Genomic DNA, 68,682 nt, shown 5'->3' with positions numbered 1-68,682 from the left:
AAGTTGAGTTGTCCTGAAGAAGGAATCTGAGGTCACTTAGCTTGACCTCTTCAACCTCGTCACATCGCCTGCTGAGTGCTCTAATTTTCTTATTACACTTTTTGACAACTGTATAGAGGTCACTCAGGGCATTATCCATTTCATTTCTGAGCTGGGGAAGTGATATTACCTCATTTGATTGCTCCTCATCGTCAGATGCAATGGAGGGGTCATCATGCTTAGAGACGCACGGCTCAGCAAGTTCGTCAGCCATGAAGCATGTCTTTGCTGACTCGGTGGCCTCAGCTTCTGTTGATGAAGACTCATCACTGTCGCTCCATGTTGCCACCATTGCCTTTTTGCCGTTCTTCTTTTCTTTCCTCAGCGTGGGGCAGCTTGACTTGATATGGCCAGTTTGATGACATTCAAAGCATGTAATGGGCTTTGAGTTGTCCTTCTTGTATTTGCTGTCGCTGGACTCAGCTTTATACTTATCAAACTTTCTGTAAGGCTCCTTAGAATATTTGTCATTTTTTCTGAACAGCCTTTTCATCTTCCTTGTGAACATAGCCATCTCTTCATCATCTGTTGAGCTCCCATCAGTGGAGTCAGCTTTCATGACAAGAGATTTTTGCTTCTTGTCTTCAGACTTTTCCTTCACCTTGAAATTTTTCATTGATATCTCATGGGTCAGCAGCGAGCCGATGAGTTCGTCATATTTATAGGTGGTTAAGTCCTGAGCTTCCTCAACAGCGGTCTTCTTTGCTTGCCAGTCTTTAGGAAGACTCCTGAGTATCTTCTTGACTTGTTCTTCCTCAGTGAAGATCTTCCCAAGTCTCTTGAGCTCATTGATGATGTTTGTAAACCTTGCATTCATGTCAGATATTCCCTCATCATTGTTCATTTCGAACAGCTCGTACAGTCTCATCTGCTGGTTCACATTGGACTCCTTTACTTTATTGGTTCCTTCGTAGGTGACCTCCAGCTTCTTCCAGATCTCTTGCGCCGACTCACAACCTGAGATTTTATTATATTCTGTAGCATCAAGCGCACAGTGAAGCATGTTTATAGCCGAAGCATGATTTTGTAGCTTCTTGAGATCATCCTCTATCCATTTGGCCTCAACTTTAACAACTGTTTGGCTAGCCACAACTTCGACAGGTACAAATGGACCTTAGACTATGGATAGCCAGGCACTCATATTTGTAGACTGAATGAAATTTTTCATCCTATTCTTCCAGAAGGTATAGTTAGACCTGAAGAATAGGGGAGGCCGAGTAATGGACAGCCCCTCAGGTAAGATCTGAGTTGTTTGGTTTCCTGGGAGAAACCGAGTGCTGTTTTCGCCCACAGTAGGGATCAACTCAAGGTGGTTAAACCTTTTACAGTGAGCTTTTAAGCTCTGATACCACTTGTTGGTCCCTTATAACGTTACAAGTATAGTTCCAAGGGGGGGTTAGGAACTATTCAAAAATTTTTGTTAGGGCAGACTTCTTTTTCGTGAGAAAAAGGTTTTAACAGCGGCGCTGAGTGAATAGCAAGATACTGGCTTAGTCAACTAGTGACTAGGTCAGTTTCTTTACTTGAGTCAGGAGATAGCACTTAGAGTCTATTCCTGAGCTCAGATATTCAATGCGCACAACTCAGCTTGACCTCTTTACTTGGTCAGTTTTTGTTTAAGCAAGCAATATATAAATAAAGGAGTTTAAGGTTAGAAATATGTTACTCAGCAGATTTATCCAGGTTCGGCCTCCAAGCCTACGTCCTGTCCCCGGAACACGTTCCGAGATTTCGAATTCTCTACTGAGCTCTTTAACGCTAGAGCATCAAACCTTTTACAATCTTAGAAACTGAGTATAACAAGAGTACCTTCCTCTATACCTCTACTCAATCCTAATCTCTCGCTGAGTACTATAACCGAGTACTCAGCCTCTCCTTTCTAATCTCTAGAAATGATAAGTGTTTGTCCTAAACAACGATTGCTAAGACACCTTAGATGATTGAATAATCACTCTAGACTTTTACACAAAAGATATGAAATTTAGTGTAAGATTGCTTTGCTTTTTCTTGCAGAACTTTGCGTAGAATTTTGGTCAGCGTAATGGCTTGATCAAGTTCTGTATGGAATGAAGCAACTGAAGGGCTCTATTTATAGAGACGTCTGAGGCATCGGTCATTTCGAATTTCGAAATAACCGTTGGAGGGAAACGGCTTCCTGTCGTTGTCATCCTATCTTGCTCAGACCTCTCGGCCAATCAGATTTGAGTATCTTCTATCCTCGGTCAGCTTTTGGTCAGCTCGGCAGAATGTCTCTCCATTTATGGTAAGGTCAACTAGACAACATTCTGTGTCTTCTGAACTTTACCCAAAGTGGAAACACTTTGTCTGGAAGTTGTTCTTGCTCAGCTGCTGTCTTATAGTCTTTGTCGAATCAACTCAGCAGCTTCGTCCCGAAGTTGTTCCACGAAGGTCTTCTAGATCCTTCTTCCGCTGAGCTGCGTTTTGTACATAACGACAGCGTTTTGACATACGCGGGCCGAGTTGCCTTAAACTGTTTGACTTGGGCTTTTGACTTCCGTATTGGGCTTTGGGCCTTTTAATCTTTGTGTCTTATAAACAATTTAACTCAACATTGAACAAACACATTAGTAGAATAAATCAAAGCATTTAAACTTAGTGTGTTTAGAATATTTTTTAATTACACTTAAACAATTTTGTCAAATCAAAATTATGTGGAAAGGTGTTTCAACAACTTATATATTTTCTCCTATTACTTCTTAATTTGACTTTACATAAATAGATTGGCTCATTTCTTTTGTTTAAAAAAGCGTTGCAAATTAATTAGCTATGCTTTTGTGCTTGCTAACATTTGTTTGTGATTGGTAATGTATCGATCTAGGCTTATTAATCCTGGTAATGTATTTTTTTAGTCATTTTGTTTGCATTATTAAAGATTTTTTCATCTAACAGAAACATGCATTTTTTAAGGGTTTTTGGGTTTTGCCTAAGCTTTTTTTGGTCATTCTTGAGCATTTGGTTTTAGATAATAGTTTCATTAGCCTCTTATACATGTTAAATATATAAAGTTCACATGTGATTTTTTTATATAATCGATGTTAATTTGTTTTTGGACATTTTGAATTACCACTACGAAGAACTATAGGTCTGAAAGCCATGGATACTAACTGCTATATACCTTTGTTGGCCAGGAAAATGATATACCATTGATTTCCAGGCACAAATAGCTTAAAAGCTTAGTAATGAATGCGTGAGTGAGAACAATCAATTGAAGACTCATGCTTCACAATTGATAGCTAGAAAACCAGTTTTAGAAGGAAAATACTATTTTTGTGAAGGAGGTACAAGATTTGAAATTGGATGAGTCTACTATTGGAGATTTTACAAATAATCAGTCTCAAGTTTGATGACCTATTTTGTAAATTTTCTGTTTGTCCCTGCTCTATTTTGTTTGCATCTAAAATCTCCATTTATTCTTTTTGATGATTATATTGTAATGTTATATTTTAGTATCCCTACAAGGAACTTATGCATAATGTTGCACTGAAGTATTTGTTTTCTAATTATTATAAAAAAAAAAAACAAATTATACAGTTGGTATATGATAGTGAAGTTGTTAATGGTATTAATTTGCTTTATTATTTTATTTGTCTGTTCATGTGTGAAGTAAATTTAATGTATTCAAAATATTACAATTGTGTACATAAGGTTTTTATTATAATATAATTTCATTTAATTTATTACTTCGCTTTTTAAAACTGTCCTTATATTATTAAGAATTTTGATAAAAGGTGGTATAGAGCATGTGGTAGGTATAAAAATTGCAAAAATCTATAAGAAATGCTGCCTTTTGATTACCCGTTTCACACAAAGGTTGTGTTTATAATAAGCTTATTTTTTAAAAGAAAAAATAAATTAAAATTCATTTTATAAATTGCTAAGTAAGTGTTTCAGCTGATTAGCTCTATTGCTCATATTTAGTGTTTTAGCTAATTATATTAGCGGGTTACTATCCCATCACTTTATTAGTTTTTAAATTATTAGGTTGGTGAGAAGAAAAAAAAAACAATTTTATATTAGTTCATCCATTTATATATATTTTAAACTCCCACAAAATTTTGAATATGATTTTTCAACTTAAAAAAAAAAAAACACACTTACAAATCCTACTACCGTTCTTTTATCATATTTGATTTCACATTGTATTTTATCGTTTTAATGAACACTTGATGTTAAAACAATCACTATAATTTAGTGATAGTTTTACAAGCTCCAACTCAATTGAAAAGATAAGTTCTACCAAAAAAAAAAAATGAATCTACTTAGATAGCAGATTTTCACATTCAAATTAAACAATAATTGTCTAAATAAGCTTTTCGAATATAACTTTTTTTTTTGTGGTAAAAAGCATCTTTAGGTATCTGTCATATTTTAGTTCATTAAGTCATTGATATTTTATTTGTACACATTAGCCTCTGATCGTTTATTTTTGGTTTCATTAGACCCCTGATTGTCAAATTACTTAATTATGGAACATCTAATTTCATTAAAAAGTCGTTATTTATTTCATCTATGTTGAAATTATATTTTTTACAATTTAAATTAAGAGTTTTACAGTTTCTGTGTAACCACATTACATGTATCAAAAACCGTTTTCAAATTGTGAAAGATACAAATTTTGAATATATGTGAAACAAATAACATGATATTAACCAAATTTTATATTCAAAACTAATCTTTTTTTTTTTTTGTCAACAGGGGCTTAATGTGATAAAAGAAAATAATCAAAGACTTAATATATCTAAATAAAAGATCAAAGGTTCAATAAAAAAAAAAAAGGATCAGGGGTCTTATGATGTTCTTTTCCTTATCTTTTTCACAGTAATTTTTTAATAAAAATATAAAAAATTGTTTTAAATACTCATGTTTTTTCTAATTCATGACTATATAGCTCATTTTTCAAAGTTAAGGTAAAATATCTTGCTTTTCTCCTATTGATCATCATAAAATTCAAGCGGATATTTCTATAGGATAATTATTTTAAATTTGTATGCTTTTAAAAAAAAAGAATTGATGCAATTTAATTTGTTATATTTCCATGAATGAACTGATTTATATTATTTATTTTTGTTTTTATGTCATTATTCATTACTTTATATATAATATTATTTTAAAATTACGATTTTTATAAGTTAAATATGTTTAATTTTTATTTTTTTCCGAAACGAAGCGAGAGTATCTTCTAATAAAAAGTTAAAATTAAGTAATTAAAAAGTAAAAATAAAAACTATATTAGCAAACAGCAATAGCCGAAAACATGATAATATCAAAATTACAAATAGAAAAATAAGAAATAAAACTCACACATAACTAAACTAGAAAGTTTCAAAAAAATCAAACATAGAAAGTTGAAATGGAATTAGAAACGGCAAAAATACAAATACCAAAACCCACTGCATTAATTGTGCTAATTAATTATCCATTCAAATTTCAATATTCTAGTATAATTATTTATTTATTTATTTATTTTTTGTTTAAAGCATTATTTTATTTGGTCACATTTGGTCATTGATCTATCCCATTTGGTGAAATTTCACTCAATTTGTATAAATACTTAACGGAATCTTCATTTCATTGATAAGTAACGATATTTTGACACTTAAACTTGAAACATGATATTTCTTAAAGTTTTTTTCCCACATTATGTGGAAATAATTAATTAGATTAAAAAAACAAAAAACAAATCCTAAACTAAAATCTATTAAGTTCAAGTGTCAAAATATCGTTACTTATCAATGAGATAATGATTCAGTTAAGTTTGAATCTAAATGGGTGAAAGTTCACAAATTTGGGATAGATTAGGGGCCAAATACGACCAAATAATAAGTTAGGGACCAAATGATAAAATTTTGAATAGATCAAAGGCTAAATAGTGCTTTAAGCCTTTTTTACTCTTTAAGCCTTAAGTTTTAATTTTCCATATTACAGCTATAATTCGAACCATTGTGATCCGTGAAACCGTGACCGGGTTTTTGGTTTAATGGTTCAACCGGCCGGTTCAACGGTTTTTTAACGGATTTCAACATTATCAAATTTTAGGTACCTCAGGACCGTTTTGTCTAGCCGGTCCGGTTGAACCGGTTTTTGATAACCTTGGTATTAGTGCATTGATATTCTGCATTATCATATAAAGTAATGTGCTGACACCAAAACGTTCTGCGGATGTGCAAAATATAATACTTTTTAAGTATCAAAGTGTACATGGTAAAATTCGGATATAAAAAAATATATTATATTTTCAAAGCTGATTTGACCCTGAGTTAATTTGATATTTTTGACCAACTTTACGAACTGGATTGATACCCAAACAAAATTGATTTGGACTAAATTTACCTTCTATGTCAACTTTGAGGATCAATTTGAACATTTGTTTTAATTTTTTTTTAGTAACTTATACGTGACAACTTAATTGTTAGTCTTTTAACATTTTTTTAATCAATGTGGATCGATATTTAAAAGATTCAATGTGAACCTTTATGATGAAATAGTTAAAAGTCTTAATATATCATTTGCTCTCTGAACTTGTCCAAAAAAATTGATTAGCCCCATGAACTTTTAAAGTATCCCGATAACCCTCTCAACTTGCATAAAATGTTCAATTAGCCTCCTGAACTTACACAAAATATAATCAATTGATCAATTATTTGTAAAAATAAAGTAAATACGGAAAATGTATTGCACGCGCGTTTTAGAATGTTATTACACAATTCAAAGAATAGATTAAAAATGAAATAATTACTTGATGTACTATAAAGATTGTCTTCTCTAATATTAGAATCAAATTACCTCGATCTTAATTGTTTTACTTTTTTTTTTTACGTTTACAATACATTTTCCACGTTTAACTTAGGTTTTTTTTAAGAGATAAGGTATCAAAATAGGCCTAAGGTTTTTAGGGAAGTACCAATTTAGGCTCAATGTTCAAAATATCACCAATATAGGCTCAACGTTTACAACATAATATCAATTTAGGCTTAACGTTTACAATATAGCATCAATTTAGGCCTCACGTACAAAATAGCACCATTATAGGCTTAACGTTTACAAAATAATACGAATTTAAGCTTAACGTTTACAAAATATATACAATTTAAGCTAAACATCATAATTAAATTAATCATATTATATTCTTTCCCTATTAACTTTAGATGTTATCTTTTTATTTAGTTCTATTTTCTTATTTATTATAATACAATTAATTAGTATTCTTGCCAATTAAAACCTTATATTTGTTTTTCATCAACGATTCCATGACTACTAAATATTATGGATATTCAATTACTTTTAGTTTATATATATTACATGAGCCATGAAATTTAGGAATCATGGAATGATTGATGAAAAACAAATATAAGGTTTTAATGGACAAGAATACTAATTAACTGTATTATAATAAATAAGAAAATAGAACTAAATAAAAAAGATAACATATAAAGTTAATAGGAAAGCAGGTGCCTTCTATGGTTACTTTGTTTTTGACAAAGTAACCATTACTTGATGTTTTTCACCATTGGATGATGGAGTGTAAAATTAATTCAATGGTGAAAACACACAACGTAAAGCTTACTTTGTCAAAAACAATGTAAGCATAGCCTCTACTTGATGTTTTTCACCATTGGATGATTAAATGTAAAATTAATTTAATGGTGAAAGCACACAACGTAAAACTTACTTTGTCAAAAACAATGTAAGCATAGCCTCTACCTAGAAAAACAATATAATATGGTTAATTTAATTGTGACGTTTAGCTTAAATTTGATAAATTTTGTAAACCTTAAGCTTAAATTCATATTATTTCGTAAACGTTAAGCCTATATTAGTGCTATTTTGTACGTGAAGCCTAATTTGATGCTATATTGTAAACGTTAGGCCTAAATTGATATTATGTTGTAAACGTGAAGTCTATATTAGTGCTATTTTGAACGTTGAACCTAAATTGGTACTTCCCTAAAAACTTTAGACCTATTTTGATACCTTATTCATTTTTTTTACAATCAAATAATCAATTGATTATATTTTATGATAATTTATTGGAATTAAATAAACATTTTTATTTAAATTGAAGGAATAATTTGAAAATTTAAGGAGCAATCAAATAAAATTGAATATTTTGAATAGTTAAAAAGGTATATAATTTATGAGTTCTTCCTTTTTATCTAACACACTATTTAGTCTTTCTATTTAAAAAAAAAAACATATTATAAGATTCATATCTTTTATCAATATTAACTATTTGGTTCTTTTGTCTATTTTTTTCTAGATTTTTAACCATTATATTTAGCATAAACATGCAGACAGAAAATAACAGAGTAACATGACCATTTTGTTTTTACTATAACTGTCTTAAAATCTAAGATATTTTGGTTAAAAATCTAAAAAAAAAACTAGATAAAAGGACTAAATAGTTAATATTAATAAAATATAAGGACCTTATAATATGTTTTTAAAATAAAAATACTATATATTAAATAGTGTGTTAGGTAAAAAAGTGGGAACTAATAAACTATTGGCCTAATACACAAATAACCCCTTCAACTTATCCAAATGTTGCAAATGCCTCCCTCAACTTTCAATTGTAACAACTTACCCCTTAAACTTATCCAATTGTAAAACATAACCCCAAATTGGAAATTTTTTTACCCCGTACTTGAAGGAACTGTAAAACCATTTCACTGTATTCGTATCACGCCAAAGATCTAATTATCACACTCCACGAGTGTTGCAACTTTTGTATTTCACGTGTTTCTTCAATTATAGTCCATGTCAGCAATTTGGAGTCATGTTTTACAATTGGACAAATTCAGGGGGTTATGTTTTACAATTGGACAAATTTAAGGGTAAGTTGTTACAATTGAAAGTTGAGGGAGGTATTGCAATATTTGAACAAGTTCAGGGGGTTATTTGTGTATTAGGCCTAAACTATTTACCGTAGTTAAAATGATGAGGACCCGATCCATAAAACGAAACAGTGTTCCATAAAAACGAAACAGAAATGGTGTTTCTATAAAAACGCCCAATAGGCCATTTTTTTTTTCGGCTTAATACACAAATAACCCCTGAACTTGTCCAAATATTGCAACTGCCCCCTCCAACTTTCAATTGTAACAACCTACCCCTCGAACTTGTCTAATTGTAACAATTTATCCCTTAAACTTTTCCAATTGTAAAATATAACCCCAAATTGCTGACATGGACTGCAATTGAAGAAACGCGTGAAATGCAAAATCTGCAACGCTCGTAGAGTGTGATAATTAGATCTTTGGCGTGATACGTATCTGGGGAAACGCTTTTACTGTTGCTTCAAGTACGGGGTAAAAAAATTCCCAATTTTGGGTTATGTTTTACAATTGAACAAGTTTAAGGGGTAAGTTGTTATAATTGAAAGTTGAGAGGGGCAGTTGCAATATTTGGACAAGTTCATGGGTTATTTGTGTATTAGGCCTTTTTATTCCCTTTCAAGGATCGGATTTTCTGGGTTCGTTCCTCCATTTCCTCCTTTCCTCCTTTTCTCCTGATGCTCAATTCATCCCTCTTCTTTCCTCTTCTTTCCCATAACTAGTCAAAGCCCATCAGATCGAACCTGGTTCACCCATACCTGACCTTCATTGATCTGCATCCATTTTTGAACGCGTCTTGTAGCCTCCACAGCTGCTTTCAGCTCCCCCTTTTCACCGTTTGTCTCTTTATCTTTGTTAAAGGTATGTTTGTTGTTGGATTTGGTATTCAATTTCGGTCTTAAGGTTTAATTTGGGATTTAGGGTTTACTTTCTGCGATATTTAGGGTTTGGATTGATTTGTGTTGTGGCAGGAATAATTTGTTTAATTTCTGTTAAATTTAGTGATGACATTGTATGAACTCTTGTGTTGCATGTTCGATTCGAGACACTACTTTTAACTAAACCTATATTAAAAACCAGTTCAAAGATAAAAAAATGGTATGCATGCTAGTTTTTACGAAAATCCATGTGATTTGCACAATCCCGCCGTGAAATTCAGTCGATTTTATGAAAAATCCATGTGATTTGCACAATCCCACTGAAATTCTGTTGATTTTGGGTCTGGGTCTTAACCTGTTACCATGTGATTTGCACAATCCCACCGAAATTCAGTTCTCTTCTTTCCTTTTTTGATCCTAATCTTATTTTCTTGGTATACTCTTTTGTAGCATTAAAGTGAATGGTTCCAAAACGCCCAACTCCTATAGATGTCCCTCCGGCTTCTTCTTCAGAAGAGGAAACTACCTCAAGTGGTGAAGAAGAATCTTCATCTGAAGATGAACAGATGCAAAAAAAAGGGTCTCCTTCACCACCTCAACTAACCCAAACTGCGAAAGCTGTCAAAAAGCCAGATTCTTCCGCAAAGCCCGAGTCAGATTCCGATTCTGAAACGGAATCTGATTCTGAATCTGAGGATGTTCCGACCTCGAAAGTCAAACCTATAGCTTCTAAGCCAATGGAGGGGACTTCAGCCAAAAGCGCAAAGTCTAGATCCAAAACCTCAGCATCCACAGTTGATCCTGGGAAATGTACTACCAAGAGGGTTAGTGAAGTTGGGAAGGATGCAAAAGACTCCAAGCGGTCAAAGATGAAGGATTCAGAATCCAATGGAGCTTTTGAGAAGTCTGAGGATACAAAGAAACCGTTATTTCAAAAGTGGGTTAGTGAAGTTGGGAAGGATGCAAAAGACTCCAAGCGGTCAAAGATGAAGGATTCGGAATCCAATGGAGCTTTTGAGAAGTCTGAGGATACAAAGAAACTGTTATTTCAACGGTTATGGAGTGAGGATGATGAAATTGTACTTTTGAAGGGTATCATTGATTTTATTGAAAAGAAAGGATTTGATCCTGCCAAGGACATGAATGCATTTTATGATTTTATAAAAAAATCACTGCATTTTGATGTTGCTTTGACCCAGTTGAAGGATAAGGTTTGGAGGTTGAAGAAGAAATTTGAGAATCATGCAAAGAAAGGGAAAAATGGTGAAGATAAAACATTCTCTAAACCGCATGATCAAACAACTTTTGATTTGTCGAAGAAGATATGGGGCAGCGAAGGAATTTATGGAAGAAGCAAGAGCTCGACACCAATGAGCGTGGCACCATCGAAGATAGAATCAAGTGTAGTTATGGAGGAAGGTGAAAAGGCGGAGAGGATGGAAACCGAAATGGAAACCCATGTCGGCTCAAAAGAGACTGCTAAGTTTGATAGAGGTGTAGATGTAGCATCAATGGAGGATTATGTGATAAAGAGAGGGCTGGATATGGTGGAGGGAGCGAAAAAATCAGAGATGGAAGAGAAGTGGAGAAAAATGCACGTGGCTGAGCTAGAGCTGTTCATAAAGCGGAATGAGTTGATATTAGAGCAGGCAAAACTTATGTTGGCTGCATACAAATCTGAGTAGGATTAGTCTGTAATAAGGTATATTTTGTGTATCTGTAAAAAAAAAGCTAGGTTATCGTTTGTTTAGGATTTGGTAACTTTTTTTAATCTCCTTTTGGTATGTTTAGGATTTGGTAACTGTTTTTAATCTTTATGATTAACTCTTGTAGTTTATTGTCTTGTCTTGCGAATATGGTATTATGTGGTTTCTTCAAATATCTTGCATTGAAATTGAAGCACTTTGCTTATTTATGATGATAGGATTCAACTTATGTTGGATAAGAGCATGTATTGATTCTAAAATGTTTGCAGTATGGGTTGTGATTGGATGTGACCATGGATTAAGATAGAATTAGGGGTTTGAGATCCATTAAATTTTGGTTAGAGATTCTGTTGTGAGCAATAAATTTAGGTGAATATATTATTGCTCTTTTTAGATAGGTTCTTTTCTGATATCAATATGCTGATTTCAGGATCATATCATTACGAAATACCCTTTTGGCATGGATGTTTTTGGATTGCTTCTCGAGAGGGGGCTTGAGCACCGTTAACCCCCTAGCACTCCCTTATCAGTGAGTCCTACGTTTCTGATGAGTAACTTTAACTGTCCTTTGCTAGTGACATCGTAAGGGTGAAAGTGGGATTAAATGCACCATTGATTACTGAATTTATATGGTTGTCTCAAAATGTTCACTCAACTTTATTTTGTTTCAATAAAATCACTCGAACTTTGAATTTTGTCTCAATTAGGACACTTCGGTGATTTTAATGGTTAAAAGACATCAGAATGATGCCATGACTAGGACAACTCAGATCTCTGAATAAAACGACATGTGGCGGCCACGTGTTAGTTATTTTTATGAAACAAATTTAAATTTTGTGTTTTTTTCATAATAGCTGATACGTGACAATCAGGTGCTGCATACGAGGATGCCATGCTTCGTTTCGGTCAGAGATCTAAGTTTATTACTGAAATCGTCGGAGTGATCTAATTGAGATAAAACTCAAAGTTGGATGATTTTACTGAGACAAATTGAAGTTGGGCGATCATTTTGAGACAACAATACAAGTTCAGTGATCTATGGTGGTGCATTTAAAAGCGTCCACTATTGGTGAATTCTAGATCCGTCTTTGATGACCAACTTTTACCGTCCTTTGCTAGTGATATCGTAAGGGTGAAATTGCAACTAATTTACTTGGAGTTTCTTCATTAGATGTGCAATTTACTTTGAGATGCTATAAATAGAAAAAAATGGTATTAAAGTGCATCCTGGTTGTCAAATCTTTTGTAGATTGAGTAGCATATGACATGTTCAATAAATGGTAAAATAACATTTAATTTTAGAAAATGACATGTTTGGATAATATTGGTGGTTTCTATGTTTTGTTTAATTTGATGATTGTAGAGGAATTTCATTTATGGTAGAAATGAAATTTTGTTATATGCTGTGTTGTTCATAGCTTGATGAATGTATTTTTATTATTATTTTATGGTGTAATTAATATTGAAAATGTAAAATTATATAATTGATAGAAGAATGTAGTAGCTAGGGGAACCTATCTAGTTCGCAAACTGATCGAGTTCGGCTCGGTCAAAGTTTGGATCGATTGGGCTCGGCTTGAGTTCGAGATTGGCTCGAGCATTAATGAGTCCGAGTGTGAGTTTTCTTGGGTTCAGCTTGAAAACTCGTGAACAGGCTCAAGAGTTTTTTTAATAATAATATTATATATATATAAATATATATATTATTGATTTTTATTTTTTTAATTTAAATACATTTTAATTTTGTAATTTTTTTATTAGTTTTTTTAATTAGTAAGTTTGAACCACACATAAATGTTTGATCCAAAACTCAATTTGAAACTATATGGTTGTAAACTATGTTAAATTCGAATTTGTTAGATTTTATATTTGTTTAATCTTATTACTATGTTTAAATTTGTTATAGATTGTATGTCATATTTGTTTTTTGGAGTTAAATTTGGTATACCTTCATTAGAAGGCTGGTTTTAGATAATAAATTGTTAATCAGGTATAATTAAGTATATTCAAAACTTTTTCAAAAGAAAAAATTCAAAACGCGACGAGTTTGAGCAGAACCTATGTTGAACTCGAGCCGAACCTGATCTCTGAATTTCTCGAGCCGAGCTGAACCTGCCCTTGTTCGGCTCGTTTGCACCCGTAGTAGTAGCATTACAATGTAAATTGTTAATTGTTATTTTGACTAAATAAACAAAATAATGTAATTCAACTAAAATTAACTTGAGCATCTAAAATTGTAGTTATCAAGAAGAAGTATGCATTGACAAAGGTGTAAACAATGCATTGAATTAAGGTGTAGTATTTAATTAATTCTCTAAACTAAAACTTGAAAGTGAATTAGGATTTTAAAAAATTATATGCTAGGTGTCTAGTTAAGCAAAAGTCGTAAATTTGAGTCTTTGTCCTATTTTAAAATCAGAAATTGTGATTATCTAACATGGTATTGGCTCAAACGAGTTTAAGGAGAAGGATCTGAAACTGTTCAGCGTAATAATTGTTTTAGGATGTGGATTCAATTGATGTTTTTTTGTTTTTTTAGTTCAGAAACCTTATTGATGATTTGATAGTTTACTGTCTCAATTGACCTTGATACTTTAGTTTGGAGAGCCAAATGAATGTTATGCCTTGAATAAGGTACCAAAATAGGCCTAAGGTTTTTGGGGAAGTACCAATTTAGGCTTAATATTCAAAATAGCACCAATATAGGCTTAACGTTTATAAAATAAATTTAAACTTAACGTTTACAAAATATATCCAATTTAAACTAAACGTCACAATTAAATTAACCATATTATATTCTTTTCCTATTAACTTTATATGTTATCTTTTTATTTAGTTCTATTTTCTTATTTATTATAATACAATTAATTAGTATTCTTGCCAATTAAAACCTTATATTTGTTTTTCATCAACCATTCCATTACTCCTAAATTCCATGGCTCGTGTAATATATGCAAACTAAAAGTATTGATACATGTCAGTGTTCGAAATATTGTGGATATTCAATTACTTTTAGTTTGCATATATTACATGATCAATGAAATTTAATAGTCGTGGAATTATTGATGAAAAACAAATATAAGATCTTAATGGGTAAGAACACTAATTAATTGTATTATAATAAATAAAAGAATATAACTAAATAAAAAGATAACATATAAAGTTAATAGGAAAAGAATATAATATGATTAATTTAAGGGACAATTACAAAACTAGCACCTTTTAAGTGGTTAGTTTTCTTTTATAACTCCTTTTGAAAAACTCACCAAAACTAACACATTTCATTAACTAAATTCCAACCTTGCCCTTGTCTCTAACACTCCGCTCCCCGCTCTTTAACATTCGAACTTCCATCTCTCTAACCTAACACCCCGCTATTCCTCTCTCTAACTTTCCGGCGATTCATTGCCCGATTCTGTACATTTCATCCGGCGAATCTCTGTTACTTCGAGTGGACATGGCGAGAACACGAAGCTCAGACAACGAATCGAATTCAGAAGGAAGGACGAAAAAGAGGGTAAATAACTTGACTTTATTTGTATGTACATTTGTTGGGTTTGAGAAGGAATTTTTCGTTTCGTTTCGTTTACTTCTTCTGGTGTTAGGCTTTATCTGGGTTCGTCTGGTGTTAGGAAGTCATTCGGTTTGGTTGAAATGCGCCGATACGTATGTTCTATCGGCAACCTAATTGTAGATAATATATAGATATAGACAGCCTAATGGCTGATAGAACATCCATATCGACAATCTATTGCCGATAGAACATTCATATCGTCGAGCTAATTGTTGATAGAATATTCATATGGACAATCTATTGCCGATAGAACATTCATATCGACGATCTATTGTCGATAGAACATTTATATCGACGACCTAATTGTCGATAACTCTCTTATTTTAGCATACTAGCTCATTCTAGCTCAACGTTATAATTAGCTTAATTGTATATTCCCTGATGATATGTCTACAATAAATTTCAGCATGATCGTGCAGACAAGAGGAAGAGAGATGAGCATGGCTCTCCTTCGAAGAAGAAAACCAAGAAAAAATCTGAATATAAATACAAACAAGCATTTGGAACGGAAAGCGTCATCATAGTTAGGTGTAACCTAGAAGCATCAAAACATATAAAGGACGTGTTAACACCAAACCAAGTAAATCTATTTAGGAAGAGTTGCTTCAGACAGTATTTGGATATGACCAATACAGTATTTGCAGGAGTCCTCTGTCATACCCTTTTAACAAGGGAGATCATACGTGAAGACCTCAAACCCAAGGAGCTTTGCTTCAAAGTTAGAGGTGTTGAGTTAAGATTTGGGGATTGGGAGTTTGGACTCCTAAGTGGGTTATGGTTTGGAGACATGGAAGCATTTACCGAAAGGTTTAGTGCGATAAATAAGCCATATAGATTTAGGAATAAGTTTTTTCCAGGCATCCCTACACCAACCTTTAAAGACGTGAACACAATTATGCTGCAAACTGTTTGGAAGAATGAATCTGATCAGGATGCAGTTTCATTTGCCATGTTGTATTTTGTCATTGGCTGTGTGTTGGATAACACTGCCGCGAAACAAGCTCTTCCTTGGGTGTTGGAACTTGCTGAATTTCCAACATTGTTTAACGAGTTCCCATTGGGGGTTTTGGGCTGGGATGTGACCTACAGGTCTCTTGTTAATGGGATAATTGGTGGAAAAGACCGAATCGATCAATTGGTCGCTCATAGGGATCATTTTAGGACTAACCGTGTCTCATACAACCTATATGGTTTTGCACACGTATTTCAGGTATGATGTGTGTATATTCTGTATACTAGAAATGTTGGTAGTATGCATAAATAATGAATTGGAACTTTGTCACCTGCTTGGTTGCTCGAAGTATGGGATGTCACCCACGCATGGTATGAGAAGAAAGGCACTCACATTCCACGATGGCTACGATGAAAAAAGACCGGTATCGCTAAATTGCCCAAAGTTCTAGCCATATTTGAAGTAAGTTGACCAGTCATTGTGCCTATATGTGTCACTATTGTGCTATACATTTGACTGACTTGTTTATTTGTACATTTGTATTTTTTAGTCGGGTATAAAACCAAATGCCACGCAACTTACAGCTGAAGACATGGAGAAAGAAAGCTCATGGTATGAACATCTAGTAAACCATGTGGATGGTCTGCCGTGTAATTATGACCAAGTGTTTACCGATTTGGAAAAGGGGCAAGAGGAGGAAAAGGGGCAAGAGGTTGCAAAGGGGAAAGAGGTGGAAAAGGGGCAAGAGGAGCAAGAGGATGAAGGCATGGAAAATGAGGGACACGAGGGATTGAGTACATATGAAGGAGGATATGCTGATGTTTAGTTTATGTAATTTTTGTTTTTTTTTAATGTTTATGTACTTTTGTTATTATGTGTTTTGTGTTTGTGTCTCTTTTGTTTATGTGTTTTGTGTTTGTCTGTTATGTTTTATTGTGTTTTTGTTCATTTTTTGATGTTTTATGTACTTTTTTTCTTTGTTAGAATATAAAAATATAAAAATATTGTTCTTATCTGTGTTTTGTGTTTGAATCTTATGATTTAGCATAGAAAATCCGTTTAACGTAGGACGATATATGTCGATATTCATCAGCTATCGACGCAGATATGTATGTCGATATTCATAAGATATCGACGGATATCGACCCTTTCTGGAAAAAATCGCAGAATGATGTTCCAACCCAAATGCATCTTCCTACAACAATGTCACTGTTTTTAGGTTTCGCACGACCATGAATAACATGAAAAGGCAACAGAAACAATATATACTGGGTTTTAGAGAAACAAAATGCTACATCTTATCCATGAATTGACAAAACTTAAATAAAACCAAAAACAAATGAAAAACTTACATGATTGTATAAAATCTCGAAGCACAAACTGTGGGTTAGATTGATTGTTATTTGTAGTCTGTAAATTGATTTGTTCTTTAGAGAGATAGAGAGAGAGAGAGAGAATGGGGGGAAAGACAACGTTATAATAAGGTTAGAGATGAGGGCAATGTTAGAATTTTGTTAATAAAATGTGTTAGTTTTGGTGAGTTTTTCAAAATGAGTTAGAAAAGAAAACTAACACCTTAAAAGGTGCTAGTTTTGTAATTGTCCCTTAATTTAATTATGACGTTTAGCTTAAATTGTATATATTTTGTAAACTTTAAGCTTAAATTCATATTCTTTTGTAAACGTTAAGCTTATATTGGTGCTATTTTATACGTGAGGCCTAAATTGATGCTATATTGTAAACGTTAAGCCTAAATTGATATTATTTTGTAAACGTTAAGCCTATATTGGTGCTATTTTGAACGTTGAGCCTAAATTGGTACTTCCCAAAAAACCTTAGAACTATTTTGATACCTTATCCCATTAATCAAACTAATTTATAACCAATTAATCTAATTTAAATTTATCTTATTCATATTATTTGTCACATTTGATCAAATTACATATATTAAGAAAATAATTAATTTGTATTAAATTTATAAAAAAACAAACAAAAATGTCATCTATTTCTCTTTATTAATAATTCTTATTTTTCATAAGATTCATTAAATTATATCATTTTTTTTACCTCGAAAGCTTAAAATGAAAAAAAGTAATTAATACTAAACTCAGGATAAAATTGAAAAAAATTACATTAAGAACCTAAACAAAAAATAAATAAATATGCCAAGTAGGTATATTAACTCATTCTCATTAGATCTAATTCGTTACAAAAAGAAATAAATATACATACTTAGAAAGCCTTATACATTTCTATCTCCATGTAATGGTCTAGAATTGTCAATTGTCCGATATATATTTTTAAAATATTATATTTACTCCCTAAACTAACTTAAAATGATCAATTTATTCTATAAAATCAATATGACAAGACAAGGGGAGATTTTGGATAAATTAATACCCAACAAATTATAAATATACCAAGTAAGAAAGTTGCGAGATTTAATAAGTCAATTTAAGCAAGATTAGGAGGTAAATATGACGTTTTCAAAGTAAAAAATAACGGAAAAATAGGGATTTAGATACTTAGATAAATAAAACTACTTCACAAGGATACCTTTATACATTCAATTTTCTCCAAAACATATTGTCTTTAAATAATGTCTCCAGTTGACAATTGAATCCAATTTTTCACCATAATGCGAAAAGAAGGCCCGACTCCCAACTCCAAGTTCATCTTCAAGGATAATGGCGTTGAGTTTCTCGACCTTTTGCCTTCGGATTAGTTCTCTTTCTCGACGGGGGAGTCTGATAGTAAAATTAGAGGAAAAGTGATCTATATTGAGCTGCCTCTTGAGCCATCTCCTCCATGCTTCTATCCTTCCTTTCCTTATCTAAATCCAACTTCTCTTTCAATTCCTTCTCCTTCCCATCCCATCAATCTCAACCACACCAAATACCATCAATTCAGAGTTCCAACTGCATAAAAAGTTTAATTTCAATGAAATGTTTCAACTTACTGCGTCATAGATCTCGTCATTGTTCTGAAAATCACCGCCTTTCCTCGGAAGAATGTGGATATGAACATGAGCCACAGTCTGTCCTGCCTCGGGACCATCCTAATACATGAACAAACATATCTCATTTTGTTAGTTACATGATATATACTGTATCTAAAACTATAAAATATGCCTCAAGTCGTTAGCTGTTAGTGTATCGTCACGTAAAAATGAGGGCACGAAAGAACTGATTAAGGGTCATAGATTGAGTTGCATAGTTGCTGGAGTAATATGTCCTTTCTAGCCAAGCAATGAAGATTAAGAAAATGATGCATCTCTATTCGTAGTCAAAAGCGCAAAAAGAAACGGAGACGACAATGTAATCATGATGCTTTTAATTGCATAGTGTCACGGGGCTAGGTCAATGCGTTTGTCTACCCTATGGAGACATTCGCATCCTTTCACGAAGGCCGAATACCCAACTCTTCTATTCCCTAATGGACTAGGGTGGATCACTTAAACCAGTACCGACTATTGACCCAGTGGGGTAGAGATCCAACGCGAAAGTAGTCCATGTCCCCTATAGTGTTTCTTATACCAACTTGGCCTCCACTGTCAGCGTATGTTGATATGTACCATTCACCACTCCTTGTCGAAGCTTCCTCGTAGCTTTGCCAATGCTTGGGGTTGAGTTTGCTTATGGCCAAACTCAACCCCTTACACATAGCACCCTCGTCGCCTCTGTACCAGAAACAGATGCGCTGCGCTACCCACCCAGAGCGTAACTTTGTCTCCCTAACCCTCTTCTCGTTATACCATTACCAATCGCGGGTAACCCTCGGACCGGCATTTTCCACCACTTCCATGTAAGCCAACCGCACTAACAGCCTTAAACCGGGATTTCCGTTCCAATCTCTTTCTGGGGTCAAACTTTTATAGCGGGTAAAGTTCTTACTTTGTGCTATTTATTGCATATGGAGTGAACAAAATTACCCCAACATTGAACATCTGTCTTATTGAAACAACTACTCATGTATATATAGAAATACCAGAAACAACAATGGCAAAATGATCATCAGATTAAAGAAAATGGAGTATAAAAAACGGAATCTTACTTGGATTGTAAATGTGAGCGAGGTTGCTTGGTGGTAGCTCTCAAGCCGACCGCCAATTTTCTGTGCCACGGACCATAGATCACTAACCTCATCAGAACTGAGATCAACAAAACGCTTTACTTGGCGCCTTGGGCAGACTAGCACATGTAAATCAAGTCAAGCCAACCAAATTGAATTGCAGTTATTAAATAGAGTTTCGAAATCCCAAGCATCCTCTGATGTAATGCTGTTGTATTTTCTTTACCAGTACTTTATAAATAACGGGATTGATTACACATTACCACAGTTGTTAAAGGCGCGCCTCACTCAAAGCTCAAGGCAGTGAGCCTTGATTGCAGAAAGTGAGGCCCTGTTCAAAAGGCTCTCGCCTTGTGCGCCTCGACTGGGCCTCAGAACCTGAATCAAGGTGCGCCTCTGTGTTTTCAATAGTTTTTTTTTTTTTTACTGTTTTGTGTAAAACAAATGTTTGACTAAACTCAACCACTAAGCTAATTTAAATAAGATTAATCTTAACCCTTCATCTAATATCAAGACATATAACTAAATATAAAAAGACTACAGAGGGATTAAGAGAAATCACGTAAAGAAGAGTCTCCTCCACTCCACTCAAACAGAAACCGCGACTGACACACATAAGAATATCAAGTGACAATGAATGGTTATTAGTTTAATAACAATAGTTAGGTAAGCATATGTTAATGTCTCTATGAAGTATGAAGTTAACTTGGTGTTTTTGACATTTATGATTTAGTATTATGTTTTTACTTGGTTTTGTTTTGTTTGTGTTCCTCAGACGCCCGCCTTGCGTTGCACCTTGAGACTAGGCTCCAGGCCCCTTTGCGCCTTTAACAACTGGGCACATTGCTTTAGCATGCATCTTTACTAATACTGCATAGCTTACACCTTTGACAACGATAGCACTACGCATTAATCAATCGGAGGTATGACTGACATCTAAAACAAAATGGAAGCACTAACCAAGGTTAAAGCAATATAAGTTTACTTATGGACACATGATAGATGAATGTTTGCATAATCTCAAAGAAACTTTTAACTGGAAAAGGATATGACCTGCAAAGAAAAAGAAAAATGAACCATAGGGTCAGCACAAAAAGGAAGAAACAAGCACGGAAATTTACTATTAGGGGGTTTTAGGAAAGGGTAAGGGAAAGGGGAGACTTCATTTTGTTTTGCTAATTAAATGATTCCCTTTACCCCTTTTAGTTTTGGGTTTACCCCTAACTCCTCTAACCCATTCCTCATTTCCCCCTAAGGTTTTCTATTCCCTTTCCCCTCTCTCTCTAACCTACACTCCTTATAAAATTTTACTTTACTCCCTATTTTATTTTGGTCTCTATATTTTTTTTACATTTCTTTATCTTTGGATTAATTTCATTTTTGTTATATATTTTTAATTTTTTTACTCAAAAAATATTTTTTGACTAAATTTTACTTTTTTTATTTTTGTTTAATCCTTATATTTTTTTATCACTAGATTAATTTCACTTTTGATCCTTATAATTATTTATTTTTACCTTTTTACCCTGAAAAATAATTTTGACCAAATTTTTTTCTTTTATCATATTATTGAGTTTTAATATTTATTTTTAATTATTTTAAAATAATTATTTTCTTTGTAAATATAATATTTATGCATTTTCTTTGATTAATTTTAACTTTTATGAACTTCATATTATTATCAATAAGGGTAGCAAGTGAAGGACGTTTTGGATTGTTTGGGATTATATATGAAGTTATTTCACGTTTTATAGAAACTATAGTAAAAGAGTTGAATTTTTTTGATTATATATGAAATAAAAAAAAATAGTTTTGATTCCCTATTTGAACCAAACATCCACAAAGGGAATATGGTGGAATTGCATTCCCTTTCCTAAACATATCCAAACACACAGGGGTATGAATGCTTATTCCTTTCCTTTCCTTTAGTTTCCCTTTCTTGATTCTTTTTTCCTTACCCATTGTGAACCAAACGCCCCCTTAATTTTCAAGATGGTAGTTCTAAAGATTAAAATTTTCCAGGTAAACACAAAGTGAACTCTACAATGCTGCCAGTGGCGAATACAGGATTAGTCGGTGGGGGGGGGGGGGGCGATTTTACACTGCATTCGAGATTTTTTTTTTACTAATTCGAACTTGCTTAATTTTTTTTTATATATGCGTGTTATAATTTGAATGGTCAAGAACCAATTTTAAGGATACCTAAGAGGAAAAAAAAATTGGAAATTTGGATTTATGGAGGCCTAACAAGCCAAAAAAATAAAAAATTTGGATTTAAAAAGGCCTAACAAGTCAAACAAATATATTAGAAATTGGGATTTAGAGAGGCCTAACAAGCCAAAAAAAATTAGAAATTTGGATTTAGAAATGCCTAACAGGCCTAAAATAATTAGAAATTTGGATTTATGTAGTACCTAATAGGTCTAAAATATTGAAATTTTGAAATTTGGACAAGCCAAACACGTAATGGGATATATTTAATTTTTTTTATTAGTTCAATACTAGTTTTTAAAAAAATTTAACATTTTAACATTTTTAGTTTTAAAATTTTAAAATTTAATTTAGAAATTAAGTTGTTTGAGTCTCAAAAATAAGAAATTAATTTTTTTAATGGAAAAGACATAATAAAAATGAGTTCAAAAGTGTTATAAAAATAAATTAATTAATTAATAATGGTAACATAGTTTTATAATTATTGAAAAATAAAATTTAAATAAATAAACACTTTCTAAAATAAATTAAGGTTAGGGGGAATTGAACCTAGGACCTTTTAAAAAGAAACAAGTGTTTTAACTATCTCATCTACCTTTAAACAATGAAATATTACTACACAGAGTGTATATACACTAATATTTGAGGGGGGCGAAACTATTCATGACCATGGTGATTTCGGCGGCCGGAGGGGCCGGGCACCCCAGGCCCCCCTGTATACGCCCATGCTGCTCAAGGGAGAGTTTATACTTTTATTTATATGTGAAATACATCAAAATGCAGCGTAATAACATAAATTAAAGCACTGCAAAAGCGAAGAGAAGAACATGAAAGAGGAGAAAATAGAAGGGGAAGAGAAAAGGAACAATACCAGAAACAACAGGGCGGAGGTTGACCAACGCAAAGGAAAGCTGGGTGGAGTAAAATACTTCCTTGGCGTCTATTCCATAAGGGCGGAACTTGTAGGATTCCGTTGACATCTGTAAAACATGAATTGGGGGAAAGATCATAGTATGAGATTAACAAAGTGACCAATTGCAGAACCACAGAGAAATTAAATTGAAGAAGACGAAGAGGAAGGAGTGAGGTGATTTGAGAATACCTTGGTGGCGAAGAGTCGGAATCGTTTTGAAGAAGGAGGAGGAAGAAGAAAGGTTCTGGTTTTAGAAGAAAGGGGCGCAGTTGCAGCAATGCTTTCCCCATTCTTAAATCCTTTGCTAACCCCATCGTACTTTACTAGAAATTATGGAAATCTAACTTCTGAATCACAGTTAATGAGATAAAAACTAAATTTAACCTCAACATTTTAACCTTAATCTTTCCAAAAACGGTTAAACGTTTTGGATCAACAACAATTTTACCTAACGTCTAAAATGATTCAATTTTATCCCTAAAGTTGGAAGTCAATCAATTTTACCTTTAATGTTTGATAAATGGAGTGAATTTGAGAAATAATTTATGGCTAATTACAAATCTAGTCCAATTAAGAGGGGTCATTTACATATCTAACCTACTTTGTTTCCATTTTACCAAATTAGACCATTTCATCCACTTTGGACAAAATTACCCTTAATTCTATTGATCGATGGATTGATTTCTGATATCAATCGTTAGCGATTTTTGAAGTATTATGTTCAATTTCCCGTAGAAATGGTATGTTTTTAGCTTATACGCCTGCTTTTCTCGCTGGTCTTGCCTCTTTCTTCATCTATAATGGTATCGTTTCAATTTTCTCTATTTTACACCATTTTCATCCATTGTTGTCCCATTTGTGACAAACTTTGTCGCATTTCGTCAAAAATGCAGCAACAATTGTCGCATTTCGTCGCAAATGCGACAAGAGTTGTCGCATATGCGATAAGTGTTGTTGCATTTGCGACGAAATGCAACTACTATTGTCACATTTGTGACGAAATGCGACAAATTTCGTCACAAATACGACAACAATGAAGAAAAATGATGGAAAATATAGAAAATTGAAACGATACCATTACAGATGAAGAAAGAGGCAAGACCAGCGAGAAAGCAGGCGTATAAGCTAAAAACATACCATTTCTACGGAAAATTGAACATAATACTTCAAAAATCTCAAAAATCGCTAACGATTGATATCAGAAATCGAAGAAGAAGAAGCAGAACCAGAAGAAGAAGAAGAAGAAGAAGAAGCAGGAGCAGATCCATCGATCAATAGAACTAAGGGTAATTTTGCCCAAAGTTCATGAAATGGTCTAATTTGGTAAGATGGAAGCAAAGTAGATTAGATATGTAAATGAGCCATTTTAGTTGGACTAGATTTGTAATTAGCCCTTAGAAATAAGGTCCTTATTAGACTTCACTTCATTAGAATCTACCTAAAATTCCATAATTTCACTACACAAGAAAAACATGAAAAAAAGGGAAAATCAAGAAAAATGTGAAAACGGTAAAAAAAAACATAAAACACGGAAAAATCCAAAAAAAGTGTGAAAATGAAAAGGTATGAAAAAGAAAACAACGAAAAAAACATGAAAAACAGAGAAAAACGAACAAATAATGCATTTTTTTCTTTACTTTTCCTGGTTTTCATGTTTTTTTTTCGTTTTTACAGTTTTTCTTTTCATTTTTCACGTTTTCCATCTTTTCCCCTTTTTCTCATTTCTTCTTTTTCTGTTTCTCCGTTTTTTGCGGTTTCCCTTTTCTTCTTCAGTTTTCACATTTTGTCATATTTTTTTCATAAATCAATCCGACTAATCTGTTATCTAGCTCGTTTATTATATAAGTTACATGGATTGAACATAAAATAAAGAAGCGGAGGAGGAAAGTGAAGAAAATTTAGTTTCCTAATTCTCTTTTTTTATTCCATTGAACATAAAAATTTTATTAACTAATTTTCTTAACCAAACAAACACTGAAAAAGTAAAAAAAATTCTGACACATTAAATTTTTTTACAAATAAAAAGAACCCTAATTGTAAATTTACATGTATCTTATCGATATATGTACATTTATTTATGGCTTAATAAATCATTTATTTACTGAACTTGTCCAAAAAGCTTGATGGTCCACTGAACTTTTAAAGTATCTGGTAGCTCCCTAGACTTGTATAAAATATTCAATTAGCCTTCTGAACTTACGTAAAATATAATCAATTGATCAATCGATTGCAAAAAAATAAGTTAAATGCGGAAGATGTATTCCACGCATCTTAAAAAAAGTAAAACGAACAAGATCGGGGTATACGGTTCTAAAATCAAAGCAAAAAAGTTTTATAGTTGAGCAAGTAATAACTTCATTTTTAATCTATTTTTGAATTATGTAGTAACATTTTAAGATGCGTGGAATATATCTTCCGCAATTAACTTAATTTTTTGCAACTGAATGATCAATTGATTACATTTTACGAAAGTTTATGGAACTAACTGAACATTTTATGTAAGTTCAGAAGGCAATCGAGACACTTTAAAAGTTTAGAAAGTCAGTCAACTTTTTGGACAAATTGAGGGCTTAACGATATATTAAGCTTTTATTTATTTTTGTTCCATTTAACCTAGTTGCCAATTTTAAGAACTAATTTAATATGCATAATATGCTATGTCTTTAGCACAATTTTCAGATGCTATTTCATTAGGGGCAAAGAATATCCTTGGAATAAAATGTTAAGACTTTTTTTTTTCTTTTATAACCTCATAATTTTTTTTTTTCTCTTATACTTTCAAATGGAAAATAATGTTATGAATTAGTAATAATAATGAAAATAAGATTATTCTGAAACATTAATGTTTCTTATGATATAATAAGTAATCATTTAGGAACTTCTTTTTGTTGAAAGGAAATACGGTTAAAAAAACCTCACTGGCAGTTTTGCAGGAAACTAAGAAAAAATTTGCAAATTCTCTTCTTCTCCCTTTCTCTTCATTTTTCTATCAATCTTTCTATTTTGCTTTTTCTATTTTGTTGATCTTCTTTGAGAAGGACGAAGGGTCTTCCTTCTTCCTACTCACACGGGTTAGATTTCTATATTCTTTTATTGCTGTTTTAGTCTATATTCATATATTTCATCGGAACTCTTTCTCCGTCTGATTATATCTGCTGTCTGTTATTCTTTCGTTTATGCTTTTTTCGGATTTAGCAAGAGCGGAAATTATTTATCTTGTTTGTTTTGTGTTTTTTATGTCTTTTATGGTGTCTTCTTGCTCTTTGTAGTCATTTTCATCACTTTATGGATATTGTATTTGTTTCCTGTAATTATGTAAGGTTTTATTCCTTACATTTTGCTTGTTGTACTTCTTTTCTTATCTAATGAAATTACAAGCATTATCTAAAAAAAAAAATCATTTAGAATATTATAATTTTATCCATACCACTATAAAAGAAAAGTAATAATCTATTTAAAATTATCATAAAGTTAGGTTTAATTACAAATAACTACCTGTGGTTTGGTCGATTTACGATGTGGTACCTGTGGTATTTTTTTTCAAACGCAACCCTGTGGTTTGCAAACTTTTGCAGTTGAGTTCACTTTGTCAGAATTTGATCGATAACAACTTCAAAATGAAACTTTTCAAGAGTTAAATGATATTTTAAACAACTTTAATTCTTCAACGTTTTAGGTTTGAGGTCATTTAAATGTTGTTTTTTATGAGAGAGAAAAATAATGTTTAGAGAGAGAAAACTCCAAAAATGATGATTTTGAAAAATTAAGAATATGGTTCTATAGTAAATATGATACCAAACAAGTTTAATTCTTGAAAATTTTCATTTTGAGGTCGTTATCGGCCAAATTTGGCAAAGTAAAAAAACATGTAAAATTTTGCAACCATGTGTTTGTAAAAAAAGGGCCTAATACACAGATAACCTCCTGAACTTGTCCAAATATTACAACTGCCCCCCTCAACTTTCAATTGTAACAACTTACCCTTTAAACTTGTCAATTGTAAAACATAACCCCAAATTGAGAATTTTTTTACCCCTTACTTGAAGCAATCGTAAAAACGGTTCGCCATATTCATATCACGCCAAAGATCTGATTATCACACTTCATGATCGTTGCAGATTTTGCATTTCACGTGTTTCTTCAATTGCAGTCCATGTCAGCAATTTGAGGTTATATTTTACAATTGGACAAGTTTAAGGGGGTAAATTGTTACAATTAGACAAGTTCGAGGGGTAAGTTGTTACAATTGAAAGTTGGAGGGGGCAGTTGCAACATTTGAACGAGTTCAGGGGGTTATTTGTGTATTAAGCTTAAAAAAAATACCACATGTACCATATTGCAAATCAGTTAAACCACAGGGTAGTTATTTGTAATTATCCCATAAAGATATACTATGTATTTCACAATACATTCCTCACTAACAAATAAATAAGGTCTAATACTCCTCCAGCCCCTTTAACTTGTTCAAATTGATCATTTTACCCCCTCAACTTATCGAATGACCTATTTACCCCCTTACCTCTATAAAAGTGGTATTTCTCACACTCTCAACTTGTCCATTTATCCCCCCAACTCATAGAATATCCTATTTACCCCCCTTAACTTCATAAAAGTGGTATTTCTCACCCCCTCAACTTGTCCATTTACCCCCCCCCCCCCAACTCATAGAATATCGTATTTACCCTCTTAACTCTATAAAAGTGGTATTTCTCACCCCTTACAATCCGTCATCGAGGCCTAAATTGATACATTTTTTAAACGTTAAACCTATATTAGTGTTATTTTGTACGTGGAACCTAAATTGATACTTCTCCAAAATCATAGGCCTATTTTGATACATTTTCCCTACATATAATGTCTTTAACTTGTTTATATTAATGTTCTTGGTTTTTTTATCAAAAAAAAAAAATGTTCTTGTTATTTGTATCTTTTATTCATTCTTTCTCTTTTCAACTTTTTCTGCTAGCTAAATTTTTTATTATCTAATTATTGTAATACAATATTAACACATGAAGGATCGATATAATTATCAAATTAAAACAAAATAAAAAGTTGATATTAAAAATATATATTTTCAAACTCATTTGAATAAGTGATATTAATTTTGCACTATAAAGGGGTAAGAAATACCATTTTTATGGAGTTAATGAGGTGAGAAATACCACTTTTATGGAGTTAAGGTGGTAAATAGGACATTCGATGAGTTGATGAGGGGTAAAATGACTAATTTGGATAAGTTAAGGGGTGGGAAATATCATTTCTATGAAGTTAAGGGGGTAAATAGGACATTCGATGAGTTGGAGGAGTAAAGTGACCAATTTGAACAAGTTAATGAAGCTGGATGAGCATTGGACGAATAAATAATTAAAGACATAATGATTGAGATTATAATTTTACCTTTTTATTTGAAACTCAACTTGTAAGGATCCTAATTTATTCATTATAAATCTTAAAAAGGTTTAAATTATTAAGTAGAGTAAAGGTTATGCTTACTTTGTGTGTTTTTACCATTGGATTAACTTTATACTCCATTATCCAATGGTGAAAACACACCAAATAATGGTACTTTGTCAAACCAAAGTAACCATATAAGGCACCTATTAGGTAAATGACAAAACTCAATTAATAGACATGTTTACATATTTAAACTGATGTATGTTCTATACTTTGTTTTTGACAAAATAAGACTTACTTTATTTTTTCCACTATTTTTTTTTTTTTGGTAAACAAAGTTATTTTTTCCACTATTAGATTATCATGAAATTGGATAATGGTAGAAAAAACAAAGTAAGCTTACTTTATCAAAAACAAAATAAGTATAGTCTCTAACTTAAACTCATTACACAACCTCTTATCAAACTAGACAGTTTTAAATTAGACTTTTCCAAAATACCATTAGTATATATATTATGGTAAATAGTTTATTAGTCATCTCCTTTTTATCTAACACACTGTTTAGTCCTCCTATTTTGAAAAACACATTATAATATCCTTATTTTTTGTCAATATTAACCTCTTGGTCCAGCTGTCTAATTTTTTTTAGCTTTTTAACCATTATATTTGGCACAAACAGACAGTCAAAAAATAACAGAGTAACATGACCATTTTGTATCTAAGCTAAGATATTTTTGGTTAAAAATCTAGAAAAATAAGACAATAAGACCAAATTGTTAATATTGACAAAAAATAGAGATCTTATAATATGTTTTTCAAAATAGACTCCACTTCTTATCATTTGCAATCCAACTTCAATTTCATACATCAATCCAAGATCCATAAATTTCTTTATTTAACTTATTTGCACCTTTATCGAATGATATTTAGAGATTTTACACAACCCAATGGGTTCGCAGTTTACGTGACCTGATGCTTTCACTGCGAAGTAAAAGAGAAAATTGAAAATAGCAGCAAGCCTTTCTCCGAAGAAAATAGAAAAGCCAATAAATTCATCAACCATATACGTATGGCCAAGCTGCAATGATCACAACCCAAGTGGTTAGTTCCTTGTAAATTACATTCAATATTCCAAACTCAGTTTAACAGGGGCCTCGCCTCATACAACAAACATAATACACTCGCAACAACTGAAAATTTCGTCAAAGGTAAGAACAACAATTAATCACTTACAAACAAAGAGATCAAATTGTATCATGCTGTACAAATCAGGTCACTTAGACACCATCAGATGAAATCCAATCATTAAGGTCAAATTCAACTGTTTCGAAATATGTTTCTTTTCTGTTTCCAGGCGCATACTTACAAGTTCCCAATCATATTCTTCTTATTAACAATCTGGAAGCGAATGAGCTGATGCAAACGGAGAGAATGTTGCAGCAGATTCGCTACAATGAAGCGGCCGCGGTTGATGACTTGAAGAACTTATGAAACTCGGTGAGGCATTGCTTGGACTTGGAATATATGGTGACATATATCTTGCATTAAGAGGTGACATTGACGGGTAACCCAACGAGTGCGATGATACTAAATGTGAAGCAATAGACCTCTGGGAAGATACATGCCGAAGACCTGCTGAGCTGTGGCTAATGCTTAACGAAGGGGATTGGTTGTATGATCTAAGAGAGTGCTGGAGATAAGGAGTAGCAGAATAAGAAGGAAGAGAGGGAATATGAGAAACTGAAGGGGACCGAGATGTGCCTGGATCAATTCGTATGGCCAATGATGATGAAGATCTAAAGGATGACAACATAGACGAAGAAGCCAAGGAAGCTGCGCTGGACAAAAGCAATGGGGTCGATTCTGATGCTGGTGGATCGCCAGTGCTAGTTCTTGCGTCTCTCTTGCATACAGGGCAAAATGTTCTCCATGAAGTAAGCCAAGAGTCCACACACATGGCATGAAATTCTGGACAGATACCAAAATTAAGAATTATCAATATAACTTATTGAAGATAAACACTACCTCAGATTTTACAGAATACATTACAATGCAACACCCTATCATCGGTTATAATCAAATTCACAGTTTTTCTCTAAAATGAAGCTATAAAAAATAGTCATTGTAAATGAAAAATGTTAAGATGCTAAATTAGTAGATATGAACATTGAGATTAAACGAATCATATCAATAACTTCATAGGACTTATTTTGGGCCAAATTAGTCATTAACAATGCACCCAGTTTTACTGATTAACTGAAACCTGAACTAAATTGACCACATTTCAATGTAGCAGGCTAATTTGCGCATAAAGTTGGTTTTGGATTGAACTGGACCATGCAAACAAGCCCAAGAAGCATACTGGCAAAAGCAACTCAAATTTGACGCAGATAAGGTATACTGCCAAAAGCAACTCAAATTGTTGCGATTTTTTAGATTGATGTTTATTAAACAATGTGAACCCACAAGGAATAAAGCCTTGATAACCAGATATGACTCCCCAAGAAAGCTGACGAACCGAGGTTGAACAGACCAAAACCCTTGCAAAACTAAGTTGTAAAGACCCTAATCCAGCCTCTAACAATCAAGAACAAACCTGACTATTCAAATTGCGGTTCTCTAACACAGAGAAACTCTCACAAAGGAACTCTCAAGAAATCAATTGATTTTTTATCAACTTCGTTAATTGAAGCTCCGTTTCCATTTTCATGCACATATATTTGTTGCTGTTAACATTTTAATTTAATTTCATTTCTCATCCTTTAAACTCCGCCTGTGAGGGTCACTTGGTGGCTTTTACAGCCGGTCCCAAGCCCGGACAAAGGAGGAGGGTTGCGGTAGGTTTGTGGCGGCCAGCGTAAAACTTAGCCACATCTTATGACATGAACCATACTATAAATACCGTTGGGGTGTTCCCTACTCAGCGACGCGCTGCACTTCCTAGACCCGGGTGTAGTGATAAATGTGCAAGGGTTGTTAGGTCGTCGCCCCGAAGCGGCGCGCCACCCCAGGACCCGGGGGTGGTGTCAAATATGCAAGGGTTGCGGGTAAATAAGCTAGTCCACGGTAATGGTAGGGGTAGGGGTAGGGGTAAGGGTAGTAGGTTACGCTTTGGGATATGGAACATAGGTTCTTTGACAGGAAGATTAGTTGAAATTGTAGATGTTATGAAGAGGAGGAGAATAAATATAATGTGCCTACAAGAAACCAAGTGGGTTGGAGCCAAGGCTAGAGAGATAGCTCCTTGGGGTTATAAGCTTTGGTTTAGGAAAGGATAAGGGTAGAAATGGAGTAGGTATTCTTATTGATAGGGAGTATATTGATGATGTAGTAGCGGTGTCTAGGAAGAGCGATAGAATTATGAGTGTCAAGCAAGTGATAGGGGATGAGGTTGTGAATGTCATTAGTGCATATGCGCCACAAATAGGATTAGATGTCTCTATAAGACAAGCTTTTTGGGAGGACTTAGAGGAAGTGGTGCAACAGGGTCCTAGGGATGAAAAAATGGTACTGGGGGGTGATCTCAATGGACACGTGGGTTCTAGGCGAGATGGGTTTGAGAGTGTTCATGGAGGGTATGGTTTTGGAGATAAGAATGAAGCAGGAAATGATATTTTGGAATTCGCATCAGCCTATGACTTGAGTATCATGAACACATGGTTTATGAAGAGAACATCCCACTTAGTGACGTATCGGAGTGGCGGTAATGCGAGCCAAATTGACTTCTTCTTAGTAAGGAGTGCTTGGAGAAAGAGTTATATTGATTGTAAGGTGATCCCTGGTGAGAGTACGACAACCCAACATAGAGTAGTGGTGCTTGATTTTCGAAGTAGGAAATGTATAAGAAAACAAACACCACAAGTAGAGACTAAGATTAAGTGGTGGAAATTGCAAGGAGAGAATCAACAAAAATTTGTGGATGAGATGACCAAAAAAGATGTTTGGACTTGTAATATGGATTTAGATATAGATTCGATATGGACTAAGATGGAGCATAGTATAAGGGAAGTAGCGAAGGAAGTTCTAGGGGAATCTAAAGGTAGAATGCCACCGGGTAAGGACACATCTTGGTGGACAGAAGAAGTACGACAAGCAGTAAAGAGTAAGCGAGAATCCTATAAAATGTTGGGTAAATGTAGGAGTGACGAGAACTACGAAAAATACAAAGAGGCTAAAAGGGAAGTAAAGGTCATACGAGATGCTAGAACAACGGTGAATCGGGATCTGTATACCAGATTGGATACGAAAGAAGGGGAAAGAGACATATATAGAATTGCTCGGATGAGAGATAGGAAGACGCGCGATCTCGGAAAAGTTAAATGTGTGAAGGATGTGGACCAGCAAGTCCTAGTTGGAGATAAGGATATCAAGGAACGATGGAGGTCCTATTTTGATGACTTATTTAATGGAGATCACAGACAAGATGTGGGAGATATAAGTATCCATCACGATATGATAAATCATGAATGCCTGCGGAGAATTCAAAAAGGTGAAGTCAATGTGGCATTAAGTAAGATGAAGTTGAAGAAAGCAGTAGGACCTGATGGCATCCCTATTGAGATTTGGAGATGTTTGGGAGAAAGAGGAATCGAATGGTTGACGACGTTCTTCAACAAAATTTGGAGAAACAATAAGATGCCATCAGAATGGAGGAAAAGTATCTTAATCCCTTTGTATAAGAACAAAAGCGATGTCCAAGATTGTGCCAACTATCGGGGAATCAAATTAATGAGTCACACTATGAAACTTTGGGAGCGAGTGATCGAACAAAGGCTAAGGAGGACGGTGAAGATCTCGGAAAACCAGTTTGGCTTTATGCCAGGAAGATCAACTATGGAAGCCATCTATCTAATGAGACAATTAATGGAGCACTATCGAAATAAGAAGAAAGACTTGCATATGGTTTTCATTGACTTGGAGAAAGCATATGATAGGGTACCAAGGGAAGTACTTTGGTGGGCCTTGATAAGGAAAGGCATTTCGCGGAAATATATTGACATCATAAAGGACATGTATGAGGGAGCATGCACGAGTGTACGTACTAGTGAGACTGAAGAGTTTCCTATTACGATTGGAGTGCATCAAGGTTCCGCACTAAGCCCATTTCTTTTTGCCATCGTTATGGATGAACTAACAAGTTCACTTCAAGATGGTATACCATGGTGCATGCTGTTTGCAGATGATATTGTGTTGGTTGATGAGACGAAAGAAGGAGTGGAGAGGAAGTTGGAACTATGGAGACAAACTCTAGAATCTAGAGGCTTTAAGTTGAGTCGAAGTAAGACGGAATATTTGGAGTGTAAGTTTAGCGGCCATAGGAGTAGGGAGGCAAGGACAATCACCCTAGATGGGAGAGTTGTTCAGGCCTCGGATTGCTTCCGGTATTTAGGATCTATTATCCAAACTGATGGAGAAGTAGATGGAGATGTTGCTCATAGGATTAAAGCTGGTTGGTCGAGGTGGAAGAGTGCTACGGGTTTCCTTTGTGACCCCGGCATGCCTAATAGATTGAAGGGGAAATTCTACCGGACGGCAATTAGACCAGCATTGTTATATGGTATGGAGTGTTGGGCAATGAAACACTGCCACATCCATAAGATGTCGGTGGCGGAGATGCGTATGTTGAGATGGATGTGTGGTCATACGAGAAAGGATCGGGCGAGTAACGAAATAATTAGGACAAAAGTAGGGGTCACATCTATTGAGAATAAAATGAGAGAAAACCGACTAAGGTGGTTTGGCCATGTGAGACGTAGAGCGCTTGATGCGCCGGTTAGGAGAAGCGAAGAGTGGCAAAGGGATGTAGTGGTGAGGGGTAGGGGAAGACCTAAGCAAACTTGGAGGAGGGTGATCGAGAGTGATATGAGTTTACTGGGCATTGAGGAAAATATGGTAGTGGATAGGACGGAGTGGAGGGAGCGAATTTGTGTTGCTGACACGACTTGATTTCACGGTTTTATATGATGGTTCATGTTAGCCGACCCCGAATCATTTCGGGACTAAGGCTTTGTTGTTGTTGTTGTTGTTGTCTCATCCTTTAAATAGACATGCATGCCGGAAAAATCTTACTTTGATTCATGAAAGGATTTCATGTTGAAAAACATTCCCTTTTGATCCTTATTAACTTCTTCACATTGCTTTATTGTCCAAAGTACATGTATATAGCTTGATTTTCACCACACTTCATCTTAAATGTTGCACGAATTGTTGGAATGCCGAACATCGAGGATGGATAACAGATTATTGAGTCCCTATTCTCATCAAACAAGTTGAATTTTCTTCCTATATACCAAATTCTGGTCTACTCTTTACTTTTAGGCTTCTTCCATGAACAACAAAAGTCTAATCTAGCTCAAACAAATTTTTTTATGTAGTTGTCCTTGCACAGTACTTGGATCCAATTTCCTAATGAATATGGGATCCGAAAATACTCTGTATATTTCCATTTTCTATAAACGTCCAGCAATCTTGCTTCAATGACACTGATTTTATGGACAAGTTCAGTATTTGCATTTTGCCACCCAAACTTTTCGAACATTACACACAGTTCCCATCATATATACTATGTAAATTTCACATAGAACCTACTGCATATGCATCAAACTGCACAGCTGCTTATTTCTTTTTCACCATCCCACTAATTTTAGTTGCATCCTCCATCTTTTTCCTTCACTGGAAAATAGTCCACTCAAGATGCATACAGTTACGACCATAGTTGTTAGAATCTTACGAATCTTACGATTCGATTCAATTCAGCTTTATTTCGAGCCGAATCTAAATTATACAGAATCTTACGATTCCCATTCGAATCATACGATTCGATTCGATTCAGCTCTATTTCGAGTAGGATCTTCATCTCCATTCATCAAAAACTTAAACAACACTAACTACTAAACTCACTCTTCTCTAGTCCGATTGTTATTTATTAAGTTATCAACTAAAACTAGCTTCATTCCATCGTTATCAAGTTGACAACAGGGCAAAAAAAACAGAGTCAGAAATCCAAACTCTTCGTCTCTACTAAGTTATTAAACAGAATTGGGATTGCATTTGCATTGGATTTGAATTTTAAGTACTTGGTTGATATGATTCTTTTTTTTTTTTTTTGACATAAAAATTGCATTTCTAGACTAATATTTGATAATATTTTGACTTCAACATGGTAAATGTTCTATTTTTATAATATTATGAATTTGAACTCAATCCTACGATTCAGTTTGATTCACGAGTACGATTCACAAAATAGGATTTCGATTCACGAGTCGAATCTCGATTTGACAACTATGGTTACGATCCCTTAGATATTCAATTACAGGGATATGCCATACATTCATATGGATTCTCAGTTTTCTTATAGTTGTTGGCTGCATACTGAATTTTGTTATGGCCTAAAGAAATACTCTGCCTATTAGCTTCAAAGTTTCAGTTAATCAAATATTATGATAAATGGATGTTCTTTGGGACTGTAAACTGGAACGCATAATTTTAGAAAAACTTAACTCAGTGTTCACAAGACGGTGGCAACTAAGCTTGTTTACCTACACCTTTCCAGTGAACTGTCACAGCTAGAATAATAGGGAAAATCACAAGTAAAAGGAGGAGAAGGTAGACCTTGCTGGAACCTTTCGCCTATATCAGAAATTCCAACTCAACTTAACTTTATAATACTTTTCATTTCATGCAACAACCACTTCTGATACATAAGACTTCAAGACTAATTTGTGTTATCTCAATACAAGTTTATTTCTATACCTATCAAACAACATATCCATGAAAAAGAGCATGCTGAATCATATAAAGTAAAGCAGACATATGGGCATAAGGACAAGCATAAGAGAAGAGGAAAGGCAGAAAAAAAAAAAGTAAGGACGGGGAAGAAGACTTACTGTGTCGACATGGAAGAATCCTAAGCTTTTCTCCAACACTATAGTCTTCAAGGCATATGGCACATGTTACTGAAGTACAATTATCCTCTAGAACAGCAGTGAATATTAGGCTTGGCATTGCTTTAACAAGGCGGCTGCTCATCCCATGGAACTCTCGGACACGAGAAGAGCGAGGACGCTCTCTTCTTATACGATGCCTACGAACAAAGAAACAAGTTGCCAGCACTGCAGACATGGCCAGAAGAGAAATAAAGGAGATTGCCATAATAGACCATGCTGAATTTTCAAAGCTTGGGATTATCCACAGCTCCACACCACTCAACCCAGCATACTTCTTGAGTGTTTCACCTGACGCTTTAGAAACAAATACAGCATGGATTTTTATACCATCCGAGCTCCCTGCCACTAAAAAATAAAAATACAAAACTCAGTAATTGGAAAATATACTATATAAAATAGTAGCTTAGAACCTAATATATATCTCACTTAAAAAATCATTTTTATGTTCTTTTACCTCAATAGAACTTTTGGGAACTCAAGCAAAATTTTAATCACAGCAATGACAACACAATATGCATTACTTATGAAAAGTGAGAATAAATGATCAAATCCGGCGAAGTTTGGTGGTCAAATGCTCCACTCAGAAAAACATGGGATCAAGGATCAAAACTCCATATACCACCTCCACTCATATCTGCTCCTCTCCCTAGTTGAATTGTAGACATAAGCAGTTCTCATAATTTTAGAGTGATTTGCAACTCCAATTCGGGCAGCACTGGTTTTACTAATTTGAAGCATATAAAAGCGAACACTGAGATGCAGAGTGCAGGAAGAGAACTTCTAGGTCTGAATTGGTCATGTGCAAATTCAAGCTTGTTTCCTTTCATGAAACATGTTACGAGTTAAACAAAATTGAACTGTTATTCAATAACATTTCAATCATATCGAACTTCAGAAATTATTTTCCACCTCATCAACTGCTTATTAGCCCAAAAGAGAGAAGTTCCTAGTTTAGCAAAAGCTGTGTTTGTAAATTTAGCAATTAAAGAGATGTAAACATCCACTTGCCTCTGACAATTGACTCCCATACTCCTAGATATTACAAAGCCACTCAGTTGACTGTTAGAAGAGAGTAAAGTACCACTGCTATTTATATTCCACCAAAAAAGAATGCAACAAACAACTGATGAAGTGAGAAGACAAAATAACAACATTTTGAATTTCCAGAGTCCCCCCTGCCCCCTAGAACGGATGTAAGATCACTACCATAAAGCAATTGTTGAATAAGAATCAAGTTCAACCAAGGATTATTCTTTTTAGTTATTAGAGTTCAGCTAAGAAACCAAACCCCATAGTTATTAAAGGCGCGCCTATGGCGCATGGTGTGGCGCAACCACCATGGCGCGCGCCTGGTGCGCCATTTTGCACCAAGGGGCAGTTGCCAAAGGCGCGCCTTGGTGAGTTAGGGACTGTTTTATGGTTTTTTTGACAGTTACGTATATGGAATAAGTGTTCTTAAGGGTCCAAAATGAGAAAAAAAAAATACAAATATTAAAAAGGAAGAGAGAGATTATATATTTGAATTAATTAGAAGACGCAACAACAAAATCTTATCATAAGAGGAAGAAGTTTAGTAGAACAAAACACAGAAAACGAATTCAAACAGAAACAAAGCAGCCAAGGGAATTCAAATTCAACATGAGTGATGAATTTGGAGAGTTTTGATGAGGCGTAGAACTTAGGATTTAGTATTCAACTTTAGCTTTCTAACATGGGGTTTATTTTTCATTTTAAAACTTATTTATGCTTAATATTGTCATGATTTAGTATTCATTGCATTTTTATGTTAGTTTTATAGTTTTATAATTTTTCTTTTCTTAAGTGCGCCTTGTCTCGCTATGGCGCGCGCCATCACCGTGCGCCATGCGGCAAGGCTCCAGGACCCCTAGCGCCTTAGTGCGCCATGCGCCTTTAATAACTATGCCAAACCCTAAATCACCTCACGGTATAGCAAAACCAAAAGGTTCAACCATAGTACACAGCTGCCATTCTATTAGGGTCTCAATGCAACTAGGTTCTGAAGCCATGGCAGCAGCCATCCTGTGCATGTCCAACTATTATTAATCGAAAATAATGATTTACATCCCATATTATTAAGAAATTGGATGGTCAGGTTGTACTTCATAGTTCACAACTTCACATCTCCAACTATTGCTGACAAAATATCCAATTCATAAGTTTTATATGTAATTCGATTTGAGAATCTATAAGCAATCTTTTCTCAGAACCGAACTTGAATGTCCTCATAAAAGTCTTAAGCCCACCACCTATGCAGATCCATGAAATAATATAGTTCATATCCCAATTCAAAGAATAAGGAAATAAAATTTACACATTCTCCATGATCAGTTGAAACATCATGTTACTAAATTTCTCAGATTGAACGTAAAAAAGTAGAACATGAATAATAATCAATCCCCATTCTATATGCTCAGCTATAAACTATCAATAACTAACTTTCAAATGGGGAAAAAAGTCATTACTTGAAACCAAGATGCCATCATCTTCGTCATCATAGACAATTGCAGCCTTGAACCCAGCTTGTTGTGCTCTTCTAACTTTATCCTCAAAGCTACATCCTCCTCTTATGATTAACACATATGGAGAAGTACTATTAGAAACATTCCCAGCTTTATTTTTCAAATTTGAACAGGCATCAAGAGGCTCTCCCAAATACAACGACCCACATTCACCAGAGCTCTTAATTGGTGGAGCTGAAAATCATCAGCAAAACAAGGAATTGGCACGTTAGGTAGCAGAACAAGCAACAAGCATTCCGGCGCTTATAAAACTTAAATTCATAGAATCTCAAGTCCGTGATTCTTAATTTTCAACAAGAAACCACTACACTATGTTTCCCCAATAAAATCATGAGTATCAAAATCGAAACTTTCAAGTTTCCCAATTCAATAATTTAAGTGGGTTAACAGCTAATTTATTCCACCTATAGCAATAAGAACTAAAGAGAAAAGAATTGAAAAAAAAAAACACTCACCGAAATTAGCTTCAACATCATCAAAAGACAAGGTAACGTTGCCTCCAATCAAAACCACACTCGCGGAGGCAATCAAACAGCAAGCTGATAAATAAAAGCAAAAAACGAGGAGAAGACGTTTCATTGTTGATTCCTGAATGAACATAATTTAACCCAGAAGACTGCAGGGAAGTAATAGAGTCGAAATCTGGAAATTCTAAGTTAGGGTTTCGATTGGAAAGTGGATGGATACATCAGCTTCCATTTAGAGAAGACGAAAAAGGAGAAAGATTGAATTTTTTGAATATGAGATAGGGTTTAGTTATTTGGAAAGGATTTATGATTCTGCAAAAAGGGTAGGGAAAGAGAGGGGAAAGCAGAATGCCAAGAAAGGAAAGTAGTGATTTTGAAGCAACAAAATAATCAAGTAGCTGTTCACAGCGAAATTATTAAGTAGTACTAATATTTTAATTAATAATATATTTTAGGGTGTGGAAGAGAAGATAGAGTAAGACCATGGTCTAGATTAGTCCAAATTATTGTGATTATCTACAAGAAAAATAAGTCCACATTAGTCTGTCTTTTTTCTTTTTTTTTTTATTTTATGAGAGAATTAGTCCCTTTTGCTTATGAATAATAGCTAAATATAAATATCTTTCTTTTTATAAATAAAAATATCATGAATAACAACAAAGAGGAAAACATAATTTTTTTTCAACGGTTAGGCTATGCTTACTTTGTTTTTTCCATGATGAACTTTGATAAAGTAAGCTCATCCAATGGTAAAAAAAACAAAGTAAAATTTATTTTGTCAAAAACAAAGTAAGCATAGAAGACACATTTTTTTCAATAGAAAAAGTCATAGTTAAAATCATCTTAAAAAGTGGCGAAAATATAAATATCTGAATAATGTATATTTCAAAGTTACAAGTTTTTTATAAATTTTTATTACGTTTATTCACACTAATTAAACCTATATATAAATATAAAACTCGTATAGTTGGGAATTCTTATTCTAAGACACCTTTATATATTTATATAGGGTTAGATTATAGTTACTTTGTTTTTGACAAATTAACTATTATTTTTTTTTTTTATCATTGGATGATAAGATAGAAAATTAATCTAATGGTGATGGTGGAAAAAAACAAAGTAATAGTTACTTTATTAAAAACAAAGTAACCATAATGTCTACCTATATATATGTATGTTAATTGAAAACTAGTGGAAACATACGATGAACAAATTATTATGTTAGTTATTGTTATCTCCAACAAAATAATAGTCAACCTCCATATATTTCATTCTTTTCTAAATAATGGGATTTTAAGCAATGTGTAATGCTGATTGACTATTACAATACAACTTCATACTTTTTGATATCGTGCATCTAAGTCATCAACAAGTTAATGATAGCCACTTTAATTCACGCATTGTTGTCGCCATTAATCTATACTCCGCCACAGCAGACAACCGAGACACAATTTGTTGCTTTTTAGTCTTCCACGACACCGGAGAACAACCGAAGTAAGACAAACCACCCGGTTAAGGAAGACGTGTTAGCGAACAACTAGCTCAATCAAAATCACACCATCCTTATAGACGAAGTTCACTCGCAGCCCGAAGCAAAATCCCTTGCCTCGAACTTTTTCAAATAATGCATCCTGGCGAGGTCATTGCATAAATTGAGATAGAATATGAACGAATATGCAAGATCATGTCCGGTTACAAACAAGTAAATCAACTACCTTATAAGTTGTTTATAAGACGTTGGATCCACAAGGAATTGTCCTATAGTAAGAGTCAAATTGTGATTTTGTTTCATATGGAACCCCGCATGATTCGCTCCTAATAAGCTCATTTCAGAAATTATATTAAGTGTGTATTTTCCTTGACAAAGAAAAATTCCTTCGAGATTACAAGTTACCTCAAGCCCACATGAAGAATGAGTCTTGTAAGGCTTTCATAAATCCAAAAGAACAAGTTCAAAAATCTTATGAATTTTATTTGTACTAAGGTTTTAAACTTAGTGGTTTTCAATTTCGATCACATGGACCTTAATAACCATGTAGTATTTGGTCATTCACCTTTAAATTTAGGCTTATTAAAATCATAGAGTGAAGATTCAAAACATCCTAAGACTTAGATTTAATCAGCCTAGATTTAACGGTGAATGACTAAATTTATTTGATCATTAAAGTGTATGTGAACACTACTGTAGTTGTTTTACAAGAGGACAAACATCACAAAGCTTTATTATTTTTGTAGGCCCATAAAATAAATTTTATATATTTAGCATATTGTAATTCTTATTAATAAATATAAAAGAAAATAATAAATAAACAAAAAATATAAAAAAGTGAAAAAATTGTCCATTCGGTGCTACTAGCTTCCAGCTCGGCGAGCTGGAGCATGAGTAGCCCCAAAGGAACTACTGAGGTCCAGCTCGGCGAGTTGGCCTCTAGAACAAAGAAAAGAAGAGAAAAAAAGATAAAGATAAAAAATGATCCTCTTTTCAGTAGTACCAGCATCAATTCCACAGGCCATTTGAGGCATCAAATGTACGAATTTTTTCACGATGTTGAGTGTTCCAAAAACTAAATATCCCGAGGAATCCGTGATATGCTCTTGGGCCTAATTCGGGTCCATATGGAGAGAGAAATAAGCCACGAAAGTTAGAGTTTCTACTTTCATACCAATGTCACTTCAATTGGTTGTTCAGGGTATCAAATGGATGAATTTTCATACGAGGTCAAGTGTTCCAGAAACTAGACATCCCAAGGAATCTGTGATGTGTTCGTAGGCCTAATTTGGGCCCATATGCAAGGAGAATTGGGGCTTGGAAGTAAGGCCCATGCCTAAAGAGTTAGTTAAGGTGGTTGATATCCCTACTTTTACTCTAACCAACTTAACTACCCACTTATTCTAACTAACTTAACCACCCACTAGCAACTAAATAATATGAAATTAAGGGTTGGTGGGTAGAAATTAGGGATTTATTTACAATAAAACCTGCCCTTTTCAACTATAAATAGAGTCATCCCCCTCCCCATTTCAACACACAACAACACAACACAAATACACTTCTCTCTTTTCAACTCTTTTAGTCTTTTCCTTTAGTTCTTAGTCTTGTTCTTTTAGTTTTTCCAGCTCTAAGCGAGTGATCTTAACTTTCTTTTTTTTAATTCGTCTGTTCCAAGTTCGGTTTTAAGCTTTTCATTGTTCGAAGTTCATAATCTTCGCTTTGTTCTTCTTTTTATACATTCTACCTAGATTTCTTTGTAGCCTTAATTCGGTATTCTAGAGGCTGTTTTAGTCCAAATTTTCACTTTATTGTTGTTCCCAACAATCTAGGGCAAGACAGCCAAGAAACATGATGATACAATCAAACTCATGGCATGTTGGTCCAATTGTTCCCAATCATCATAATCTAGATTCACAGCATCGGTGGGCAAGGACTTGGCAGGTGTAGCAACCATCAGATCAATATAACCGGCCAGTTTGTGGCCTTTCAAAATCGGTATCAATTGTGTTTGCCACAATTAATAATTATTTGGTGTAAGTTTGTGTGTGAGGGCAGATGAAAGATTGACATTGGGTGGTGTTTTAGAGAGAGTGGTGGATACTGTTTGTGCCATTTTCAGTCATGGCATGAAGAAATTGGAAGATAAAGAAATAAAAAAAAAAGAACGATGAATAATGATGATGAAGTGACTCAGGCTTGTTAAACCTCGAAGAGCTATGATATCATGAAAACTCTCAGTCTCAGCCGAATTGTTTTGTGTATTTTATGTTTGTTAAATAGGAAGTACAGGGATTAAGTTACAACAATTTGAATTTAAAATAAAGCAGCTATCTTGACCTACTCTTTAGCTAACAATCTCATATTGTCTAGAATAAGCAATTTACATTAATGACCCTTTATTAGTTTAATTGTCTCTCTTTTTTGTAAGGTTTGATACAGACGGAAGAGAGGATGCCGAATTTAGTAATTATGGATGAAAATGACGAGTTAGCACTTTCCATAAATGCAGGGGCAGAGCCAGCCCAGGGCTCGGAGGGCTCCACCCCCTCCCCCCGCAGGCTCCCATCCCCACCCCCTGCAGGCTCCGCCCTTGAGTAGTATATGTTCGGCCTCTGATAGCCCTCTCTAAAGTTAGTTTATATTGACGTGTGTGCAGTGTAATTCGAATATTCGAAGATGGTTGATTTGGTTAAAATGTTTGTTTTCTAATAAAATATCGTGAGTTCAAACCCCCACAAACCTCATTTTTATAAAATAAAAGACTTTTATTTGTCTTTTTGAATTTTATTCTAAATAACTATGTTATTATTATTTCTCCAAGCTCCATAAATATAAATTTGACACTGCCGAGAGACACGAGTAAAATTGGCCCCCAAATTTAAATTCCCTACTCCGCTACCGCATAAATGTGACTTCAAATGATGAAAATGTCTGTGAGTTATCTATGATTAGAAGATTTCGAACTGATAAAACATGATTCTTGCTATGAAAAATCAGATTGCTAACTTATGACAGTCGGGCATAGGTAGCAATCACGGAAGAGAATACAAACCTATTTATTTTCAAATTCTTTCATAAAGTCCATCGGAGTAGAGTCATTATTGGTGGCCCATGGTCTTCTGATAACCATTTATAAATTTATAATGAATGATTGGAAGGAAGAAGTAGCTCCTCAAGATGTCCCTTTGAACCATATTGCATTTTGGGTGCAAATATATACGAGTTATCTGTGGGATCAATGTTGGAAAATGTTGGTAACCAAATAGAAAACTTCATTGGAGAGTTTCCCAAGTATGATCGTTGTATCCTAATCACCTTATTCAATCCCTGTACGATACAATTTCTTCACATTCTTTACAAGATCTTCATATGCTTGGGAAATAAGCAAAGGTTCACCTTTTGGGTATAGAAAAAGCTAGGCATAGCTTTTGAAAGTACTGCCTAGATTTTGAAGTTTGTCTAATCTTGTCTTTTTTAATTTGACCATTCTCATGTCCTCTTATATGTTTCAATCCCATTACAGTTCAGAGTTCTGATAGTTTCATATTTGAGATGGTTTGGTTGTAGGAGGAAGGTTTCGAGGACCTTGTTAAAAATGGCTATAGAGCTATTATGGTTTTGAAGCTCTCAGTCTGTGCCTTTTCTATGGAACAACATGGGCAATGTTTCTAATCAGATTAAAGCTTATCATGAAACTCGAGTAGAACCACATTGTCTGCCTTTATGATGATAGTGGGGTTATCTTCAGCAAGGGCGTCTCCAGCATTTTGGAGACCCTAGTCGAAAATTTCTTTCATGTACATGGTGTTATCATTTATCAAATAAAAAAAATCCAAACTAACATTACATAATTTTAGTGGCTTAAAACACTATATGCCCCCGACTTATATACATAGTGTTATCATTTACTAAATAAAATTTTCAGTTGAATTTTTCAACGTTCAAATTCTCATCAGCTAAAATCTGTAAATTAAAATTCTATCTTTTTGGAATTTAGTTACTTGTTAATTACTTATAAGTAATAATAATGTAATAATAATGGCAAGTTTAAAAATATATAATAATAATAATAATAATAATAATAATGGCATGAATTTATGTGGAGTGGAAAGAGAAGAAGAAAGCTAGTACAAAGACTCTCATTGGCATTTGTAATTCATAAAGGCAATAATATCAGTTTTTAAACGGGGTTTTCAGATACCAAGTCCAAGCCATATAAGCTAACAAATAATACATATATTATTTTTAAAGATAAAAAATGATTTGCGGTTGTCCATAACTTTTTGCGGTGATCCATAAATATTCAGACCTTCTTATAAATTGTTGTTCTATTAGATTATAATTTTCATTTTGATTTTGTAAAAATGCTCACCATAAAAAATTTGATCGATACAAGTTGTTATGTAATTAATTCAATAATTAGTGAAAATTAATTGTATTCTAAAATATATTATAACAAATAAATTAATATATATTAGTCATTTTAGATTGAATATATATTACTAATATTTTGGTTTAAGGAAAAAATTAAGATTATAAAAAAAATAATTATTGTAACAAAAAAATTTATTAAAATTATATAATAATAATAGTAGTAATAAGAATAAGGTTTAAGAAAAAAATTAAGATTATAAAAAATAACTATTGTAAGAAATTTTTTTATTAAAATTATATAATAATAATAATAAACAAAACATAATAATAAGGGTAAATCATTATAAGGTCCCTATAGTTTTACCTAACACATTAGTTAATCTCTTAGTTTTTTTGATAAAATTATAAAGTCCTTCAGGTTTTACTCTGTTAAATTGTTTAGTCCCTAAAATCTATTTCCGTCCATTGCTCTGTTAATAAACAACTAAAAAGTCTAATTGAACCTGAAAAAGGCAAAATTGCCCCTAGCCTAATATAACGAATATACAGAACATTCTTTGTTCAATATTCCTTCAAATAAGTCTTCGATCGTTTCAATACTTCTTCTTCTTCGCTCTTCTCCGTGTTGGTCCCGTGTGATTAGTTCCAAGGGGGGTTAGGAACTAATGTAACTTTTTTCGCTAATTTAATTATACTAACTTGATAATTTTGATGAGTTTGTTAACTCAGCTTTTGGTCAGCACGGCCGATCTTGATGTAAGATAACTTTAGTCAGATGTTGACTAAGGCTGTTTTACTTGTGAGTTGGGAATTGACACTTTCTGTGGTCAGCTTCTAACTCAGCACTCTAATTTACTCAGTATCAGCTTAAATGATTTATATGCTGAGTAAATTCAACAGACAACACATGCACATATATATATATTGAGAGAGTTAGAAATTACTCAGTACGACTTATCCTGGTTCGGCCTCTCCGCCTACATCCAGTCCCCAGAATCCTCCGGGCTTTTAGAATCCAATACTGAGCTCTTTAAAGGTAGAGCACAAACCGTTTACAAGGCAGTTGAATATGCAAGAGTATCGTCCTCTATTCTTCTACTCAACTCCTACTAAGCACCACAACCCAGTACTTAGATTTCTCTACCACTGAATGTTTACAACCAAACACTCAGCACAACACTCTCAATATCACGATTGATACAAGTTGTTCTTTTTTCAAATGAAGAACACTTTAGATGATTACAAACAATCAATCTAGCATTTACACAGGAATAGAAAATGGGTGTAAGATCTCTTTCTTGTTTTTTTTAGTGCTTTGAACTTGTATTTTTCTCTCTTGTATTTTTCTTTTTGTACATCGGCAAATGATCCAATGATTTTGATTGTCCTTATATAGACGAAAATCTGGAGGTGGATCATTTGAAATGATTTAGCCGTTAAGTCTAAAACGGCTCTTTTAGGAGATAGCTTCTGGTCAGCTTCATGTTTTGCAGGCCAATCCTTTCCTCTGATTTCTTCAGATGTCAGACTTGTCTTCTTCCTACAGACGTTGTCTTTTTGTGGCAGTTGTCTTTTAGCAATAATCTGTTGACCCATGCATCTCGGAATGTGTCTTTTGCGTAATTTCGAGGATTCAATTATCGGTGCAGAAGGTTTGCAGAACTTGTCTTCTAGTGAACGGATCTCTCATGCTGTCCTGAAGATTTACTCAGCTTCTACTTTATTTGTTGTCTTCGTTTGTTGTCAACTCCAATGCTGAGTTCTCTTTTAGTCAGTTTTGTTTTGCACGACAACTAGTGAGAGGGCTTCTGATGCTGAGTTCCATTCCACTTAGCTTTGTTGAACTTCAGGCTTCTATTCTACTCAGCTTGTTCTTTGATCTCATGCTGACTTCGTCCTGTCTTACTTTTTATACCTTTTTGTATTTAAGTTTATACTCAACATTGAACAAACAGATTAGTACAATTAAATCAAAGCACTTAAATTTAATTGTCTCTTAATCATGGATGATTTTGTCAAATCAAAATCTTGTGGAAAAGGTGTTTTAACAAACTCCCCCATTTTGATGTTGGCAAAATACATAATTATGGAACTCAGTTTTGAAATTCCCCATGATTGATTTATTTTTTATATTTCTGAAATTACTCCCCCGTAAGGGTTGCATCTATTGTCCTAACTTAATTCTAAACCTTCCAAGATTTAATCGAATAAACTTAAGACATTGCATATGTTGAGCGATTTCCGCAAGTGCACGGTATACGCTTGTAGTAATAAAAGATATCGATCCCACAGGGAACGTTTTTTTAACAAAACTTATTTACAATCGGTTAAATTTACTGTAAGGTTTATAATATGGGAAAATCGTTTAATCGGTTTTGGTTTTGAAATTGCTAGAATGAGAATTAGGTTAGATTATGAAAACGTTAGAAAATATTCTGATTTAAGAATGAATTTGCAAGATAGGAACGTTTAGTACTTTTTAGAAAAGTAAACAAATGTATTTATTTGCATTAAGCAAAGAAAACAACTTTAAACTTTGTACGAATTATAAAGATGAAATAAATGACGGAACCTCTAATTAATTGGCTTTGAACATGACAAAACCCTTTCGGGATAGTTGCCCTTAATCAAATTAAAACTCTTTCGAGATAATAATTTGCCTAAGTGCTCAACAAAGTTTCCTTGTAAAGATTTTGGATTAAATACGTTTTAATGAAAACACAGCAGTCACTTTAGTGGATTGGTTACCATAAGTGCTGCATAAAAATCTATCGAATAGAACGGACTTTATTAGATGAAATATAAATTGATACAAGTTTACAGAGAACATGGAGCATGGAAACATTCGACGACTTGCAAGTGAACGGGTTGATCAATCCTTTCCTTGAGTTTCGTTAGAGTTTGTCAGGCTCAGGGGCGGATCCTCTACTCAATCTTCTCGCTGGATCTTCGTAATAGAGACTGGGTCGGTCTACTACCAAAATGAAAACTAAACTGGAACAATGTCTAAACGCTACTAAACTTGTTATTATTGAATAAACAATGTGTGTACATCATATTGCTTTGAACAGAAATGAAATTCTAATCTCTGACTCATTTCTGAGTCAGAGTTTCTGCATAACTCTTGCACTAATCTAAAAATCTAACTCTCTTATTATTCATTTTTCAACTCTCAATCAACTCTTTATTTATAGATGTTGAAGAGTCGTGATTGAAGTGTCGTGTCCGTTGTGAAAGGACGTATCCATTGTGGAGAGTCGTATCCGTTGTGAAAGGACATCTTTATCCACCCGAACGAACGCGTTTCTTGGATTTTAACATGTGTTCATTGTACTTGGCAGAATTTCTGCTCTTACCGAGAATGGAAATTCTCTGCCGAGAATGAGGAACTGATTTTTCAGCCTTCGGACGAAAGGGCGTGTCGCGACCGAGAATTTGAGATTCCCTGTCGCGGCCCCAAATTCTCTACCGAGAATTTTGGATTCTTTGTTGAGAATTTGCATTTTTCTCTGTTTCTGACTTCGTCTTTGTCCTTGTTTTGGTGTAATTGATCTTTGTCGTCTTCGACTCCTTTTGGAGGGTTTTTCTTCTATTTTTGAGCTCTTTTCGTTCCTATTTGGATTTTACCAAATATTTACGTACCTTACAAGAAAGAAACATATTCGAGAGTAAAAGCTTTCTAAACAGTTATAAATAGCATAAATTCGTAGCAATATTGATGTAATTATTGATGATATTTTAGGTATATTTTGGGCTTAACAAATCTCCACACTTAATCTTTTGCTAGTCCCGAGCAAAATTTCACTGAATTTATTCTCTAACTAATCTCTTTATGAAAATAAAACATATATCTCTGTATTACCTTTTGAATTAGTTAAGCCGAAAAGACTAGCTTCGCATGGCAAATTTATACGCAAAATATCAAACTAACTTAGTATAATATATGATATATCATTCATCTTGTATTTCCAATTTTGAATTGAAGCATTCGGGACGATATAAGCACGCATGTTATTGAGTCTTTCGTCTCAAGGCATTTCAAAGCACAAAATTTCCTTTCCCAAACCTAAACTAATATATGAGATATATTATATATTTAAAATAAGTACTTAGGATTAATTTATTTGCTTAGTTACGCCCGAGATAAGGGTGGTCTTGATCGTAACTTTATACGTATTTTATTGCTTGGTGTTTTCTTAAGAGGTACCGACCATGCCATGGGTGGACGCAATCGTTACTTTAAACTTATACACGCTTATTATTTTTTTTTCTTTTAACGTTCCTTCCATACCTCGATTGTGATAAGGGTGGTCGCAACCGTGGCCAAAAGCAAACGGTACTTAATTTTCTTCCCTTTCATACCTCGATTGTGATAAGGTTGGTCTCAATCGTGGCCAAAAGTTAAGAATTCAACTAATTGATTAATTAATATGAATTAAATTAAAATTGGGAAAAAGAAAGATAGCACATTCATCCTATATTGACTTAAAATTCAATATGTATTATGGCTAAAGTTTCCTTAAAAACTTCAATTGGTGTTAATGTAAGACGAAATCAAACCGAGCTAAAAATTGTTAGTTCAATTTAATGCCTATAAACCAAATTGAAAACTTAAAATAAGATTTATTGTATCATGAATTGCATGATATAAAATAGAGATTGAAATAAAGAATTTATGTTACTTAAATACATTCACTCGAGACAATTTTACTTAAAATCGTATCGGAGATTTGTGAAAAATTTCAAATTTCAAAAATGTTGCCCGTATAGAAATATTATTTCTAACGATAATGATAACCTAAAAATAATCATATTAACTTATGATTAATTTATAAACATATGAAAATGTTAAGTTAATAAAAATAGTGTTAAATACATTGTGTTGCAATATATGTTGCACTTGCATAAAACAAGTGTTGCATTTATAAATGTTGCTTAAAAATTTATTCGTTGCATTTAGTCGTACTAAAAATAAAATGATATATGCAATATCTCCTCCCACACTTAATTTGGACCATGTCCTCATTGGTGCAAAAATGATAAAACACGAAAAATTGTACGAAATAAAGCATACGAATGAAGAAAATATATAAATATGAAATTGATTGTAGCCAATATAAATAGAAATTGAAATTGGACCAAACTCAATCAAAAATAGCATAAGAGATAAATGAGTTGAGAAAAGATAAGATAAAACCTATTCTTGTGAAGATGAACCCGGTGGAGATGGTGTGGTCATAACGTCGTGACGATGGAAAAATGATAATAACTGGCGTCATGTTGACGTGTGATCACTTCTCAAAGTATGGATAATTGGCATCCACCGCGTTTAATCATGAACTCTTCTCTTGATTATTCTCCATAATAGCATTTAACCGCAAATTCATTTGGTTCAAACTTTGTTGAAAATTAACTTGATCATTAACATTGTGCTCATCATCAACAACCCCTTGTACTTGTGTTTAGGCATCAACATGCTCATCTTTCTCACCTTCTTCTTCATCATCATAATGCATATCGTCATCCTCATAAAAATGTGTCTTTGCATTACTATCCTCTTAAATACTATTACCATGTGAACTTGATGTACCAACATCGAATTCCATAATACTCGTAGATTCCAAAACAAAACCCGTTATCAAAGTACTTATAGTAATTTGCTTATTTGTGGAGAATGGAAACATGGTTAGAAATTATTAAAAAAAGTAGTCCAATTTAATCTACATGAAATCCTTGAAGATGTAATCCAAAATGAACAAATAAATCCTGACTTGAAATCCTTTACCAGATTGTTGTGAAAATTGATGGGCTTAACAATAAATTGTGTTGTAAGATATCCAAACCAAATACTCATCTCGTCATCCCCAATCTTCATAAAATTAACCGAAACCATAAATGTAATCCTCTCATTTCTTTTTAGAATAGGAAAGAGTAACCAATACAATAATGTCTGTTTCACTATGCACGATGTCCATAATAGTGCTTGTACCACGTGCCTAACCCTATCTGAAATAAGGCTGAATGGAGGTAGAGGAAACCTGATGAGGAACCTTTTTATGTGTAGGCATGGTGTGGAAAAAGGGTTAGGATATGGAGGTGGGGTTTGGGAAAGATGAATTTTGGGTAGGTAAAAATTTGGTAAAAGGTAAAGGTGATATGGTGTGGAATTAATTGTACTGGAAAGAGTTTGGATTGTGTTATTTGAAAAAATAGGAGGTGATGTAAAGTTTGTGTAAGGGATAGGTATATATAGGTATGAATTTAGGTGTTTAGGAGTTAATGTAAAAATAGGAAAAGGTTGCAAAATGGGATAAATTTGTGCCTATACTCGTCCTACAGGGCACGGGTCGCGACCGAGAATGCTTAGTCGCAGTCGCGGCATGCGAATTTCAGAGAACAAATTGCTCTAAATTCGGCCTGTTTTCGTTGGACTTACCGAGAATTTTTAATTCTCGGTAGAGAATTGGTCAAAAGTGCCTGATTTTGTGCATTTGGACTTGGTTTGTGCAATTTTGTTGATTAATTGTGTCCTGAACGTAATATAAACTGTACCTGCACTCAAAAACTAAAATAAATAACATTAAATGCAAGGAAAACCAAGGGTTTATCCTTATTAAATTTTTAGTAATGAGACATTAAATTCCTAATTAGAGTTCTTGTAGAACCAATGTTCATTAATTCACATAAGTTGAATGAACAAGCATTTGAATGGAAAATAATATTTTAAAAGGTAAATAAATAAATAGTGAATTTATATCAACTCTTAAATACGAGTAATCATTTAATCATAGTAAAGTTTAGGTATTGGCAATGTATGTGAAATAATCAAATTAACACAGAAGTAGTTAAACATGATAAACAGATTCATTGAAAATATATACTGTTTCATTTTGATAAGTGCATACGGATATATGTTAAATAATTATCATGATTAACATAAATGAATCAACAAATAAAAAGTAAACTTGATGATTTAATTAAAAATGAAAATTCACTATTATGTTCAATAGTTAATAATGATTATAACTTATTAGCATTTAAGATATATATATGAACAGATTCATGTGCTAATAGTGTATAAATTTTAACAATCATAAACCAGAACATAAGATTAAAGTATGAAATGAATTGGAATTCGTATTGCATAACACATATTTACATAAATGAATATTAACATATGTACAAGAAAGATTAGAAACAAACCTATATACAAAAACATATGAAAATTAAACAAATCAAATTATTAATCACTGATTCATATTAAATCTGAAACATTGAAACTTATGCAGAATAATGAAATGACATACAGATTCATTTTAACATTATAGACAAATTCATGGTGAAGGTGATACTGTTCCATATGGACATATATACAGATTCATTCAAATAATTTGCATAGTTAACACATATGAATCAAAAAGAACCAAAGAATCAAAGTTGATATGTTATCAAAATTGAAAAACATATATACAGAACAAAACTTAGAATTATCATATAAAATGAACGTTCATGAAATAGTTATTAATGATTTATAATTTATGAGCATGTAATATATATGAAAAGTCAGATGTTCAGAAACATTTCTGAAATGGATACAGATTCAAAATAATTACAGAGTCATTGTAAAAGTTATACTGTTTCATTTAAACTTGGATTCAGATTAAAAGTTAAACTATTTCATTTAAACTTAGATTCAAATGTATTCGTATAACTTGTATGGTTAACGTATGTTTAAGCAAAAAGAATCAAAGAATCAAACTTGATAGTTTAATAAAATTAGAAGACATATATACAAGTTACAGAAAGAACAAACACAAATCAAACCTATATACAAACTATATACAACAAATAGTTTTATAATATCTTAGTTCTTCAGTATGTATGTAAATGGAAATGGTGCATCATAGCATTCTGAAAAATCAGGACGCTTGTTGCGTGCAGCAGTAATCTTCTTGGAAGATTTATGATTGGAAATCATGCTTTTGAGAAAAGGAAAAAGTCTCTGGAACATTTTGAAAGGTTTGAATAATTGGAGAAGAATATCAGATTTTGTCTGAAAGAGATGAAAAAGTATGGAAATCTGATCTTCTCTAATTATTTATAATGATGTTAGGATGAAATAAAGAGAAATCAGATTCTGTCTGATAGAGATGAATAAAAAATGTAAGAACAGAAGTCTGAACTTTGTCAATTACTTTATAATCAATCCAGGACAATTCAAGGTGTCTGTTGGGATTAAAAAGGTGTAAATTCACACCATTTGAACATGAAGAAGCTTAATTTTTCGAAATGGTGCATGAACTGAAGAAGAAAGAAAAGATAAAGGTCTGATAGACGCCCGTGTCGCGACCGTGAATGGCGATTCGCGGTCGCGGCAAAGTTTTTTTTTCTTTAAATCTCGCTGAAGTTACCGAGAATTTTAAATTCTCGGCAGAGAATTTCGATTCTCGGTAAGTTCAGAAAAAAAAAATTTCTTCCTTTCCCTTGAAATTTTGAAAATCCTGAATTCTCTACTGAGAATTCATATTCTCAGTAAGTTCAGAAATTTATAAAACTTCAAATAAAAATTACTGTAGAGATTTCTAAACTAAAGACTAATGTATAAACTAAAATGAAATGAAATGTAAAAATTAAAATATGAAAAACTAAAAACTAAAAAATGTGATAAACCTTAAGAATTCTCAAGGAGAATCAAAATTATGGACATAATCAATTACTTAGACCGGTTTTTAAATAATGGTTCTGTCCATATAACTTACCTGAGAATAATTTCAAGAAGTAATAAAAGAAAGTAGAACTGTACCCCAACTTGAAATTATTAATGTATATATTTTTTTCTCTTCTTTTTTTTTATATTTTTTAAGCGCTTTCTTTTTTTAGCGTTTTCTCAATTTAAGGATCTAGTGATTTCGGTTAAATGCCCGAACTTCTGGTTCTGGCCTCGAACAAAAACTACGCACATAAACTGAAACTTTCAAAACTAAATTAAAAGTATACAATTCCTTCCTGGCGGATAAGATAATTTCATCCTACTTCTGATATATCGGTCTGAGAAGATTTTCCATGGTGATTTCTTAGAGAGATAGATGTAGGTGTTTAAGGATGTGATAAAAAGGGAAATTATTTGGGTTTGAAGGAAATGAATAAATTTCTTAACAAAGAAATTTGATATGTTGGTGAAGGGTTTAGTTTATAGAAAAGAGTGAAATGTGTTTGGGGAAAAGGTAAATTTTCTAAAAAAATCATATGTCACGTCTGACATCCTGTTTCAAAAATCTTCTTTCCCTTCTGATGTATCTGCTAGCCAAATTTCTTTTCTGTAGACTCCTTCTATGATTTCATTGATAATCAAATCTCCAGGTTATCTTTGAAAAAACTTGAATTTTTTTATCTGCAAATATCTAATTGCAAACGTTAAATAACAACAAGGATTTAGTCCTAGTGACTATCCTCAAAAAATAAAAACTAATAAATAAATAAATACATATACTATAAACCAAGGTTCGAAATAAAACACGAAAAATATAAATTTTTGTTAAAAATTTGGCGTTCCCCGGCAACGGCGCCAAAAACTTGTTGAGCGATTTCCGCAAGTGCACGGTATACGCTTGTAGTAATAAAAGATATCGATCCCACAGGGAACGTTTTTTTAACAAAACTTATTTACAATCGGTTAAATTTACTTTAAGGTTTATAATATGGGAAAATCGTTTAATCGGTTTTGGTTTTGAAATTGCTAGAATGAGAATTAGGTTAGATTATGAAAACGTTAGAAAATATTCTGATTTAAGAATGAATTTGCAAGATATGAACGTTTAGTACTTTTTAGAAAAGTAAACAAATGTATTTATTTGCATTAAGCAAAGAAAACAACTTTAAACTTTGTACGAATTATAAAGATGAAATAAATGACGGAACCTCTAATTAATTGGCTTTGAACATGACAAAACCCTTTCGGGATAGTTGCCCTTAATCAAATTAAAACTCTTTCGAGATAATAATTTGTCGAAGTGTTCAACAAAGTTTCCTTGTAAAGATTTTGGATTAAATACGTTTTAATGAAAACACCAGCAGTCACTTTAGTGGATTGGTTACCATAAGTGCTGCATAAAAATCTATCGAATAGAACGGACTTTATTAGATGAAATATAAATTGATACAAGTTTACAGAGAACATGGAGCATGGAAACATTCGACGACTTGCAAGTGAACGGGTTGATCAATCCTTTCCTTGGGTTTCGTTAGAGTTTGTCAGGCTCAGGGGCGGATCCTCTACTCAATCTTCTCGCTGAATCTTCGTAATAGAGACTGGGTCAGTCTACTACCAAAATGAAAACTAAACTGGAACAATGTCTAAACGCTACTAAACTTGTTATTATTGAATAAACAATGTGTGTACATCATATTGCTTTGAACAGAAATGAAATTCTAATCTCTGACTCATTTCTGAGTCAGAGTTTCTGCATAACTCTTGCACTAATCTAAAAATCTAACTCTCTTATTATTCATTTTTCAACTCTCAATCAACTCTTTATTTATAGATGTTGAAGAGTCGTGATTGAAGTGTCGTGTCCGTTGTGAAAGGACGTATCCATTGTGGAGAGTCATATCCGTTGTGAAAGGACGTCTTTATCCACCCGAACGAACGCGTTTCTTGGATTTTAACATGTGTTCATTGTACTTGGCAGAATTTCTGCTCTTACCGAGAATGGAAATTCTCTGCCGAGAATGAGGAACTGATTTTTCAGCCTTCGGACGAAAGGGCGTGTCGCGACCGAGAATTTGAGATTCCCTGTCGCGGCCCCAAATTCTCTACCGAGAATTTTGGATTCTCTGTTGAGAATTTGCATTTTTCTCTGTTTCTGAATTCGTCTTTGTCCTTGTTTTGGTGTAATTGATCTTTGTCGTCTTCGACTCCTTTTGTAGGGTTTTTCTTCTATTTTTGAGCTCTTTTCGTTCCTATTTGGATTTTACCAAATATTTACGTACCTTACAAGAAATAAACATATTCGAGAGTAAAAGCTTTCTAAACAATTATAAATAGCATAAATTCGTAGCAATATTGATGTAATTATTGATGATATTTTAGGTATATTTTGGGCTTAACAGCATGCACTGACTTAGTTCAATTCTAGACCTTCCAAGATCTAATTTAGATGAGTCTAGGTCAGTTTTCAGAAATGGTTAAATACTCAGTTTGATACACAGATTGTTTTAGTGTTTAACGTATACTGAGTATGTTTACTTTTACTTGTTTGTTCAATTTTGATCGATCAGCTTTTAGCACATAACATTAGGCATGGTATTTAGATAATTCAGATAGAATAGTTCTTAACATAGATTAACCTATGAAGCACATAAAATATCAAGCACACAAAATATCAAGCACACAAAATATTAACCACAAAGTACATGCTAAGTCCTAAAGTACGACTAAGCTACTTTTTCTTCTTTAAGGTAACTTGAGCTTGATGCTCAGCTTGATACTTGTCTTTGCCTTTTTCTTTACTGCCTGATGCACCACCTGCGTGCTGAATTCCATCTTGTTTTCTCTCCCCCGTTTTGCCATCATCGGGAGGAGGAGGAAGAAAAGTATCATTTCTAGCAGCAGCAGACAAAGCGTTGGAATAACGCTTCAACCTCCTTGTACTCTCACTCAGGCCATCAATAACTGGAACACAATCATCTTGAATAGATCTAGGAACCCGTAGGGAGCCACTCAGCATGCTGATGAGACACTCATGAGATTTGCTGATCCAGAAGATGGACTCAGTTAGCTGGGCATAGGATTGGTGGTACATTTTGAGCACAGCTGAGTCATAGAATTGGCGTTGAGCATTGGTGAAACGTACTGATCGCGAAAGGCTCAGAAGTGCATCAGTATTGATGGGGTCAACATCCATCTTTTCCTTGTTTACATTTAGTAAACGCACAGCTTCACTCAGTTGATCAATGGTACATTGAGAAGTGGAGGAAATCAATTCACGTGTGCAGTTCAGATCAGAGGTCAACTTTGAGAAGTATTGGTTCAACTCAGCAGAAGTGGCATATTCAGAATGAACCGTAGATCCAATGTTGGCCAGGTCCGTGGTCAGCTTAGCAAAGTAGTCTTTAAGCTCAATAGAAGTAGCATACCCCGGATTTACGTCAGAGAAACTCTGGACTTTGCCTTCAAGTGCATTCATGTGGTTGACCATCATGAGCAATAGTTCAGTTACCTTGGCAATTTGGTCTTGCTTAGGTTGCTGTGTCTGGACCGTGGTCATAACACTGATGAGATCTTTAAGGCTCCGAATTTCGTTCAGAAGCTGAGTGATGGATGAGATTGGGGAGGACTCAAGATTTGCGGACCCAGTAGCATCTGTATGAATAGGATTCAAATCCTGAAGAAGAGACTGAGCAGTGGCAATGATTTTGCGCCCAGACTCAGTAGCACTCAGATAGGCCAAGTTACTAGCAGGATTTGACTCAGAGGCAGGAATTGAAGTTGAACTTGATGGTGGTGGAGTTGGTTGCTTACCAGTTTGGTTTGGTTGGTCAATGGTTGGGCCTTGTGGTAGCTCAGTATGAGGAGCTGAGTGCTCAACATTCTGTGTATTCTGGGTTTGCGGTGAAGGACTTACAGAGATGTTGACCTGCTCAATATGATGTGGAAGTTGATCAGGTTGTTCCATCGTTTGCTCCCCATCTTGAGCAACTTGGACTTCGAGCTCTTACTCGACAGAATTTGGATTTTCCAGAGTCTTGGCTTGTTCCTCAGTATGAGTAACAGAGGCTTGATTTTCCGCAGGTTCCTTAGGAGGAGACTCAGTATCATTGGAGAAGTATCGAAACTGGATGTCAGATAGATCGGTGATTGGGTCTCGAAGCGGAGAATCACCTAACAGATCAATAACAGATGCTTTATAGGCTTTCTTCTTTAGCCTTTTGAATGCCTTAGCTTTAGGAGGTGAAGGATCAGCTTGAATATCTTCACTAGAGTCAGAAGAGGAGTTTTCCCTAAGATCAGCATTGATTTCATCTTCTGCACTGTTATTTTCGGTGAGCTCAACATCAACTATTTGATGTTCCATATTTGGATTCTCCTCTTGCTCAGCATTATCCTCAGTTTGTGTTTTCTCAGCATGCTCTTCTTCCGCAATATCAGGCTGAGTGCCATCATTTCTCTGTTCTTCCTCTTCTTGCTCAATAGGGGTTTGTTCAAGGTCAATCCCGAGACTTTTGACGAAGTGTGATTTAGGAGTGACAACCCAGTCGAGGGGGTCAGCTTCAATAATTTTCTGTGCAGAGCTTCTTCTTTTCTTCTGCAGAGGTTGTTCTGGAGTTTCTTCACTCTCCTCTTCGGGCTCAACTTGCCCTTTTCGTTTCTCTGCTGACTTAGGTGTTTGGTCAGCATCAACTTTCTTCCCCTTAGATACAGCTCGTACCTTCCTTGGGACAGTATCAATATCCTTTGAGCACGTTTCAAGTGCTTTTCTCTTCTTCTTTGTCTTTGCTGGCTCAGCAGACTCAACAATAACTTTCTTTCCTTTCTTTGGTTCCACTTCCTGTTCAGCATCATTTTCTTCTTCATCTTCCTCAACATCTTCAGTCCCCTTCAAAGGCTGGTTGAATACTAACCCAAATAGCAGAGCCGCTGTAATTTCAGTTCCCAAACTCTGAGTTTTATTGATTGTTTCTATTTTCCGATCTTCGAGGATTTTAGTGATTAGGGAGCCCGGTCTGAGTTTCTTACCTCCTTCTTGAAGTGCACCGACTAGAAACACCGGTATATTGAGTGGGTTGTAGGTCAGCATGTGCCATATGAAGCACTGCTCGAAGTTGGAGGCCGACGATACTAAGTTGAGCTTTGGAAAGATGAAGTTGATCAATATGTAATGAGCCATCTTCTGATTTTGCCCCATACATGTGCTGGGTATCTCTCCTTTGCGATTCTTTGGTTTGCAGAATCCTTTGACATGGTCAAGCGTTTCTTTGGTTGTCCTAAACTCTTTTCCTTCCTCTGGCAGGTTGAGTAAGGTTGCTAAGTAAGATGGGGTGATTGTTATCTTGTGCCCCTTGACGGAAGTTTCCAAGTAGTCAGCATCTTCTTTATCGATATAAAGATTGGAGTAAAATTCCCTAATTAACCTAAGATATGTTTTCCCAGAGAGAAAGAAGAGTCCTACCCATTCATTCTTCTCAATCCACTCACAGAAGGGTTTTTCATCGGTGATGAAGCTGGGAGAGAACCATCTACATTTCAGAACTTCCAGATTATTGACGTTCTTGTGGACCTTGACCATGGTCCTTTCCTTGGGCTTCTTTGAAGAGCTTGCTGGGTCAGCTTGAGGGTTTTTGTTCGGAGTTTGGTTAAGCTGGGGAGGAGAGTTTGGATTTTCATCGGTGTGATGTTTTTCGGAATCACCACCGGAGACATTCTGAGGGTTCGACATTTTCTTCTCAGAGATTTTCGAGGGATTTTGAAATTCAGAGAGAGACAAAGATTGGAATGCCAAAGGATTCAAGTGTAAAGATGATTAAGTGGGAAATCTTCCACTATTTGTAGAGATTTAAATCGATCCTATTCGTTGGACTAGCCATTTTTCCTTGGGATGTTCAATCGACAGAGATTCTGTCATTTATGACACGTTCGGCGCATGGGTTTTGCCATTATTGCTTACGTTATCCTAGGTGCTATTTATTACATGTGTTAGCATTTAATGGTGCAAGTAGGTTTTACTCAGTTTTACTAGAGTTCGAAGCATTTGTGATACTGAGTACCTGGTTCTACGTAGATGAATTTCTTATCTCTTAGTAACTTAGCATAGGATAATCACTCAGCATGTATATCTACTCAGCATAGAGTGATCACTCAGCATGTGTATTTACTCAGGATAATCACTCAACATGTACATTAACTTAGCATAGAGTGATTTTCTACATTTTAAGCTCAGTATGTAGTAGTTACTAATTTTTGAATTCACTCAGCATGGCAATCACTCAACATTCAATTTTTCACATAGAATTATTGAAAAGGATTAGACATACCGATAGCTTCCCTTAGTATGTTGAATTGTTCACGAGCCAATGGCTTGGTGAAGATATCTGCAAGCTATTCATCTGTTGGTACATAGGTCAGTTTGATCTCTCCCTTTAGTACGTGATCTCTGATGAAGTGATGCCTTATGCTGACATGCTTCATCCTGCTGTGTTGGATTGGATTCTTGGATAGATCAATGGCACTCTTATTGTCACATTTGATCTCTATTGTTTCTGTTTTTACTCCATAATCCTTAAGTTGTTGCTTAATCCATAGAACTTGGGCAACACAGCTTCTAGCAGCTACGTACTCAGCTTCAGTTGTAGACAAGGCAACTGATGACTGCTTCTTGCTGAACCAAGATACTAGACAGCTTCCAAGGAAATGACATCCTCCTGAAGTACTTTTACATTCTAGCTTATCTCGTCCATAGTCATCATTAGTATATCCAATGAGTGTGAAGTCATTTGAGGTTGGATACCATAAACCTGCATCAACTGAGCTCTGCAAATATCTAAAAATTCTTTTTACAGCAATTAAGTGAGATTCCCTAGAGTCAGCTTGATATCTTGCACAATAACATACTGAGTACTGTATATCAGGTCTACTAGCTGTGAGATAAAGTAAGGAGCCTATCATACCTCAATAAAGTTTACTATCTATTGACTTACTCTTCTCATCTTTGCATAAGACAGTATCAGTACCTATAGGGGTTGATATGGGTTTGCAATCTTCCATATCGAATTTCTTTAACATCTCTTTGGTGTACTTGGACTGACTTATGAAGATGCCATTCTTACCTTGCTTAATTTGAAGTCCAAGGAAGAAGTTGAGTTCACCCATCATGGACATCTCGAACTCAGTTTGCATCTGTTTGCTAAATTCTTTACACAAAGATTCGTCAGTAGCACCAAATATTATATCATCTACATAGATTTGTGCAAGTAGGGTATGTTTACCCTTTTTCTTAATGAACAAGGTTGTGTTAGCTTTTCCTCTGGCATAGTTCCTGGTCAGCAGGAAGTTTGTCAACCTCTCATACCAAGCTCTTGGATCTTGCTTCAGGCCATACAGGTGTTAGACGAGGTGCCGCGGCCTAATCTCCCGGGCGAACCGGGGGGTGGACAACCTCATGGCGACGTAAACGGTGATTGGCGCCGAAAGCAACCAATCGTGGAATCAAGCTGCTCGGCAGGACCAGAGCTCGGAGATATGGAAGAGTCGCCACCCACGAATGGGAAAATGAACACCGATCCCTTGCGGGAGACCGGTGTGGGTTTGGGAAACTTAGGTACGAGCCGAGAAGGCTAGCTCCTTTCCGGAGAAAGGCTACTAGGCACCCCGACATCGCCCGGTTATGAACCACCGGCCTCCTACTCAGCATGTTAGGCGATAACGGACTAATCGTATACTTCTTTAAGTTTAAAATTCATTTGAAACCCTTTTCTTTCTTTTTTCAGAAACCGTTTTGAGCATATATTATTGGAAAGCCATACTAGTAAAGAATCACCCATTTATGTTATACATACACAGAGAAATGGGAGAAAGAAGTGATTTATTTACAACTTCATTTACATGTCACGCTGTGTGTTTATTCTACACTAACTTATTTTCCCCAAAACGAGTTTATTTACACGGTTCGCACCTTAATCACCGTTGGAACGATTTAGGTGCGTTTTAAAACCCCGTTTGATGAATTTTTACCCGAATCGCCGTTGGAACGACTCGAGTGTTTGAAAACGTTAGGATAAGAACCTTTTAATGAGAAAACGTGGTTAAACATACAAGTCAATATCATGTTGTACAAATCCTTTAAGAAAATGATTCTAAAACTCTATTATTCACAAAGAAAACGATTTTAATTATAATGTTCGCTTAATCCGCCGTTGGAACGGACTAAGGTTTTAAGACGTGGTGTTTTGAGAAATGATTTGAAATGTTAACAAAAACAACTCTATTTACTTACATTAGGAAACTCTAAAAATTCATTAGTTTAAATAATTATATTGAAAGCTCTCTTTTTGTGATTTATTTTCCTCTCTTATTTAATGGACTCTCTACCTATTATACTTGTAATAATAAACTCATTTAAACCAAGACTCATACTCAAATAAAGCCCATTTGAAACATGGACCCATGAATGGTCCAAAGGAATAAAGAAAGTAATTCTAGCATATATATATACATTTAAATCAAAAAATAGAATAAGAAAATAAAAGTTTATACAAAAGAAACTATATGTATATAAAAATAGTAGGTACAATATATCTATACTTTAAAAATGTGAAAATAGTAAGTAAATCCTATAACTAAGAAAATAATATTCATCCAAAAATAATTTCCTTCAATAACCACTAAAATAATTCAAATATCCCAAAATTACATATATACATATCTATTATAGTTTTAAATATCAAAAGTAACATATACTAATATATATTAATTATTTTCCAAAATACCCAAGTAAATAATCTTCAAAATAGAATCTAATAGAGCTCAAATGAATAAAAAGAAAGACATATATATACTTATACTTATATTGTAAAATAGAATAATAATAAAAAAGCATACAAATATTCTAAAATAATTACATATACTAAAGGTCTAAAATAATTTGAAAAACATATATTACATAACTATACATATATATATTAAGGATTGAAAGCTTAAAAGTTAAGAAAAAGGGACTGAAATGGCATCTTTTACGTTTTGGCAGATTTACCGACGAAAAATCCGTCGGTAAACAGCATTTAGAGACAGAAATGACAAATTACAGCAGCACTCCAATATTCTCCGGATTTATTCGAAAGCTTTAAATTAAATCTAATTCAATCGTTTTGGATTTCCGAACTACCAAAAATGGATCATAGTCGAAAACGGAAGTTCCTAAACGACGTTTTTTATTTCAAATCATTATTTGGAAATTTCTTTTAAATTAAAAACTTGTAATTACAACGTTTTCGATACCCGAACTACCTTTTTATCGGATCACGGTTCGTATTGGGATATCAAAACGAGGTTTTTTATTTTAAAACAAAACCGAATTTTATTCAACACAAAATGGAAATTAAATAAATACGCTAATTAAATAAAATGTGACAACATAAATAAATAACTAAATAAATAAATAACTAAATAAATAAAAACTATAACATAAAAATAAATAGGAGAAGAAGATAAATAAAATAAAATAAAAGAGAGTCTAGTCCTCGGATAATACCTTAAATTCGGTATCTGACAGTCGAAGCCGATTGATTCCACGAACCACGATCTTCCGTTTTTAATGAAAATTTAGTAAAAATTGAACGTTAGGAAATTTGGAATTTTTGAGAGAAAAAAATATTTTTCTAAAAAAAATTCACTCTCTCTCTAAAAATGTTTAGAGTGAGAAAGCTCTCTCCAAAAATCCTTCCTCCTTTTTTGCATTGGGATCCGTGCCCTTATATAGGGAAACGGATCCCGGAACTTTGGGCGACGCCCAAGTAAAATTGGGCGTCGCCCAAAGTCGTTGGGCGGCCGCCCAAGGCTTGTTGGGCGGCCGCCCAAGGCTTGTTGGGCGGCCGCCCAACACTAAGTTGGGCTACCGCCCAACATTTGTTGGGCGATCGCCCAACGCTCGTTGGGCGTTTGCCCGACGTGGTTGGGCACCCGCCCGACGACCCCCGAGGCGTGCCTCGCGCTGTCGAGCGCGCGCGCCCCACGGCCGCCGAGCGCACATTCCGCACCGTCGGACGCTCACACGTTGCGGCCGCCGAATGCGCGCTCCGCGCTGCCGGGCGCGCACGCTCAGTGGCCAACGAGAGCGTGCCCCGCGCTATCAGACTCAGGCGTTGCTCGGACGTCGAGAATGTGCCACTCGTGGTTGGACGCGTGCGTCCGACGGACGCCGAGCGCACGTCCTGTGCCGTCGAACGGGCGTTCGACCATTGTCGACCGCGCGCCGGATGCCACTAAGCACCTGCGCCATGCCGCTAAGCATACGCGAGCCACCTTACCGGCAACAGCGACCCGCCGTAATTTTCTTTCCTTATTATACGTTTATTATTCTTTATATTTTTTTGTTTTTCAAAACTTCCGGAATCAATCGCTTCAACCGTCTTGTTTTCAGGTTTTCGTCACAGGTCCTCCGACTCAGTGTCTACAGTTGCCCCTACTTTTCTATTTTGACAGTGATGTGTGTGTTTCGAAAACGTTTTTTGCTAACATAACACATGCAATGTAAAACATATAAAAGTAAAAGACACGTAAAGAGTAGGAGGGAGCATACCTGACCTTCGCGCTGCGCGTTCCGGTGTCGTCCTCTGATTCCTTCCATCGTCACCTTTGGAGTGGCCGTCGATGGATGTTCTTTTCTCGAAATCTAACGTACGTTGGTTATGGGTAAGAATGGCTCAAAAGCAATTTCGGTGTACGACCGTTAATGGGATGGCTCAAAAGCAACTCAGGTCAAAGCGACCCTGGTCCACGACCGCGGGTAAAATGGCTCAAAAGCAACTCAGGTCTGCGACCTTGAGTAAGATGGCTCAAAAGCAACTCCGGTCTGCGACCGAGAGTTAGATGGCTCAAAAGCAACTTCGGTCTGCGACCGTGAGTCATATGGCTCAAAAGCAACTCCGGTCTGCGACCGTGAGTCAGATGGCTCAAAAGCAACTCCGGTCTGCGACCGTGAGTCAGATGGCTCAAAAGCAACTCCGGTCTACGACCGTGAGTCAAATGTCTCAAAAGCAACTCCGGTCTGCGATCGTGAGTCAGATGGCTCAAAAGCAACTCCGGTCTGCGACCGTGAGTCAGATGGCTCAAAAGCAACTCCGGTCTGCGACCGTGAGTCAGATGGCTCAAAAGCTGGGATTGTTTCTTTATTTTCTTACGACACCATTGTTTGTATCTTCTTACTGGAGCTATCATCTCGGAAGTTCAATGGGAATGTGTTTTAGTCTGAAATGATATAGACTAATGATCGTTTTTCTGTTGACTGTCATCTGTATTTTGACTGGTATCACTGTTCTGTAAAAATTGACTGTTGTCTGGAGTTCATATCTTGGCAATGTTGGTCGTTGTCTGGGAGAAATGCAGGCTGAAACGGACTGCCAATCGGAGGTCTGTGCACCTAGTAATTAATTATTTACTTTTTACCTTTATGTCAAATCGTACCTTTTTCACTATTTACGGGAATGCCATTCCCTCTTCCTATATAAGGTGGTGGGGTTTCATTTCAACCCCACCCCTTCTCTCTCTTCTTTCTCTCACTAGACTTCAATTTGGATTATTCTCGGGATGGATTTAGATGAATGGGATGGCACTAGAGGCATGGACGAGGTTTACGTAAACCTGGATAGAGTGGATACCTTCCACGACCCTACGACGCATTTGAGCAGGACACGCTACAACGAGGTAAGTAATTTCTCACTTTTATTTGATTCGAACTCTAGGCTTTAGCATTCCTATCCGAACATGATTTGCATGCTAACCCTTAGACTGCCTTAGAGGACTTTAGCTAGAAAACGTGAATTCCTTTATTCACAAGTAACACCTGTTTATTTTTGTAAGAATGCGCGCTATATGCATGTGAATAGTGACACTACAAATTTATGCATGCTAACGGTACAAACAACGTGCATAGTGAAGACGTGAATAGTAAAAACTTAGCTAATGCACGTGAATAGTAAAAACTTAACTAATGCACGTGAATAGTAAAAACGTGAATAGTGCACATGAATAGTAAAAACTTAACTAATGCACGTGAATAGTAAAAACTTAGCTAATACACGTGAATAGTAAAAACGTGAATAGTAAAAACTTAACTAATGCACGTAAATAGTAAAACCTAATCTATGCTCCTCGTCCCCGCAGACGATGGTGGATTAAAGAATTGACTAAACCCTACGTGAATGACCCTACAGGAGAGATTTTTACAGAAAATTGGTCCTAACTGACCGGATGTCTCTATGAAAGATACCTAGTCTTAACGCGTTCTTATCAATTGCATGCTTTAGGAGCTTGTTAAGCCCAAAATATACCTAAAATATCATTAACATTTACATCATTTTTATTACGAATTTGTGTTATTTATATCTGTTTAGATTACTTTTACTTTCGAATATCTTTCTTTCTTGCAAGGTACTTGAATATTTGGTAAAATCCAAATAGGAACGAAAAAGGATCTAAAACAGAAGAAAAGCCCTACAAAAGGAGTCAAAGACAACGTAAATCGAAAGCGCCAAGTCGAGGACACGAACGAAAGCAAGAAGTAAGAAAACCTGCCGGGACGCGACAGTGGATCCCAGACCCGCGGCCGCGACACGCGCGGTACAACCAATTCTCCCCTTCGTCCGTCGCTCAAGCTCAGTGCTACGTCATTCACGGCCGCGGATTACTATCCTCGATAAGTGCAGAAATTCACCAAGAGCATTTAACACATGCTGAAAATCCAAGAAACGCGTTCGTTCAAGTGGATAAAGACGTCCTTTCACAACGGACACGACTCTTAACCAACGGATACATCACTTCAATATAGATATAGAAATCAGAGCGTAGAACTTATGTCGAAGTTCTAAGTAAAAACATTTCGAGAGTTAGAAATTAGATTCTGTACAAAACAAGATGAGGTACACATATTGTTTATAGTTTAATTACAACTCAGTAGCGTTTAGACATTGTTCCAGTTTTAGTTTGCATCATGGTAGTGGCCGACCGAATCCCTATTACGAAGTTACAGCGAGAAGATTGAGTAAAGTGTTCGCCCCCGAGCCTGACAACCTCCTAGGAAACCCAAGGAAGCGGAACCGATCAAGCCCTTCACTTGCACGCCCTCGAAGAACTCAATGCTCCTTATTCTCTGTAAACTTGTATCAATTTACATTTCATCTAATAAAGTCCGTTCTATTCGACAAATCGTTATGCAGCACTTATGGTAACCAATCCAATATAAGTGAGGCTGGTGTTTTCATTAATATGCACTTGAATTCAAAATCATTATAAGGAAACTTTGTTGAACACTTAGGCAAATTATCATCTCGAAAGAGTGTTAATTTGAGTAAGGGCAACTATCCCGAAAGGGTTTTGTCGCGTTCAAAGCCAATTAATTAGAGGTTCCGTCATTTATTTCATCATCATAATAATACAAAGTTTAAGTTATTTTCTTTGCTTAATGCAAATGAACAAATTCATTCATTTTTCTAATAAGTTCTAAATGTTCCTGTTTTGTAAAATTCATCCTTAAAATCAGAAGATCTTTCTAACAATCGATTTATTCTAAATATATAATCTTATTCCAGCATTTTCAAATACTCAAAGTTTTCAAATTCAATCAAATAAATTTCCTAAATTCAATTAATCCAATTTTCACTTTTTATTTACATTTTATAAATCTAACAAGTTCGAAATTAAAGATTCAAAAATAAGTTTTTCGTTAAAAAACGTATCTCTGTGGGATCGATATTTTTATTACTACAAGCGAAATCGTGCACTTGCGGAAATCGCTCAACAAAGCTGTATTTAAATTTTCTTGTCTTGTTCTTTTTAGTTCATTGAGATTTCGGGGACCACCGCCGAGATTCACTCGTGGTACGATAGGCTAGGTGCCGCGGCGAGAGCCCGCGTGCGCGAGTTGGGCTTCGAGCCTTTTATTGCAGCGTTGCCCCACACCAACGGGGTATGCGATCGTTTCGGCCTACGGGCCTTATGTGAGCGGTGGGTTGACTCGACCCACACCTTCCACCTTTCTTTTGGGGAGATGACCATCTCGCCCAGAGATTTCTCACTGCTGACAGGGTTACGAGGGAGCAACACTCCCGTCCCTTTCCATTTCGATATGATGCGACCACGGGTCGACCTTGCTAGGCTCGCTGCCTTGATTGGACCGGGAGTTCGTCTTTGCGCCAAATCTACTCCAGCGAAGTTTATTTCCACCGCGAGCCTCTTGAGTCGACGAGATTTCTGCGAGACAGACGATACCGACTTGGCGGTTCGCAGCTTCTTAGTGTATACTCTGAGTGAGACGATTTTCCGCACGAAGGGTGGAAAGGTACATGCGGGTCTCATTCAGGCACTCAGCGATTTGGATGCAGCGGCTTCCTACGATTGGGCAGGGGCAGGCTTAGCCTTTCTCTACAAGTTTTTGGATCTGACTTGCCGGAAGCGCAAGGATTTCGGTGGTTACACCTTTGCTCTGCTGGTACGTGACGCCTTCTTGACTTGCTCGTCTTATCTTCTTTGCGTTTTTCACACTCCTAGTCCTTGTTTTTACCGC

The 68,682-nt window shown here is 34.7% G+C and overlaps 2 protein-coding genes, 1 long non-coding RNA gene and 1 pseudogene across 4 annotated transcripts in view; 2 read left to right on the top strand and 2 right to left on the bottom strand.

Annotated features, from left to right (window-relative positions):
* The window catches only part of LOC136201525 (uncharacterized), a 14,547-nt gene extending 11,036 nt beyond the window's left edge, over positions 1–3,511 (top strand). For both annotated transcript variants that reach the window (XR_010673889.1, XR_010673888.1), the window contains one exon: positions 3,189–3,511. This is a non-coding gene — a long non-coding RNA (uncharacterized lncRNA). The remainder of the gene's footprint in view (positions 1–3,188) is intronic.
* A 6,015-nt stretch (positions 3,512–9,526) lies between these two features.
* Positions 9,527–11,651, top strand: LOC136235749 (GLABROUS1 enhancer-binding protein-like). Its single transcript, XM_066025736.1, has 2 exons — positions 9,527–9,755; positions 10,223–11,651. Exon 2 carries the CDS (start codon positions 10,234–10,236, stop codon positions 11,455–11,457), a length of 1,224 nt encoding a protein of 407 aa, XP_065881808.1. The 5' UTR covers positions 9,527–9,755; positions 10,223–10,233; the 3' UTR covers positions 11,458–11,651.
* Positions 11,652–18,728: 7,077 nt separating this feature from the next.
* LOC136201458 (bifunctional bis(5'-adenosyl)-triphosphatase/adenylylsulfatase FHIT-like) lies at positions 18,729–23,448 on the bottom strand (annotated as a pseudogene).
* A 6,229-nt stretch (positions 23,449–29,677) lies between these two features.
* LOC136235233 (receptor homology region, transmembrane domain- and RING domain-containing protein 2) lies at positions 29,678–39,961 on the bottom strand. The gene is made up of 4 exons (XM_066024824.1): positions 39,535–39,961; positions 39,023–39,253; positions 36,480–36,884; positions 29,678–30,561 (listed from the first exon to the last, which is right to left on the bottom strand). The coding sequence occupies exons 1-4, from the start codon at positions 39,677–39,679 to the stop codon at positions 29,984–29,986; spliced, it is 1,359 nt and encodes a 452-aa protein (XP_065880896.1). The 5' UTR covers positions 39,680–39,961; the 3' UTR covers positions 29,678–29,983.
* Between the last annotated feature and the right edge of the window lie 28,721 nt (positions 39,962–68,682).

The sequence above is a fragment of the Euphorbia lathyris genome, chromosome 7 (genome assembly GCF_963576675.1).
Source record: "Euphorbia lathyris chromosome 7, ddEupLath1.1, whole genome shotgun sequence".
In the NCBI taxonomy this organism is placed as follows: Eukaryota; Viridiplantae; Streptophyta; class Magnoliopsida; order Malpighiales; family Euphorbiaceae; genus Euphorbia; species Euphorbia lathyris.
Note: the sequence above shows the minus strand (reverse complement) of the source record. Positions and strands in the feature narration are given on the sequence as shown.

Bases quoted from the DNA above. Each gene is read 5' to 3' on its own strand.
- LOC136235749 (XM_066025736.1), top strand. From the start codon at position 10,234: ATGGTTCCAAAACGCCCAACTCCTATAGATGTCCCTCCGGCTTCTTCT.
- LOC136235233 (XM_066024824.1), bottom strand. From the start codon at position 39,679: ATGTTCATTCAGGAATCAACAATGAAACGTCTTCTCCTCGTTTTTTGC. The intron at 39,254-39,534 runs GTGAGTGTTTTT...GATGATTTTCAG, and splicing joins TGATGTTGAAGCTAATTTCG to CTCCACCAATTAAGAGCTCT. The intron at 36,885-39,022 runs GTAATGACTTTT...TTTATTTTTTAG, and splicing joins TGATGGCATCTTGGTTTCAA to TGGCAGGGAGCTCGGATGGT.